The sequence below is a fragment of the Triticum urartu genome, chromosome 4A, assembly GCF_056163025.1.
Source record: "Triticum urartu cultivar PI428250 chromosome 4A, HENAU_Tu73, whole genome shotgun sequence".
NCBI classification, from domain to species: Eukaryota; Viridiplantae; Streptophyta; class Magnoliopsida; order Poales; family Poaceae; genus Triticum; species Triticum urartu.
In genome coordinates, this window is record NC_141876.1 from 235939046 (window position 1) to 236010875 (window position 71830).

Genomic DNA, 71830 nt, shown 5'->3' on the forward strand with positions numbered 1-71830 from the left:
TCTAGTTTGTGTGAGCAGAAACTGCTTGTGGTAGAAAGTGACAGATCAATAGGATCAACGGTGCTGTAAAAAGGCAGTTTTATTTACCACACTGAGAACTGCTAGACGGAGCGAGAGATGAGGCCGAGCAGTTCACTCGTCCGTGCCCTAACTTGGCGAGGGAGTAGACCTACGGCGACGGCAGAGAGGATGATGTCCGCGGTCGGCGTGAAGACGGCATCGGAGAGGTTGCGGCAGCGAAGCGCTTCGTCGCTGGCGTCGTCGAGAGCTAGCGGTGGCGCTAGGTTTCGTGCGAGGGTGGAAGAAGAGATAGTTACCGCAGTGAGTGTGTATTTATAGGCACAGGGGCGGCACTGTGCTATTACACTGGTGCCCCTGGTGATTCGCATTTGAGGAATGCGTGGCCAGTTTGCGGAAGTTTGGGGTTTGTTCCACGTCCCACGCACGCCTGGATTGTCAGGTGGTCGTTCCAGCTTCTCCGGATTTTATGTGGAGGAATGAGCATTGAAAACGGACTTTATGGTTGTCTCTATATCTTCTGCTGACAAGGATGCAGTGAAGACATTTGACAGTTTCAATAGAATGCATATGACTTAGAGAGATAGAGTTTGAGATAGAAAGCATAGAGAAGTTTGGGGTCCGATCACATTCACTTAGTTCAAAAGATTCAACACGAAGACACAGCTATAAGTGAATGTTGTAGAGGACAGAACACTAGTATATATATATATATATAGTCAACATAGTGAAGATAATCATGAAAATATGTTGAGTTCGAAGCCAAACCAAATGTGAAGACATTGCAAGGTAACGCCATGAGAGAAACACTTCAAAATAGAACGTTTGGTGGTGGCGTTACCCACCGTATAGGAAGTATTAGACCCAGACACGGCGCACAATTATCGTGGCGCTCCGAAGTCAAATTCCACATTAATGTATTCACACTTAGAATGTATGTCTTCATTGATTGAAGATATACTTCACTTCGTGTGTTGCACATCTAAGTCATCAATATGCATAAGGGTTAGGATGTGTGCCTGATCACAGGACATTTGAGGATTCCAGGATATTTAGCTCACACCGTAACTTGCAAAACCTCTTCTCATCCAAGGGCTTGGTGAAGATATCTGCCAATTGCTCTTCAGTGTTGACGTGTATGATATCAATGTCTTCCTTCACAACATGATCTCTGAGAAAGTGATGACGAATTTCAATGTGCTTTGTTTTCGAGTGCTGAACTGGGTTGTTGGCAATCTTGATGGCGCTTTCGTTGTCGCAGTAAAGTGGCACTCGCTTCAGATGAATGCCATAGTCCTTGAGTGTTTTCTTCATCCACAGAAGCTGAGCGCAGCAAGATCTAGCAGCAATGTATTCAGATTCAGCAGTGGAGAGAGATACACAGTTTTGCTTCTTTGAAGACCAACATACAAGTGATCGTCCCAGAAAGTGACATGTGCCTGATGTAGACTTGCGATCAACTTTGTCACCAGCATAATCAGCATCCGAGAATCCAACCAAATCAAACTCTGACCCATTTGGATACCATAATCCTAGAGTTGGGGTGTGAGCCAAATATCGAAGAATTTGCTTCACAGCTAAGTGATGCGACTCCTTTGGTGCCGCTTGAAATCGAGCACACATGCAAACACTAAGCATAATATCTGGCCTAGATGCACATAGATAAAGTAAAGAACCAATCATGGAGCGGTATACCTTTTGATCGAACTCTTTACGATTGTCGTCAGGACCCAGATGATGTTTGGCTGGCATTGGTGTTGTGAAGCCTTTGCAGTCTTGCATACCGAACTTCTTCAGGCAATCTTTGAGATACTTCTCTTGAGATATGAAGATGCCATTGTGTTGTTGTCGTATTTGAAGACCAAGGAAGAACTTCAGCTCCCCCATCATGGACATCTGATATTGCTCTTGCATCATATATCCAAACTCTTCACTGTACTTCTGATTGGTGCAGCCGAAGATAATGTCATCCACATATATTTGGCACACAAACAGTTCACCATCATATGTATTCGTGAAAAGAGTGGGATCTAGGGAACCAGGTATGAAGCCTTTGCTCTTCAGGAAATATTTGAGTGTGTCATACCAGGCCCTAGGGGCTTGTTTGAGGCCATACAGTGCCTTGTTGAGCTTGTATACCATGTCAGGATGTTTTGGATTTTCAAAGCCAGGCGGTTATGCAACATACACTTCTTCTTAAATCTTGCCATTGAGAAAGGCACTCTTCACATCCATTTGATATAGAAGTATGTTATGATGATTTGCATAGGCCAGCAGTATGCGCATGGCTTCAAGCCTAGCCACAGGAGCAAATGTTTCATCGAAGTCAATGCCTTCCACTTGAGTATATCCTTGAGCAACGAGACGAGCTTTGTTTCTGACAACTTGACCATGCTCATCTTGCTTGTTGCGGTATATCCATTTGGTGCCTATTATGTTGTGCTTCCGTGGATCAGGATGCTTAACCAGTTCCCATACATTATTCAGCTCAAACTGTTGAAGCTCTTCTTGCATAGCTTGAATCCATTCAGGTTCCATGAAGGCTTCTTCAACTTTCTTGGGTTCTGATATTGAGACGAATGCGAAGTGCCCACAGAAATTTGCTAGCTGAGTTGCCCTTGAACGAGTGAGTGGACCAGGTGCATTGATGCTATCAATTATTCTTTCAAGCACTTCATTGGCAACGCGAGGATGTACAGGGCGAAGACTTTGCTCTTGCTGTTCACTGTCATTGTTGGAAGGAATGTCTTCAGGCTGAGCAATGTCTTCATGTTGATCAGGTGCTGAAATGATAAGTTCTTCTTCAGGATGAGCTTCAGAAGGTATAATCTCTCCAGTTCCCATTAGCTTGATTGATTCACTGGATGGAACTTCATCTAGCACACTTGGCAGCTGCTCTCTTTGTGATCCGTTGGTCTCATCGAACCGCACATCCACTGTTTCAACCACTTTGTAATGAAAGAGATTGAAGACTCTGTAGGAGTGCGAATCCTTTCCATATCCAAGCATAAAACCCTCATGTGCTTTTGGTGCAAATTTTGAGGTGTGATGTGGGTCCTTGATCCAGCACCTTGCGCCAAATACTCTGAAGTAACTGACATTTGGCCTTTTGCCAGTAAGGAGCTCATAAGATGTCTTGTTCAGAAGCTTGTGAAGATAAACACGATTGATTGTATGGCATGCAGTGTCAATGGCTTCAGTCCAGAATTTTCTTGGAGTCTTGTATTCATCTAGCATCGTTCTGGCCATCTCAATGAGTGTTCTGTTCTTGCGTTCGACGACGCCATTCTGCTGTGGCGTGTATGGAGCTGAGAATTCATGTGTGATGCCCAAGGTATCAAGATATGTATCAAGGCCAGTGTTCCTGAATTCAGTGCCATTGTCACTTCTGATGTGCTTTATCTTGGCGCCAAAATTGTTCATAGCACGATTGGCGAAGCGTCTGAAGACATCCTGCACTTCAGTCTTGTAAAGAATTATGTGCACCCAAGTATATCTAGAATAATCATCAACAATAACGAAGCCATAGAGGCAAGAAGTAGTAGTAAAAGTTGAGTAGTGAGTGGGACCAAAAAGATCCATGTGAAGCAGTTCGAAGGGTTGAGTAGTGGTCATGATTGTCTTCGAGGGATGTTTTGCTCTCGTCATCTTCCCTGCTTCACAGGCACCGCATAAGTGATCTTTCTTGAACTTGACGCCCTCGATGCCTATGACATGTTTCTTCTTCGCAAGGGTGTGGAGGTTCCTCATGCTAGCATGCCCAAGCCTCCGATGCCAAAGCCAGCATTCTGAAGCTTTTGCAAGAAGACATACTGCAAGTTGTGGCCCTGCTGAGAAATCTACCACATACAAATCATATTTCCGATACCCTTCAAACACTAGAGACTTGTCAGATTCCATTAGTACCAGGCAACGATATTTTCCAAATATTACGACCATGTTCAAATCGCAAAGCATTGAAACAGACATTAAGTTGAAACCAAGGGATTCAACAAGCATGACTTTATCCATGTTTTGATCCTTTGAGATTGCAACTCTACCTAGACCCAATACCTTACTTTTACCAGTGTCAGCAAATGTGATGTGGCTCTTGTCGGATGGACGTAAGGTTGAGTCCATAAGAAGGCTTCTTTTGCCAGTCATGTGATTTGTACACCCACTGTCAATAATCCATTCTGAAGACTTTGAAGACGCTGGTGTCGTACCCTTCAGTGCAGTTAGGGGGATAGGCTTCACAAAGAGAATTGTGAAGCAAAAACATTTGACGAACCAGTGGGTTATGAAAACTTAGATCCAGATTAGGACTAATAGGGAGAGTAGCATGCGATTCAGGAACGAAATACATAATGATGCCATTCGGGCATTTTATCTTGCGCCCTACAAGATTTTTAAGGTCCCCAGCAATAGCGTCAGAAGATTTTGTTTTTCTGCTGGAGACCTTTCCTTGCAAAAGAGAGTTAAGCTTTCTTAACCACCCACATCTTCAAGGGTGGCTTAGAAGCAATAAGTCTAAGTGCAGCATCTGAGAATTTTTGTTTTGGAGCCCTAGCAAACAGTCTAGCAGGCGGACAATAGTACTCATAAGAATAGGCAGAATAATTTTTGGTCATATGAACATGACGGTTTGATGAACCGTTCTCATATTCATATGCCTGAGTATGGTTTCCCTGCAAAACATTTGCGTTAGTGCGACTCAGGTGAGTCCTCTGTCTGTATGAAGCCTTTGGATCGTATGAAGCCTTTGGTCTGAGGTTTGTCTTCTTCAAGTGAGGTGTCATGAAGACATTCACAGGAAGATTTTCCAGATACTTTTTCGGAACCCAGATCTTCTTCATAGGCGGTCCATTCCTGCAGTTAGTACCAATGTACCTGGCAAACACTTCACCATTCTGATTTTTAAATAGTACATAGTTTGCATCAACGGATTCATCAATGATAATGGGGTTAGCACAGGTGAAGCCAGATAAATTGGATGGATATGCTGAAGGTTCCTTTGCAGCAACCCACTTGGTTTTGGGGTACTGCTCAGGTTTCCAGTAAGAGCCATCTGCATTTATTTTCCTTACGAACCCTATACCCTCTTTCCTAGGGTTTCGGTTCAGAATCTGCTTTTTCAGGACATCACATAGCGTCTGATGCCCTTTAAGGCTTTTGTACATCCCTGTTTCAAGCAATGTTTTCAATCTAGCATTCTCATCAGCAATAGCAGTGGTATCCTCAGCAGAGGGGTTAGTTACCACATCAACAGTTGAAGATATTGCAACAGCAATAGCAGTGGAACATTCAGCAACAGAAGTAGCATTATCACACTCAATGCATTTAAGACATGGTGGTTCAAATCCTTCCTGAGCGGAACTGATCTGTTCGGCGCGAAGTGACTCGTTTTCCTTTTGAAGATCTTCATGAGCCGCTCTCAATTTCTCAAGTTCTTGCTTCCTTTGAAGATAATCATAGGAAAGCTTTTCATGAGTTGTTGAGAGAGTATCATGACGATCTTCAAGTTCCTGATACTTAACATGAAGATTTTTTATGTCTTCAATTAAGGATTCAGATCGAGTCATTTCAGCACCCAACAGATCATCGCTTCTGTCTAACAGTTTTTGAATATGTTCCATGGCTTTTTGTTGTTCAGTTGCAATTTTAGCAAGTGTTTTGTAACTGGGTTTTGAATCACAATCAGAGTCATCGTCACTAGATGTATGATAGTGAGTAGTGCGTTTGTTTACCTTGGCACCGCGTGCCATGAAGCAGTAGGTAGGAGTGGAGTAGTCCTTGTCATCTGCATCGGTGTCGGTGATAAAATCATTGTCTTCAGTGTTGAAGATGGACTTGGCGACGTATGCTGTAGCCAGACTTGCAATGCCAGAATCAGACTCCTCCTCAGACTCCACCTCTGCCTCCTCAGAAGCGGACTCCTCCTCTGAATCCATTTCCTTGCCAACAAACGCACATGCCTTGCCAGATGAGCTCTTCTTATGTGATGAAGACTTTGAGGAAGACTTGGAAGAAGACTTTGTGTACTTCTTCTTCTTCTTCTCGTCTGAGTCATATTCCTTGCTCTTCTTCTTCTTTCTGTTCTCATTGTCCCACTGTGGACACTCAGAGATGAAGTGTCCAGTTTTCTTGCACTTGTGGCATGTTTTCTTCTTGTAGTCATGAGCAGAAGCTTCATCATTCCTTGAGATTGATCGTGAAGACTTTCTGAAGCCTTTCTTCTTGGTGAATTTTTGGAACTTCTTCACTAGCATTGCAAGTTCCCTTCCAATGTCTTCAGGATCATCAGAACTGCTGTCAGATTCTTCTTCAGATGAGGAAACAGCTTTTGCCTTCAAGGCACGAGTTCGCCCATAGTTTGGACCGTAGATATCTCTTTTCTCGGAAAGCTGAAACTCATGTGTGTTGAGCCTCTCAAGTATGTCAGATGGATCGAGTGTCTTGAAATCAGGACGTTCTTGAATCATCAGGGCTAGGATGTCAAACGAACTATCAAGTGATCTCAGCAGCGTCTTGACGACTTCATGTTTGGTGATCTCAGTAGCGCCGAGGGCTTGAAGCTCATTTGTGATGTCAGTGAGTCGATCAAATGTGTGCTGGACATTCTCATTGTCATTTCGCTTGAAGCGGTTGAAGAGGTTGCGAAGGACACTGATTCTCTGATCTCTCTGGGTTGAGATGCCTTCCTTGACCTTGGAGAGCCAGTCCCAGACCAGCTTGGATGTCTTCAAAGCACTCACACGGCCATACTATCCTTTGGTCAGATATCCATAGATGATATTCTTGGCAGTAGAGTCCAGTTGAACGAATTTCTTGACATCAGCAGCAGTGACACCTTCTCCAGCCTTGGGAACGCCGTTCTCGACGACATACCATAGGTCGACGTCAATGGCTTCAAGATGCATGCGCATCTTATTCTTCCAGTAGGGATATTCAGTTCCATCGAAGACGGGGCACGCAGTGGAGACTTTAATTATCCCTGCAGTCGACATAGCTAAAACTCCAGGTGGTTAAACCGAATCACATAGAACAAGGGAGCACCTTGCTCTGATACCAATTGAAAGTGCGTTATATCGACTAGAGGGGGGTGAATAGGCGATTTTTATGGAAGTCTTCAAAACGTGGAAGTTATGAAGACAAACAGTAGAGATATGCCTATTACTATGCAGCGGAATTTAGACTACACTAGGCAAGCCATGGTCAAGTATCAACAGAGTGAAAGCACAGTGACAAATAGCTGTAGTGTAATTAGGATCAGGTAGGAAGATACTATGAAGCCAAACATATCATACACTCACGTTGTGAAGACAAAAGATAGAACAGACACGCAATGACTTCACAATGAGGGATCAGTAAGTAAAAGGAAGTGAAGATGAAACCAGTGACTCGTTGAAGACAATGATGTGTTGGACCAGTTCCAGTTGCTGTGACAACTGTATGTCTGGTTGGAGTGGCTAGGTATTTAAACCTTAGGACACACAGTCCCGGACACCCAGTCCTGAACACGCAGCTCAGGACACCAAGTCCTCACCGTATTCTCCTTGAGCTAAGGTCACATAGTCCTCGCCCAATCACTTTGGTAAGTCTTCAAGGTAGACTCCCAAACCTTCACAGACTTCGTTCACTGGCAATCCACAATGTCTCTTGGATGCTCTGAACGCGACGCCTAACCGTCTGGGGATGCACAGTCCTCAAGTGTAATAAGTCTTCAGATCACACATACAAGAAGACTTAAGTGATGCCCAATGTTCTCTGGCTCTGGGTGGTTAGGGCTTTATCCTCGCAAGGAATTCTCTCTCTCAAAGGCTTCGAGGTGGGTTGCTCTCAAATGAAAAAAGCCGTACTCTCAATCTGAGCAGCCAACCATTTATGGTTGTAGGGGGTGGGCTATTTATAGCCACTTGGCAACCCAACCTGATTTGTCCGAAATGACCCTGGGTCACTAAAGAACTGACACGTGTCTCAACGGTCAGATTTCAAACTCTCATGGCAACTTTACTTGGTCTACAAGCAAAGCTGACTTGTCCGGCTCTAGACAAGATTCGCTCTCATTATCTTCACTCGAAGACATAGGTTTTTGGTTTAGGCATCACTTCAGTCATTCTGACTGGTTCTCCTGGACCCCACTTAACAGTACGGTGGTTCCTATGACTCAACACAAAAGAAAAAGAACTATGAAATATCTAAGTCTTCGGGCTCCATAGGCTTCATAACGTGTCTTCTTTTGTCATAGTCTTCAATGTGAATATCTTCATATACCACCTTTGACTTCAATGTCTTCATACATTTTAGGGGTCATCTCTGGTAGTAAAACCGAATCAATGAGGGACTTCTACCTATGTTATCCTGCAATTCTCACAAACACATTAGTCCCTCAACTAGGTTTGTCGTCAATACTCCAAAACCAACTAGGGGTGGCACTAGATGCACTTACAGGGGTGTTGGGCTGCAACACACACGAGGCCTTTTTGGTCCCTTGGTTAACCGTTGGAGTATCAAACGAAGTCCAAATGGCACGAAACTTGACAGGCAGTCTACCGGTGGTGAACCAAGGCCGCATGACAAGTATCGGTCCAATCCGAGAACCCTTTACACCCTGCACAGGAAACGAGGTAGAAAGGGACACCGGAGGACATGGGAGCGCCGGATTGCAAAACAGACAACGGGAAAAATGCTCGGATGCATGAGATGAACATCTATACAAATGAAATGCACATGATGACATGATATGAAATGCATGACACGCAAGCAATGACAAGGCAACAACAGTGAATAACTAGAAGACACCTGGCACATCGGTCTCGGGGCGTTACAACTTTTAAACCTATTTGTGTGTTTCCAGCATGAGTCTTGCAGTACAATGCTGGACACCTTCAAAGCTTCCGCAATATAAAGGCGGGGCTGCGACTAAAGCCGAACCCACCAAAAGCCAAGGTACTCCATAGACTCCTCGACAAAATGTTATCGGATATTGCTTTATATGCATCGGTTTGAATTGTGTCTTTGTTCAATAGTTGGGTTGCCCGTCTCCAATGCTTAGCCTTACGTTCCCGATTGTTCGGGTAAGGGTAAAGGGAGAACCACTGCGATTGTGCTTCCGGTTCGACTGGTCAAGTGCCTCAGTGGAGAAAGCCGAAAACTGACTGTCACAATAAGTGTAAACTAGTTAGTGATCCGATGACTGTGTTAATTAAACTATAGTTCGATGGAGGTCACCCCATCTTAAACTACGGGCCTTTCATAACATTGGTCGAAGTGTTAACAGCTTGACCTCTACTGATGCCGAACAATAACCGGGGTGTCGGTGTCAAAACCGGCGGATCTCGGGTAGGGGGTCCCGAACTGTGCGTCTAAGGTGGATGGTAACAAGAGGCAGGGGACACGATGTTTTACCCAGGTTCGGGCCCTCTTGATGGAGGTAAAACCCTACGTCCTGCTTGATTATTCTTGATAATATGAGTAGTACAAGAGTTGATCTACCACGAGATCAGAGAGGCTAAACCCTAGAAGCTAGCCTATGGTATGATTGTCGGTTGCCCTACGGACTAAAACCCTCCGGTTTATATAGACACCGGAGGAGGCTAGGGTTACACAAGGTCGGTTACAAAGGGGGAGGTATGCATATCCGTATTGCCTACTTGCCTTCCACGCCAAGTAGAGTCCCATCCGGACGCGGGACGAAATATTGAATCTCGTATCTTCATAGTCCAACAGTCCGGCCAAAGGATATAGTCGGGCTATCTAGAGACCCCCTAATCCAGGACTCCCTCAGTAGCCCCTGAACCAGGCTTCAATGACGATGAGTCCGGCGCGCAGTGTTGTCTTCGGCATTGCAAGGCGGGTTCCTCCTACAAATATACCACGGAAGAGTTTGAATAGAAGGATAGTGTCCGACCCTGCAAAATAAGTTCCACATACTACCGTAGAGAGAATAATATTTCCACAAATCTAATCTGCTGACACGTTTTGGCAGCACGACATCATGCCATGGCCCGGTAATTATTTGAACCGTTTTTCTTTAACCAGCCCCGCACATAACGCGAGGTGGTTTCTTGACACGTCTTGTCAAAGCAGAGATCGTGTTCCCCTTATCACGGGATTCTCATCAATACAAACATGGGTAACCCAACCGTGCCTATTGGTATGACTCCTAGATCTTAGGTATGTCTCGAACGGCCACGAGGACGAGCCTGATATTCATCCCCTTTATAAAGGGACAAGGCTTTTCTTTTTTTTCTCCCGTGCTCAATCGAATCCTTCCCCCGCCTCGAGTTCTAACACCCAAAGCCCAGGTCAGGTGCTTCCGACCTTCAATCATGTCTTGATCCAGCCTTCAAAGCTGGTGGATGCCTTCCTCCGTCATGGAGGAAGACATCAAGTAGTTGAGGGAGGCCAGATATCTGACCGCCGAAATTTCACATAGGCTGCCCGCCCGAGGGCAGGTCGTCCCTACTCCCGAACCCAACGAGAGCGTTGTGTTCGTCTCTCACTTCCTCCGAGGGCTAGGCCTCGCTCTGGATCCCTTTGTTAGGGGTTTTATGTTCTATTACGGGCTGGATTTTCACGATCTGGCCCCGGATTCCCTTTCTTCACATCTCGTCATTTATTGTCATTTGTGAGGCCTTCCTCCGCATTACCCCTCACTTCGGCTTTTGGCTCAAAACCTTCGATGTGAAGCCGAAGATGGTCGAGGGGCAGTACGCAGCGTGCGGAGGTGCTCTAATAAGCAAAATTGTTGATGCTCCATGGCTAAAGGGTTCCTTTCCAGAGGTGTCCGGATTGTGGCAACAGGAGTGGTTTTACGTCACAGCTCCCCGAAGTGCCAAGTGGGTACCTGCTCCCACCCTTCGCTCGGGCCCTCCACCACAACTGATGTCATGGATCAGCAGGGGGCTGAGCTGGGGTCTAGCCAAGGACGTGCCAATACTGCAGAGCAGTATCCGAGATCTCTTCGAGGGAGATTTCAGTCTGGTTATGGTAATGCAAGTTATGCTGGTTCGTCGAGCCCAACCTTGCAAACGTCGGCCCCTCCGCATGTAGGAATTCAACCCGGAAGGACCGTGCACTATTCAGAATTTCTTGGCATGATGCACAAGGAGATGTAAAATCATTCTTCGGAACCCAAATAGAGTGTCCGGACACTACCGAGGATGTGGGCCTAAGCTGCAACCGCCCCGCTGCCCAAGTAAGTAATCCCATGGCCGAACACACTGTCCTTTTATTTATCATTACATCATTCTGAAGAATCATTCTTTGACCAGGACTGGATATCAAAGGCAAATATGATCCGGTGTCCGGGCCCCCTTCCTGAAGGCTTGGACAATCCGGTGCTGGAAAAGATGCTTGAGCCAGCACCTTGTCTGGTGCCCTCAAAAGAAGATGAAGGGGGAATAAAGAGGCCGAAAGCGGGCCTCCATCGCTACCTATTCCAATCGAGGGAATGAGCACCTCCGCGAGGGAGGATAACCAAGGGGAAGAATCTGACATTCTCTCTCCCCGGGGAAGGAAGAGGACTACCTCTGAAGATCTGGAAACCAAGGTTTCCAAACGGGAGAAGAAATCTCCGCTAGAGGGTCCTGCCTCGGAGGGTATTCTTGCCACACAATATCCGCGCGGGGATCATCCCTCTACCGAGCTATAGGTAATCAAAAAGTACTTAATAGTGAAGATATCCTACCTTACTTCTGAGGAAAATAACCGGAGCATTTATCTTGCAGTTCGGATCTTAGCCCTTCTCAGCAGAGCTCGTCTTCAGAGGATCTTCTTCCAGAGATGATGGAGAGCAAAACGCCTCCCCCTGCTACACCGCCTCACGAGGCGGGCGACCCCGACGTGTCATCGTGGAGGGTTTCTCCTGATCCGGCAAGGCCAGAAGGTAATCCTATGGCCACCCGAAGTCCCCAGTATCTGGCTCTTGAAGAGAGCAATCAAAAGAGTCTGGCACTGTCTGGTATGCGGTCGGACGTACTGAGGGATCTGCTAGAGCAAGCGACTATCTCAGAAGAGCACCGTACGTTGATGGGTACGGTGATGGAATGGATTTCGTCCGTCGAAAGCGGGTTGCATGAAGCCTTTATGAGTCTACTGACGGGTTTTGAGGTACGTGAAATGATGTACATTTTTTACAGTACCGCACATGTTTTGGTGTGCCCTGTGTAGATAGTAGCCCATGAGACTCTGGTTGTCGTCAAAAACGGCGGCAAACAGGGGATCATAGTCCCAGGTAATAACCAGACCGCCTGTATGCGCAGGTGGTTGAAGCTCCGGTGGCTAGCCGGACTGAGGGGTTTGCCGAACTAAAGCGACAACTGGATGCGGCAGATGCCGACATCATGCTTGTTAACAAGCGGCTTGACGAGTCACAGGGTAGGTGATTTTTCTGGTGAATGTCACATAGTAAGAGCAGCATGATGCTAGTATCTATAATATGTTGTGACTGCAGATGGAGCTTCCACCGTGGAGACCCTTCGGGCGGAGCATGCCCGAGCCAAGGAGAAAGCAAGGAGTAGTAATGTGGCGCTTTAAAGGCGGCCGAAGAGTTAAGGGCCGAACAGGCCGCACATTGCGGGAGCAAAGAAAAAAAATGCCAAGATGGCCGTGGAGTTAAAAGATGTTGCTGACCGTTACCGGCTTCTTGAAGAAGAAAACCAGGTGAACGCGGCGGACCTGGAGAAGGCCCGGGTGGCTGCCAAGGAAGCCCGCTCCAAAATTAGGGCGACGAAGGAGGAGCTGAATCAAGCTGCGGATATCGTTTCTGGGAAGCCCTTCTTGTTGCGGACTAAGTTCGGAGATCTGAAATATGCTCCTCTAGACCGGCTATGGAGTTCTACGGATGAGTACATGGATTTGGCTGCAAGTGTTGCGGATGCGACCTAGTACTTCAAGGATCAGAAAGGTCCTGAAGTGGAGAAGTTGTTCTGGTCACAGTTTCACGCTCCAGTCCATCCGCTGTTGCTGAATGAGCGATTGACCGGTTGGGCCGAGCTCCATAGATTACCCGGACTGGCCATGAGGTCTGTTGTGGATCATTTGTGGCCAGGAGGGCCAAGGCCGAATAGCTACTTTAGCTTAGTGCAACAATTCCTTGGCATTGTGCCACGCATCGATGCTGTAAAGAGGTCAGCGTGCATAGAAGGCTCACAGATGGCCCTTGCCCGTGTCAAAACATACTTGGCGGAGATGGATGCCACCATTGCTGCGGCACAGGGTTCGGCCATAGGCCGAGTGGCTGCTGAGCACTACTTTGAAGAAGTTCTTGAAGGCGCTCGTTTGATGGAGGCTCAGTGCTTGAAGAATATTATGTTTGAGTGACATGTATTCCCATTGTAAAAATAATGTTTTATTGAGTTTATGAAGGCTGTATTTATACTTTTGCCCGAAAGTACTATGATGCCTCCACTGCGGCCGTTTATGTATATATGTATATAACCTGAAAGATGGCAGTCGTCGGCTTCAACCCCCACGAATATAATGCGGCGGTGTTCGCAGAAGACGCATGTTCACACTTGATCCAACGTCTTGGTCCATTAAGGAGGTGATAGCGCAGCGAACTAGGCAATCGGACTATAATGCTTTAACACTTTCACTTAGCCAGAGGAGTTTGACAGTGGGGATACTATATAGCCCCTGGTGGCTCCGCACTCATCCGAATTCGGGGTGCGTACATGCCTGGCCGGGAAACGGCCCTTTGTTAAGGCGGAGGAATCCCGAAGATTTCGCTAGGTCATCATGTGGTTGACCAGTCTCACGCTATATCATGACAGTCAGTTTTCGTCTTTCTCTACTGAGGTGCTCGTCCGGATGAACCAGGGCACAATCGCAGTAGTTCTCCTGGTGCTGCCTTAGCCGATATAGCGGAACATAAGGAAGCAAAACACAGGAGCCGGGAAAACCCAAAATTTGACCAAAGACATGATTCGGAGCTGATGCATATAAGGCCAAACTCGCGACGCCGAACACTCCCTAAGGTATTCGGTCTTTATGGTGGAAACCGGGCTTAAGCAGTGCCCTTTGTAGTAAGCCCCTAGTGTCCAGGTACGTACAATATTCTGACGCGGCCACATGCCAACACGTCAGCATCCTTCTCAATTGTACTGAGAATCCGGGGGATGTGTATCAACAAGAGACAGTAAAAAAGGTTTACGCAGGGTCTTAATCTAAAAAGAATCCTTGGAACGGGTCCCTGCTGCACGTCTGCACCTGTGTCTCTGTTGTGCCGTATCCTGGACGGGTGTAGCACCATGGTCACCTATAAAAGAGAGGAACTTAGTTGAAAAGTTGTCGTGCAAAAAGATAGGTTATACTAAAGAAACCATGTACAGTTCAAGATGAGGAAAGTTGAGCATAATTGCCACTTGTTTGCGCGTGTTGAGCCCCCTGTATTGTAATAGGGGTATAGCCATCAAACCTGTATCAATTACATATAGCTGCGCCGGACTCATCTAACCGCGTCCGTGGTCTTAATGACCTGTCAGATGCTTTAGTTGGTGAGGCCGTTTAGTGTGTGGTTGCCAAGGCAGCCGCACGGTCTTCCGCGTGCAAGGAGCGCTCAATATTTCCATTTACTGTAATGATACCACGTGGACCGGCATCTTAAGCATGAGGGAAAGCGTAATGCGGTATTGCGTTAAAGCGAGCGAAAGCTTCACGTCCGAGTAGGGCTTGATAGCCACTTTGGAACGGAGCGATCTGGAATGTTAAATTTTCAATGCGGAAGTTATCGGGAAATCCGAATATAACCTCTAGTAGCATAGAGCCCGTGCAATGGGCCTCTAGGCCTGGCATTACTCCTTTAAAGGTAGTATTGCTGTGGCTAATTTTTGTTGGGTCTATCCCCATTTTGCGGACTGTGTCCTGATATATCAGGTTTAGACTGCTGCCGCCATCCATCAGGACTCGTGTGAATTGGTATCCGTCAATTATTTGGTCTAATACCAAGGCATCCCATCCTGCATGCCGGATAGTTGCCGTGTAATCCCGATGGTCGAAGGTGATCGGTTGGGACGACCAGTGGCAGAACTCCGCGGTGATAGGCCCTGGGGCATGTGTCTCTAGGAGTGTCGCTCTGTTTCTCCCCTTTGTCACGTGTAACACGTTTACTGTTTTGACTTCTGGTGGGAATTTCTTCTGTTCTCCAGTGCTTTGCTTGCGAGGCTCGTCCTCGTCTTCGCTTGGTGTATCCTGCCCCTTATGTTCGGTGTCGGTGTCAAAACCGGCGGATCTCGGGTAGGGGGTCCTGAACTGTGCGTCTAAGTCGGATGGTAACAGGAGGCAGGGGACACGATGTTTTACCCAGGTTCGGGCCCTATTGATGGAGGTAAAACCCTACATCCTGCTTGATTATTCTTGATAATATGAGTACTACACGAGTTGATCTACCACGAGATCGGAGAGGCTAAACCCTGGAAGCTAGCCTATGGTATGATTGTATGTTGTCCTACGGACTAAAACCCTCCGGTTTATATAGACACCGGAGGGGGCTAGGGTTACACAAGGTCGGTTACAAAGGAGGAGATATACATATCCGTATTGCCTAGCTTGCCTTCCACGCCAAGTAGAGTCCCATCCGGACACGGGACGAAGTCTTCAATCTTGTGTCTTCATAGTCCAATAGTCCGGCCAAAGGATATATTCCGGCTATCCGGAGACCCCCTAATCCAGGACTCCCTCAGTAGCCCCTGAACCAGGCATCAATGACGATGAGTCCGGCGCGTAGTGTTGTCTTCGGCATTGCAAGGCGGGTTCCTCCTCCGAATACACCACAGAAGAGTTTGACTACAAGGATAGTGTCCGACCCTGCAAAATAAGTTCCACATACCACCGTAGAGAGAATAATATTTCCACAAATCTAATCTGCTGACACGTTTTGGCAGCATGACATCATACCATGGCCTGGTAATTATTCGAACCGTTTTTCTTTAACCAGCCCCACACATAACGTGAGGTGGTTTCTTGACACGTCTTGTCAAAGCAGAGATCGTGTTCCCCTTTACGGGATTCTCATCAATACGGACGTGGGTAACCCAACGGCGCCATCAATTACGACGCTAGGGGGATAAGCAAGTTTTCCCAGGCTAGTGTGGGCGCATAGTTTAGTCCGCCCTTCTAAAGGGATAAGATCTCACCTTTTTCTTCCCATGCCTTCTTCCTCCTTTCTCATCCATTCTCGCGCACTCGAGCTCCAACGCACAAGTCCACATCCTTCTCCTCAACTCTCTCCAAACATGTCCTGAGTAGGAGGCAAGTGGATGGCCTCCTCCGTCACGGAGGGACACATCAAAAAGCTACGTGGAGCCGGATACTTAGCCGCGGATATCGTGCACCGGCTGCCAGCGGCGGGGCAGGTCATCCCTAGCCCAGAACCTCACGAAAGGGTGGTTTTCCTCCCCCACTTCGTCCTCGGATTAGGGATTCCCCTCCATCCATTTGTCTGCGGCCTCATGTTCTATTATGGGCTGGACTTTCATGATCTGGCCCTGAACTTCATCCTCTACATCTCGGCGTTCATCGTCATGTGCGAGGCCTTCCTCCGCATCCGGCCCCACTTCGGCATGTGGCTGAAGACCTTCAATATCAAGCCGAAGGTGGTGGGCGGCCAACAAGCGGAATGCGGCGGAGCCATGGTTGGCAAGATGCCCAACGTTATATAGCTCGAGGGCTCCTTCGTGGAGACCATAACGGGGTGGCAATCGGGGTGGTTCTATATCACCGAGCCGCGCGACACCAACTGGGTGGCGGCCCCCGAGTTTCGATCCGGAATCCCCATGCGGCTCACTTCCTGGAAGGAGAAGGGCCTATCCTGGGGTTCATCGATGGAGCTGGACGGACTCCAGAAGTGTATCCGGAACATGACAAGCAAGAAACTTAAGCTTGTCAACATAGTCCAGGTCATGCTCTTCCGCCGGATCCTCCCGTGTCTACAACGGGACTTCAAATTATGGGAGTTCGACCCGGCCCAGCACCAGACTCTTAGCGAGCTCTTCGACACGACGCATAAAGACGTCTGGAGGGTGCTGTTCAAGGGCGTCGAGGTCCCTCCTTCTCTTACCGAGTACCGCGGGCTAAGCGCGAAGCGCAATGCGAATCCGGTATGTTCTGTACATCTGGCAGGGTATTTTATTTTCCATAGCTTAACCATGTGCAGGGTCTGAGATCCCATGCCTTTGACAGGACTGGGTGGAGACATCGGAGCAGATCAACTGTCCGGCACCTCTCCCCGAAGACCCTGCGGACGCTCTCCTGAGGGAGATGCAGACTCCGGCTCCTTATGAGGTGCCGGACAAGACCAAGAAGATGGCCAAGGGAACCCGAAAGAGTTCCCGGTGCCAGGTGGTATCGGACTCATCGTCCAATAACACCGAGACACCCTCCTGGAGAAGGATGATGAAGATTCTCCCCCTCCATCCGGGGGAGACAAGAAAAGGAAGCCCGCGCCAACCGGGGAGGCCGAAGGGTCCAAGAAGGGAAGGACTCTCCTTCCGAACTGCTCCACCGCCGCCGCCGACAGCGAAGACGAGTGGCTGCTCAGGGCCAAGCCCCTGGCGAAGTCGTAAGTATTCGGATACCAGAGTAACTCATAGTATACCTTTGTCACACTGCTTCTCCTAACGTCGAATATGATTATGCAGTCCGCCCCAAGCCCGTATTGATGTATCATCATCGGACGGTTCCTTGGACTCATCGGACATGAATAGTGATACACTTCCAATCGCCTCCTCCCCTTGCCCTACGGACAATGCCGAGGTATTGTCTCAAGGGGCACCGAGCCGGGAGGAGACAGTCCCAGAGGCGCCTCAAGGCGACCTTCTGGACTCCAGGAGTAAAGAGAGCAAGGCTCCCGGGGGCTCCCAGTTCGGCCCTCAGCCGAACACCGTGTCGGAACCTCTAGTGGTTCCGAACTCGGGCAGGCGGCCCCCTTCCAAAAGGTGCAAGACGCCCGTGGCGGTGACCTCTGTCCATCTAGAGGCGTCGGACAACCTGTTGGGAGTGCTTTGCGGCGCTTCCATCGATGAAGAGCACCGCACTATTATGAGTGCGGTGATCAAGAAGGTTCAGTCCGCCAAGAGCGGACTGACAGAAGCCTATGCCAGCCTTCTAACAGGCTTTGAGGTAAGTATTTAAAATATAGGAAAAATATTACCGCATAGACAATAGCCCCTGATGCTCTGTTTGGTGTTCACAAAGAAAAGCCAAATAGAGGATCAATAATATCTGCAGGAGTCTAATATAAGTATGTCTGTATGCATACGCAGTCTTTGCTGCTGACCTCTGCCGCACTGACTGCGGAGGTCGCCACACTGAAGCAGGACCTCGAGGGGTCCGAGAAAGAGCTCGGCCTTGCCAAGAGGCAGCTCGAGGAGAACAAAGGTAAGTAATACCTTGTCTATATATAAAAGAAAATGTGGTTGCGAAATGACAGGATGATCATGAATGTGCCAGGGGCCACGACCGAAGTGGCGACCCTGAAACAAGCGATGTCCGAGGCCAAAGACAAAGTGCCCAAGGAGTGCACCGAGCGGGAAAGGCAAGAGGCATGGGTGGGCGAGGTGTAGCAAGAGCTCCAGGCTCTCGTGAAGAAGCATGAGGCTTTGGAGCTTGAGTCGAAAACGTGAGAGTCGGAGCTTGCCTCGGCCCTCGAGAGCACAAAGCATGCCAAGGCCGAAGCGCAAAAGGCCCTCCAGGAAATTGAGGCGATGAGGAAGATAGCGGCGGGTAAGGCATTCAATATGCAAAGCAAGCATGAGAAAGTGAATTACTTGTTACTTACCCGAGTCCGGAGCTCTCCAGGAGCATTCGCGGATTTGCCCCGCAGCGGGTCGGATGCCGCGAAGTATTACCAGGCCGAGGAGGGAAGCTCGACGGAGAAGTTGTTCTGGTCTCAGTATACTGGGACCGAACACCCGATGCCTATGAGCGACCAGCTGAAGCAACTGGTCGAGCTGCACAAGGCGGCCGAACAGGCCATGAAGGGCTTTATAGTCTGGATGTGTCCTGGTGACTCCCTTCCCAACAGCTACTTCAGCCTGGTGAGGTGGCTTGTGGATGCCTGCCCACGGCTGGAAGTCATCAAGCGATCCATCTGTATCGAAGGTGCCCGTCGGGCTTTTTCCCATGCAAAGGTGCACTGGGCCAAAATGGACGCCGAGATGGTGGTGAAGGAGGGGCCGCCGCAGGGCAAGGAGCATCGCCACCCCGAGATGTATTATGAGGGTGTCCTAAAGGGTGCCCGTCTTGTAGCGGACAAGTGTGCGAAAGATGTAATATTTGAATGAACTTGCTCGTGTGATCCTGTATTATGAAAACTTGTTCATATGCGCTATGCAACGCTTGTTTGAATTTAAAATATTACCTGCTGTTCGGCTATTTATCAAATCTGAGAGATGGCTAGTCGTTGGCTTCTGCCCCCATGCCACGAGTGCTGGGGTGTTCGGGATACACCTGAGCATTCTTTTTCCCATTTTTAGGTTCTTCGAGGGAGGTGCTCAGCACGACGAATAAGGCAATCAGACTATGATGCTTTATCACTCTCACTTAGCCATAGAATTCTATAATTTTAAATTTTGGCGAAGCCCCTAGTATTCGGAAGGCCGAATTCGGGACGCTATACACGCCTTAAGCCGGACAAAGCCGACTCCTCGCTCTAAGCGGTATAAGTCTTTAGGGACTCAAAACCTCTCGAATAGCGACCAACTCTTGCCTTATCTTGACAGTCAGTTTTAGCTTTCTCTACTGAGGTGCTTAGCCCAGCTGAACCGGGGCACAATCGCAGTAGTTCTCCTAGTGCTACCTTAGCCGATATAGCGGAACGTAAGGTACCAAAACATGGGAGCCGGGCAAACACAACTATTGACCCAAGACATGATCCGGAGCTGATGCATATAATTCTATAAGTTCGGGGTGTCGCACTGTCGAAAGTGTTCGGACTTCTCACGCCGTATTATGGGGTATGATTAAGCCCCTAGCATATTGGCCGTACCAGACTGTACGGGTGCTGGATGTCATGAATGAACATATCTCTACTCCTAATGGACGACTTGGTGAATAGTCTTCGCGGTTTAATTTCGCTGGTTTTTTTCATCATCCTCCCACCTCCGGTTTTTTTCTTCATCCTCCCACCTCCGTTAACTCGCAACCCTCAAAAACCACCCCACGCACGAACCACTCCCCTCACTCTCCTCACGCAAGCATCCTCTCCTCCTACCCTCGCATGCGCTAGGGTTCCTGCGCTGCCGCCACACGGGAGCTTGTCGACCAGCCCAGCGTCCTCCGGATCGCCGCCGCCCCTCACCGGATCGCCGCCGTCACCGCCCCGGATCGCCACCTTCGCTTTCGGAATCGCTCCCAATGTCTCGTCGCCCCGGATCGCCGCTGTCACCGGGCCATGGCGGTGGAGGTCGACGGCACTCGGAAGCGCAGGGCGGCGGCTTTCCTGGACGACCCCTTCGAGGTGATGCAGGCGAAGCGGGGCCGGTGCTCACCGTCCGCCACCGCGGACTCGGTCGCCGACCTCGGCATCAACATGGAGTTCGACCCCGTCGAGGCGGTTCAGTCCGTCTTCCCCGGCGCCGATCCGCAGGTACCCCCGCCGCCGCTCCGTGCCTCTTTCTTTCGCTTCTTGTTCTTTCGGTTGATTGGTAGATCATGCGCAGACGTGTAGTAGAGCCCGCCGATTCAGTTCATCACAAGAACCAATCGAACTTGGTTACACCGCAAGAAAGATTGTGCCTTGAATCTTGAAAAAAAATTCTGTTGTCGATTCATATCCCCTTTCTTGAATTTGAATAGACTAAGAGTTCAGAGATTGATGGAATTGGAAATCAAAAGTTCAGAAGAATCATCCACCACGATTTCTCTCTTGCGTGTGCCAAGTGCTTCGTGTATAAACCGTTACAGGGAAGCAGGGTAGGAATCACCCATGAGGATTATTCCTCTGCTGATCAATTATCGTACACGCCTTCGACCTGACATGATCGCCTGCCCTCCCGCCACTTTGAATTCTTCTCACATATGATGGCTAAATTTAGGATTCAGAAGTAAACTGTCTGAACTAAATAACTGAAAACAAATAGCTTGCACATCTGTTATATCCTTGTGCACAGAAGTTCTGCCATGGTTTTCTGAAATCCTGGTATAGCTTTGGTTTATGCCACAACAGTGGACTTGAGAACCCCGATTTGTACCGTCTTGCTCTGTACATGTCTAATGGGTAATTTTGGGGAATTTCTAGCTTCTGCGGGGCTATCTCGAAGCGTCGGGAAATGTCTTGGATGCTGCCATCAGAAGCTTCAGGGATTATTTGGCATCGGATTCAGCAACGACCAATGTTGGTGCCTCCTCATCTGGAGGTATGGCTGACATGACTGAAAAATAATCCTGACTGCTTCTCTCTCTTGTTGCCTGAGAGTTATAGTAATGTCTAGAGATGTATATTTTTTATAAACAGCACCATTCGTACAATTTGCATCTTGTCTAACTCTTGAACGATTGTTAATCGTAGTGGCATCTGATGTGCCGGTGATGAATACTCCAGCCAACAGGATTGAATGGGCAGAGCTAATTGTCAAGGAGATGTCGTCCGCTTCAGATCCGAATCATGCCAGGAATCGAGTCTTCAGGATACTTGAAATGTTCGACAAATGTGCTGCAAACTACAATACTCTTGATGAGGCGCATAAAATGCGTGAGGTAACTAATGCATCCGCAGTTGCTTCATCCCTCCGTTCAAAAACATTACATATCATAATCGTCTGAGTTCAGACATTCACAGTGCCATAGTCAAAAAATCACAACATGAGACACAAAGCTAATGATATCAAATTTGTGGCGCCATAAAGTATGTGTTATTAGATTAATCGTTGATTAGTGCTTGAGCCTAGAAAATTAAAATACACTTTATATTTCTGGAAAGGGGGTAGTTGATATTGCCAAATGGCCGGTTACTTCTGAGATGTGTTTCTGGAAATTTTGATGTGCTCACCTGTCCGGGCGCCGCAACCCCATAGAATGAAGCTTGATGCGTGTGCAGAATCGTTAATTATCTTATATTTGTGCAGATGATTATAGCAACTATTTTGGGCTGACCTCTTGCTGTTCTAGCAAAAAATAATTAGTATTTTGTTTTTCTCTACGAAAGATCAGGTAATCTGATATCGAGCTCCTTATTTTAAAGTGATTGAATTTTGGGTTTGTAATGATTGTTCATGACTAATAGAAAATATATATTGTAAAATTCTAGGACCGAATGGATTTTTGGTCTATATTGCAAATATGTATAATGGATTATTGGTGAGCTCGGTATTGGTGGTCTACTCCCTTTCATCCCTGCATTTCTAAGAAAACCAAACTAATATGCATCCATGTATTTTGTTAATTCAAGTTCTTTCATATGGGTTACGTAAAAAGCAAATGTTGCTTCTTTTTATTCAGATGCTTTGAGAACCAAGTCTACCTGGTTCTCTTCCTTTCATACATGTATTTTAATGTGCAGTGTATAGTTTGTAGAATGAGAAAACTTGTGAATCTAGAGCACAAACTCATGATTGATCAAGGGAGTGGCACTGCCGGCTGGGTTAGAGTATAATCAACTGTACTTGGAGTTTTTTGTGTGATACGTGTAGCTTTCAGCTTGCGAGCCTTTCAAATATGCAAGTGTCCGATGCCATAGGCTACTATGGAAGTTGTGAATGCTATGTAGTTTCCGGTACTACTTGCATTCAGAAATGAACTATTTCAGGCTGACCATCTAAGTTTTACATTCCGTATGTATAGCGAGATCAAATTTATTTGTTCTAGGGACATTTCTGAACATGCGTATGGAATAAGATCATGAACACGTATATGGATTATGAATTTAGTATTTTTTCAGAAGTGAATTTACTTTTATCTATTGATAAAAAATATTTTTGTTGTCAGACGAAGGGCACGACGGATGGCGCCGGCGGGAAGGTGAGCAGCGGTGGAGATAAGCAAGGAAAGGAGTAGTGTGAGGCGGTTGGCGGTGTTGAAGAGCATGAGAGGGCCGCACACTCGGTGCCATGCTACTGGAGGGCCCGCTGCTGGAGGATGTCCTAGGGATTTTTGGATCAATGACAGTAACGTTGGCGACCCAGGTATCTTCTTCCATCTCTGGATCCTGAATCTACAGCTCTGTAATCTGCAAATACACGCAGTAGCGATGGGTACAATTGCATGGTTGTGACTGCCGACCAGTACACGAGTGGGGCTGCCGTTCTCCTACCGGTAATCAGCTGCTCTAGTGCCACCGCATATATACTCCGATGAGTATCCTTGATATCTTCCCTCCACATTGCATCTAATGACACACTTCCACATTGCATCTGATGACACACTTCCAACTGGAATATATCAATTACATACCACGGTCATAAGTGTCACACTTCCAACTTAGGACATGTCATGGTTATCCTAGGACTTACAAAAACATGTCATCTGATCTGTTCCCCTTCGGTACATTAGATGTTATAGGTCATTTGTTGAGCGGTTATAATGACTTTTTCTTTGGGTAAGTCTATGCTAAAATATATGCAGATTTCCTCTCAAAACTATCTACCAGTCATATTGTTAAGGGAGGATCCAATCTATTACTTTGAATTTAAGCTATCACATTTATCATATAGTATTTAATATTGGTAGAAGATTAAATTATTGACATGACTTTAATTGAAAATTTTAGGTGAAATTTGAAACTTCCCTTGAGAGATGCTAAAGTACTATTTATTTGACCGGTTTGGTGTACATTGACCTTTACCGCCTGAATGTTATGAATTATATTCATGGTGGATGATATGAATGTCGGGGAGGTGATGGAGAAGTATGACAAGGAACTTGTGAAGGCTGAGGGCATGGAGAAGAAGGGGAGAATCTAAGTGGGAGGCTGACATTGGCGAAGGAGAAGGCTAGATGAGTGTTGGCATTGGAAGACAACGGGTCATTGCAGATGGCATTCACTGAATTACTCAAGGAATTGAAGCTCCCAAAATGATCAAATAAATAAGATAGCAATGAGACATAGAATGTCGTGTTATTAATTATCTTTGTCCTCAAAAAGGATGTCGTGATAGTAGTTGTGCTTTGCATATAAGTTGCTTCAACAACTATATTCTTGAAAAGATGTGCCATAGGTAGGTGGAAAAACTAAGAAATACAAACATTCCTCTGTGTGTGAGAGAGAGTGCTCTACACGCTGCCTTTATGGATTAAACCGGTGCTCTAATTAAATGATAAATTGAGTGTACTTTTTTTTCTTTGACCATTATATGAAAAAATGAATGAACATGTGAGTACCATCCAGATTATCCATGAACTGCCCTGACATATGCTATAAAGAGATTGTGTGAAAACAAAGCTGAAGTTGTTGCCCAGGATGAGAAGGAAAGTGGTCTTCCAGCAACACTAAACATGGTCATGTATTACACATACATATGATGATGTATGTAATGCGTCCAATCATTGTTGTTTTTTATGTCAAGTTCATTTGTCTTGCATTATTGTTTTGAATCAGAATGATCGAATCCTTTGATCGATGGTTACAGGCCCCCTTTTATATCTCCCGAAGAGACACGACGATTCCTCGAGGAGGCGTCGGTTCCAGGAGAACGAAGGGAGACGTCGGTTGCGGGACAAACCGCAATGACGGTTTTGGGCAAGGGGAGATTTTCCCCCAATTATAGAATTATTTTTAACACTCCCCCTAATCTATGCTTGCCCATGTAGATCATCTTCACGATTGTCCGGGAAGCTCTATCATCTTAAAAGATTCTCCTTCAAAAGTTTTTCATAAAATCTTTGATGAGATCCTGAAACATATACTCACAAAGAAAGATAGCATAATGTGATGTCATTAAAATGAGGATATCTCAAGAAGAGACTCCCCCTGACACCTGCAAGTCCCTAAGTCTTAGCATACCAATTCCATGAACACATTTCTGAAATGTAGAATTTGGTAGAGACTTGGTAAATAAATCAGCAAGGTTGTCGCATGATTTGACTTGCAGAATGCTTATTTCCCCGCTTTTCTGAAGATTATGAGGAAAAACCATTTAGGAGAAATATGCTTGGTGATATTACTCTTGATGTATCCTGTTTGCATCTGCGCAACACAGGCCACATTATCTTCATAGATAATGCCAGGTGATTTTATCGAACCCATTCCACATGACTGTTGTATGTGGTTTATCATTCTGCGAAGCCATACACATTCGCATGTTGCTTCAAATAATGAAATTATTTCAGAATGATTGGTAGATGTTGCCACCAGAGTCTGTTTCGAAGACTTCCATGATATAGCAGTGCCACCATGTAGGAAAACGAAGCCGGTCTGAGACCTGGCATTATGGGGATCAGACAAATAGCCGGCATCTGCATATCCAATCACATCAGAGTCCTGATTTTTCTGGAACTGGAAAAATAGGCCAAGATCCTTTGTGCCTTGGAGATATCGAAAGATATTCTTCACTCCACACTAATGACGTTTGGTGGGAGCTGCACTATGTCTAGCAAGTAGATTCACTGCAAATGCAATATGAGGTCTTGTGCAATTTGCAAGATACATAAGCGCTCCAACAACACTAAGGTATGGAACTTCAGGTCCCAACACCTCTTCTCTATCTTTCTCTACGTCTAGAGATCGAACCACCATGGGAGTTTTAGATGGATAGGATTTGTCCATATTGAATTTCTCCAATATTTTCTGGATATAGGCAGATTGGTGTACCATGATTCCCGAGGGAAGATGCTCAAGTTGAATACCTAAGCAAAATTTGGTTTTACCCAAATCCTTCATCTCAAATTCCATCTTTAGTTGATTGCGTGCTTCATCAATGTCTGGTGTGCTGCCAATGATGTTGAGATCATCAATATACACAGAAATGATGCAAAATCCTGTAGAGGACTTCTTGATGAAAACACATGGGCAATCAACACTATTGGTTTAACCTTTCTAAAGAAGGAACTCACTGAGTCGGTTGTACCACATCCGTCCCGACTGCCTTAAGCCATATAGTGACTTATTCAGCTTTACACAATAGATGTTGCGTTTTGCATTTTTATTCGGGACAGAGATTCCATCAGGAAACTTCATATATATGTCCGAATCTAGTGACCCATAAAGATATGCGGTCACGACGTCCATCAACTGCATAGATAGACGATTTTGCACTGCCAAAGATATAAGATATCGGAAAGTGGTTGCACTCATTACTAGAGAATATGTTTCAGTGAAATCAATGCCGGGTTTCTGCATGAAACCTTGTGCTACGAGCCTTGCTTTATATCTCACCACCTCACTGTTCTCATTCCGTTTCCGGAGAAAACCCCATTTGAATCCCACAGAGAAAACACTGGGAGGTGTAGGTACTGCTTCAATGAATACCATTCTTTTGTTAAGCGAGGCAAATTCTGCTTGGATTGCATCCTTCCATTTAGGCCACTCGGAGCGCTTTTGGCACTCAACGATGGACCTTGGATCATGATCAGTGAGAAGGGTATCTGCAATCTTTTCAGCAAAATATATGTCGACAGTCGTAGTCTTAAGGTCAAATGATTCTCCAGAATCAACATAGTTGATGGAAATTTCCTGCACCCCTAGTGACTCTTCGTGATTTCCCAATATGATCGAGTCTGGGTGTTCTGATGTCCCAGTCAGTTTGTGCACACTGGAACTGGGTTGTGGAGGTTGCCCTTCCACTGGGTGTATACTACCCATCAGGTGTTTGTCAACGTTGAGTTGACCTGCATTTACTGACTCCGAGGTTTTTCTCCTCGATTTCCTTTGCTACTTGCTAGAAACATGCTCCGGGTCAGAGGCCGTACTACTCCCCCTCTTTTTAGGGATAGGGAGTTGAGTGGTTTTGATTGGTACCTCCACTCTTTCTGGCGCGTTTCTGGCCGGGTTTAAGGATTTTGTAACACCTTTCAAATCAGTAAATGAATCTGACAGATTATTTGCAAGATGTTGCAAATTAATGATCTTCTGAACTTGAAGTTCGGTCTCATGGGTACGTGGATCAGAGGATGAAATGGAATGAGCATTCCAATAAATTTCCGGGCATTCTTTCTGGTACTTGAAATCTCCCCCTAATGCCGGAAAATGTTCCTCATTAAATATGCAATCAGCGTGACGGGCTGTGAACATATCCCCAGTCAGGGGTTCCAGGTACTTAATAATCGACGGCGATTTGTACCCCACATAGATCCCCAACTTCCTGTGTGGGCCCATAGATGTCCGCTGTGGTGGTCAGATTAGGATGTATGCAGCACATCCGAACTTACGCAGATGGGAAATGCTTGGAGGATTTCCACGTACCAATTCCAGAGGGGAAGAACTGTGATATGCAGTTGGCCTCAATTGTATCAAGTCAGCATCGTGTAAAACAGCGTGACCCCAACAAGAGGCTGGCAAGTTGCAATTCGTCAACAAAGGTCTTGCAATGAGTTTGATCCTCTTAATCAATGCTTCAGCCAAACCATTTTGTGTATGGACATATGGAACAAAGTGCTGAACTTCAATCCCCAAAGCCATGCAATAATCATTGAAAGCACGTGAGGAGAATTCTGCAGCATTTTCCATTCGAATTGACTTAATTCGACTATCAGGATAATGGGCTTGCAACTTAATGACTTGCCTCATTATCTTGGCAAATGCATGGTTTCATGTGGATAGAAGACACACATGTGACCATCGTGTAGATGCGTCAATCAGAACCATGAAATACCGGAAAGGTCCAGATAATGGTTGAATGGGACCACAAATGTCTCCTTGAATACGTTCAAGGAACTGAAGTGGTTCAGCTTGTATTTTGAGGTGTGAGGGCCTCAAAATTAGCTTTCCCGTGGCACACAAAATCAGAAGATTGAGGAAATTTTGACTCAAGCAAATTATGACCAATGGAATTGCTAGTAATTTTTCTCATCATCCCTATTCCAGGATGGCCTAGGCGATCATGCCAGGTTTGGAATGCGTTAACATTCTGAAAAATTACTTTGTATGCAACATGTTCCACGGGTATGATGTACGTATAGTACAAACCAGACGACAGAGAAGGAATTTTCTCATGTACCTTTTTGCCATATCCGTCATCTTTAGTAAAGAGTAGATACTCCTCTTTGTTGTCTTCATGGGTTTCAATATGAAAACCATTTTTACGGATATCTCGATAACTGATCAGGGTACGTGCAGAATCGGGATACAGTAAAGCATCCTCAATTGTCACATATGTACCACTTGGAGGGTGAATATGGCACGTCCAGTACCAACAATCACAGTATCGCGTCCAGCGATAGTTAGAATATCTCCATTCGTCTTTTTTAGAGTTTGGAAATATTTCATCTCCCTCAGTATGGAGTTTGTGGCACCACTGTCCACAAGGCATAATTCCTCTTCCATCGGATTGTCCCCGTAGAAAACTATATAAAACAAAGAATTTTCAATAAGAAAACCTCATAGTAATATATAGGATACAATCCTTATTATATCAAATGTGCTGATACAATACAATATAAAGACAATAGCAAACTTATGTTCTTATTACAATCATCACAAATGGACATAATTAAGTAGATCACTAGGAGATTGAGGGACTAGTCGAAGTCGCCAAACACGTCGTTTGCGGTGTACTCAATCAACGTGTTCTCCATTTCAGCAGTAGCCTCAGGCAGATAAGGAATCACGGCGTTGCTCGGTCCAGGAGGAACATCGTGCGAACCAACTGCTCCTTTTGCGCTATCCGGATGAAGGTTGAAGTTGGCTTCAAACCTTTTCCCTTGAGGTGCTTTGCGTCCCTGAGATTGCTAGTACAACATAACCAGATGCTTGGGCATTGTGCACTTTTCAGTAGAATGCGTGGAGCATCCACACTTGTTGCAAAGCTTAGATTTCTCAAACCTGGGCTTTGAAGTGCCTTTTCCCTTGCCTGGGTATCTAGATCTCCTGTTCCCATTGCGCTTTCGCTTATGCTCGAAATTGGATTGTTTACCCCGAGGGGTACCATTAAACTTCTTTCTATTTGCAACATTCAGATAGACTTCAGGTAAAGGTTGTGCACCAATTGGGCGTTGAGAGCCATTCTTAGCGAGTAGCTCATCATGCTTTTCAGCCTGAAGTAACATGTGAATAAGCTCGGAATAGGCAGTGTAGTTATGAGCATGGTATTGCTGTTGGAGCATCCTATCGGAAGGGAGCATAGTAGACAAAGTTTTCTCTATCTTCTCCCCCTCAGTAGGTTCCTTCTCACAAAAGCGCAGTTTGGAACATATCTTATGAACAGCATGATTGTACTCACCGATGGACTTGAAATCCCGAAGACGAAGATGAGTCCAATCATGGAGTGATTCGGGCAGGACTACTACCTTCTGCTGTTCATACCTCGTTTTGAGGGCCAGAAACAGAGTACTAGGAGATTCCTCCTGTAAATACTCATACTTGAGATCTGGATGAATATGGTGCCTTATGATGAATAATGCAGCATAGTTCTGCTGTTCTGTCAGCGGCGTGGCCCCATCCGGGAGAGGAGTCTCCGGGGTTTGTACTGCACGCGTTATCCCACGGGACGCAAGACTGATCTTGATGTCCATAGCCCATGTAGGGTAATTGTGGCCATTGAGGGCAAGCTCCTCAAATTCTTTGGCAGTCATCTTTGCCTACATGGGAAAACCAGAGATAATTAATTTACGGGTGGTAAATTAAAAACCATCATGGTTGTGTAATAAGAATGCAAAAATTTGATACTCAAGTGTAAACTTGAAAAATTCTCAACCTCAATTGTGTGAACATAACACTTTGAAGATCACTTGGATCTCACAGTAATAGGCTACTTCGCCATTACCTTGTGTATGCTACAATTCAGATATAAGGAATACACGTTGGAGGTAATCGTTTGTCGAGAATGACAAAGCGTAGACCTCACAGTAAGAGAGGATAGTCTGCAAATGAGCAGTAGATCACAACTCATTACCTTGTGATTCCAAATAAGATGAGGGAGAAACATTCAAAAATTTGCAAGTTTTATATGCAAGAGAAGATCTGAATCGCAAAGACATGTTCGATAAAAATAAGATGTGGTAAACACATGGAACATGTCATTCTTCCCAGATGAAATCCGGTACTTTATTTATATTATCAATCCATTACATAATATAAACACACCTACTAATAATTACACAAGTCCTAACATAGAATGAATCTAGAACAGGACTAAAATGTAAGTAGTAGTCAATCTATGTACTAAACAGTACTAAACATAGACTAAAATTGCACAAATACAATAATTAGTACTAGACTAATAAAAACAGAGAAAGAAAGAAAACTTGAAGAGAGTATGCCGATTGCCTGGGCCTGCCACCGCCGACCGAGACCAGCCCGCAGCCACCCACGCATAAGAGAGGAGGCGAGAGGTGGGGCGGTTACGGATAAGGAATCGCCCGACCCGCACCACGCTCGATCCCCCACCACCACCTGCGCTCGCAAGTAGCAGGGAGCCCAGTCGCCGGCGATTGGGGCGAGCGTCGGCGCCTCCCGTTGCATCTTCAGGTGTCAGCGACGCGACACCGACGAGGCCTCTTCATCTGAAGAGGAGCCGACGATGGTAGAGGCCTGGCGCAGTGGAGTAGCGGTGAAACCAAGGTCCGCCGGAGCCCATGAGCCTGGGTGACGGCCGGGGCGGCGGTCGAGGGCTGCGACGGCGCGCCTGAAGAGGCGGCCGAAGCGCCGCTCTGCGTGGCTGCTTGAGCCCGCGGCTGTCTCCTGTTGAGGCGTGCCGGCGGCGGCGGCGCCCTCCATGCCAACTCCAAGGTGGACGACACCAGAGGCGCCGGATGGAGCGGAGATGAAGGCGAGCGCTTCCTCTGCATTCACCGTCGAGCGCATCGACACCGGGGCGTAGCCAGGCGGGCGAAGGCTCAGGCCAGCAGCCACGGCTTCAGGCGTTGGTGTTGACGGCGGGATCCATGCGGCCAGCGGAGGAGGTGGTGGAGGCGGAGACCCAGTGGGCAGGGCAGGCGCGGTAGCAGTCCCGTGCATCATGGGGGCGCTCGGGCCGGCCACCAGCCAAGGGTCGTACCCCATGGACGCTTGCCCACGGGCGCGGGGAGCACCGCAGTGGGCGCGTCCGGGAGCACGGGGACCGTGTCCAGGGGCGTGGTGAGCACCGCGAGGGGCGCATCCAGCAGCACGGTGGCTGCCAGGGGCGGCACGTCCAGCGGCGCTCCGGCCGAACCGTCGGATGGCTTGCATCCGTCGACGGAAACGGCGGTGGCCACCAACTCCATGGCGGCGAAGGGCAATGAGGCGGTAGCAGCGACCACCCTCGCGGATCAGACGGAGGAAGAAGGAGACGAGGCCTGTCATCTCACCAACGGCGAGTGATTCCTCTCTTATCCTTTCTCTGTTGCCTTTTGCTCTCGCTGGTTGTTCTACGTGCTGATAACGTGTTTTGAATCATAATGATTGAATCCTTTGATCGATGGTTACAGGCCCCCTTTTATATCTCCCGAAGAGACACGACAATTCCTCGAGGAGGCGTCGGTTCCAGGAGATCGAAGGGAGACGTTGGTTGCGGGACAAACTGCAACGACGGTTTTGGGCAAGGGCAGATTTTCCCCCAATTACAGAATTATTTTTAACAATTATGATAGTCCATGTAAAAATGCTTGGATGAGTTGCCAACCCAGTAAGAAGTTTGCTTTAATTTTGTTGCTCCTGCTTGCTTTGTTCATGCATTTCATGGGGATGACTCGTGTACTCATTTTGTTTCTTACTGAAATGGAAAAGAAAACAACAAAGATTAGTATTTGTTTGCTTTAAGTTGTCAAATACTTTTTCATTGTGATTTGTAATTCATTTTTTATGAAATGCATGTTGAGCTAGCATTACCTTTATTTCCTAGAAAATTTGCTATAGGCCGTAGCGAATAACATCTGAAGGCAGTTGTCACCCTTTTCCCTTGCTGCTGGCGTTTTTGCTTGGTTTTATGGTTCTTAGAATGTCGTTGTGCTACTCCCTCCGTCCGATAATATAGGATGTCTTTGCAAGCTAACATAGCTTGCAAAAACATCTTATATTGTGGGACAGAGGAGGTATGTTTTAGGCTAAGAAGAAGCGGCGCTGGCACTGAAGAACATCATTTTATCTTTAGAGATCTCAAAATTTTTGGAGAGTCTGATGTGTTACAAATTAATATTGTATATAAGGAGAATAGTAGGAGAAGATCAGCAGTTGTGTATGTGTAAGTTTTATTGGGGTATTTTTTTTGCAAGATCCTAACCATTTATCCATTTGCTCCCTAGATTCGTTTACTGATTGTAAATTGCTTAATTTCCTTGCACATAAAAATAAAATATGTTTGGATTTGTGAAACAACCATATTTTTGTGTACAATGGTGAAAGAGCTACATTATTATATTGCTCTCTGGTTCAATTTCCTCTATTCCATTTGTGAAAGGAAACGTGAACACTACACTAAAACTCTTTAGGCTTGAAAAAATATAAGGATGATCTTGTTGTCATGAGCAAAACTGGATGTACCCGGTAAGGATGGAGGCAAGATTACATCTCCGACAAGGCCCCGGAACAGTCACCGTCCCGGTTAAAGAGCACTGGCAATTTGGAGAGGGCCCCACCGCCTTTTGCGCGGGACGGAGCAGACCTCAGCCGCGGTCAATAATTGTGGCCGCTTACAGAGCGAGGTGAGTATGATTGGCAAAATTGACTTAACTCAGCTATTTTTTGGTACTGCTCAAGAAGGTCGTTGATCTTCTTAGCTGACAATGCCAATTAGACTAATTTATTGTAGTTTTATGAACATGGAGTTTGTTAATCACCTATGTGTTTTTATGGAAGATTAAGAAGTGTATAATATATATGCAATGTTTTTTTCCTGGACAATCTAAACTGCATGCATCACTAAAAACAAACATGCAGAAACATTGAAATCAAGATTAAGTCCCAATTTCCCGCCCGCACACGACGGCAACGGCGGCCAAGCCGGGGTTGTGCCAGCTACGGCGGCTGGCATCCCCACAGCTAGGCTAGACAACAGGCGGCTGTGGCGGCGTCCATCATGCTCGCCCGCCTACCCGCAGGCGAGCACGCTCGCTTGCCGACGGCCAACACAAGGCTGCGGTGACCCGTCGACGTGCCCACGGTTGCATGCGTCTTTGGACAGTAGGTACATGTGGTGGTCGCGCGAGGTCGTCAGGCGCCTCCCCCACCATCGTCCACGCTGTCAGCAGCCTCCTCTGCTCACCTCATCATCGTCGCGAGCCACCTCCTCCCCTGTGTTGGCATCGTTCCATGCTCCACGTGAGAGAGGCGAGAAAGAAAGATTGGGTGGTTGCAGGTGGGACCGAGCGGGTACCCGGGCGTGACCGTAGCCCATCCTGCCCCCAGATTTGAGATGGGTCTAAGGTATATCGGTCAGTCCGGACATTTAGGGATAAAGTGAGGGTCTGGTTGGGTCACTCATTTTTGACCGGGAACTGACCGGGGCGGACGTTTCAGACGTTTACGGAGAAAGTAGGGGGGCGGCAGTAGATGCTGTAAGTTATTAAGAAGCTAAGAATTTGATAGATCAGTCTATGGCCCTATTGTTGAGGAGGTAAACGAGTCCATGCGATCAACCGAGGAGTTCTGTGTGGCATGGGTGAGACGCTCGGCTAATAGAGCTGCTCATTGGCTAGCGAAGGAGGCTTGTGCGAATAGTTTTCTTTTATTCGACTCAAAACATGTTGAGATGAATGAATACAACACAACCCACTTCACCTAAGAAAAACTTTAGTTAGAATGGGTTTTGTTTTATTCATTCATCTATCTGAGACCAAAACGTCACAAATACAATCCAGATAACATTACTCTGTTTGACAGTAGATGTGTGTTAGCTGATTATTAAAAAATATGTTAGCTGAGATGACATTGTTCTTAGTTATTTAGTTCCGTGAGTAGAATCTTAAATTTTATCAAAAGCCCGTGGAAATGCACGGGCGTTCTACTAGTATATATATATATATAGAAAAATAAGAATAGAGAATGCGATAATAGTCTGGTGCTATGCATTGTTTATTCAAAAAGGTGTGTTAAAGCAGAATCATACAAGTACTGTGATAAGCAGAAAGTAGGACTGTCGGTGTCAAAACCGGCGGATCTCGGGTAGGGGGTCCCGAACTGTGCGTCTAGGCCGGATGGTAACAGGAGGCAAGGGACACGAAGTTTTACCCAGGTTCGGGTCCTCTTGATGGAGGTAAAACCCTACGTCCTGCTTGATTAATATTGATGATATGGGTAGTACAAGAGTAGATCTACCACGAGATCAGAGAGGCTAAACCCTAGAAGCTAGCCTACGGTATGATTGTTGTTCTATATGTTGTCCTACGGACTAAAACCCTCCGGTTTATATAGACACCGGAGAGGGTTAGGGTTACACAAAGTCGGTTACAATGGTAGGAGATCTACATATCCGCATCGCCAAGCTTGCCTTCCACGCCAAGGAAAGTCCCTTCCGGACACGGGACAAAGTCTTCAATCTTGTATCTTCATAGTCCAGGAGTCCGGCTGAAGGTATAGTCTGGCCATCCGGACACCCCCTAATCCAGGACTCCCTCAGTAGCCCCTGAACCAGGCTTCAATGACGACGAGTCCGGCACGCAGATTGTCTTCGGCATTGCAAGGCGGGTTCCTCCTCCAAGTGCTTCATAGAAGATTTTGAACACAAAGATAGTGTCCGGCTTTGCAAAATAAGTTTCCACATATTGCCATAGAGAGAATAATATTTACACAAATCTAATCTGCTGACATATTCTGTAGTGTGACGCACCACGGCCAAGCCTTTATTTGAATCATTTTATTATCCCACCTCAGCGTGTCACGCGAGGCGGTTTCCTTGGCACGTCTCGTCGAAGCAGAGATCATGTCCCCTTATTTCGGGATTCTCATCAATACGGGCGTGGGTAACCCAACCGCGCTATTGATTACGGCGCTTGGGGATAAGCGAGTTTTACCAGGCTGGTGGGGACACGTAGTTGCGTCCACCCATATAAGGGGATAAGGATCCACCTTTTCACCTACGCCTTCTTCCTCTTTTGCCTATCCATTTTCGCGCACTCGAGCTCCAGCGCCCAAGTCCGCACTCCCCACCTCAACCTTCTCCAGCCATGTCCGGAGTGGGAGGCAAGTGGATGGTCTCCTCCGTTACGGAGGGACACATCAAAAGACTAAGGAAGGCCGGATACTTGTCTAACGACATTACGCACCGGCTTCCTGAAGAGGGGCAGCTCATCCCCACCCCTAGGCCCCATGAGAGGGTGGTGTTCCTCCCCCATTTCCTCCGCGGACTGGGCTTCCTTCTCCACCCATTTATCCGGGGGCTCATGTTCTACTGTGGCCTGGATTTCCACGATGTGGCCCCGAACTTTGTCCTCAACATCTCGGCGTTTATCGTCGTGTGCGAGGCTTTCCTCCGCATCCGCCCCCATTTCGGCCTATGGCTCAAGACCTTCAATGTCAAGCCGAAGGTGGTGCGCGGCAACCAGGCGGAGTGCGGAGGCGCCATGGTGGGCAAGATGCCCAATGTCTTATGGCTCGAGGGCTCCTTTGTGGAGACCCTGAAGGGGTCGCAATCGGGGTGGTTTTACATCACCGAGCCGCGCGACCCTGAATGGGTCGCAGCCCCCGAGTTCCGATCCAGACCCCCTACGCGGCTTACCTCCTGGAAGGAGACGGGCCTGTCGTGGGGTAAAAAAGGAGAGTTGACCGGACTCCAAACATGCGTCCAAACCCTGGTGGACAAGAAGCTCAAACTTATGAACGTAGTCCAGGTTATGCTCATCCGCCGGATCCTCCCGTGTCAACAACGGGCTTTCAACCTATGGGAGTTCGACCCGGCGCGGCACCGAACTCTGAGCAGGCTCTTCGACACGACGTACGAAGATGCCTGGAAGGTGCTTTTCAAGGGCGCCGAGGCCCCCGCATCTGCTACCGAGGATCGCGGATTCAATACGCAGCGTCACGCTCATGCGGTAAGCTATTTTTACCTTTTACAGGGTATCAGTTTTTCATAGTTTGACTCCATTCGGGATCTAAGCTCCCTTACCTTTGACAGGATTGGCAGGAGACGTCCGGACAGATCAACTGTCCGGCTCCTTTGCCCGAAGGCCCAGCGGACGCTCGTTTGGCGAAGCTGCTGGTCCAGGCACCCTATGTGGTGCCGGAGAAGAAGGCCACGGGCCCAGTACAGAGGTGTCGGATTCATCATCCGACGACTCCAAGACGCACTCCTCCCATGAAGACGAGGAGGAGGAAGAAGAGACCTCTCCCCCTCCAGCGGGGGAAGGGAAGAAAAGGAAAGCCGCCCCAACTGGGGAGGCTGAAGGGTCCAAGAAGGGGAAAACCGTTCCTCTGGACTACTCCGTCGACAAGGGCGAAGAGGAGGGGCCGCTCAGGGCCAAGCCCCTGGCGAAATCGTAAGTATCCGGATACCAGATTAATTCATAGTATTCCTTTATTGCACAGCTTTCCCTTATGTCGAATATGATTATGCAACCCACCCAAAGACCGGCTCGACGCGTCGTCGAGCGGTTCACTGGACTCGCCGGACTCCAGGAGTAAAGGGGATAAAACCCCCCCAGGGCTCCAAGTCCGGCTCTAGGCTGGACACCGCTCCGGAACCTTCAAAGGTTCCAGAGTCCGGCGGGCGACCTCCTTCCAAGAGGAGCAAGCCCTCCGTGCCGGTGACCCCCGTCCAACCGGAGGCACCAGACAGTCTGTTGGAGGCGCTCAAAGGCGCCTCCATCGACGAGGAGCACCACACCATTATGAGTGCGGTGGTCCAGAAGGTTCAGTCCGCCAAGAGCGGACTGACTGAAGCTTGTACTAGCCTTTTAACAGGCTTTGAGGTAAGTAAAGAATGTGTAAATAATATTACCGCATAGACATTAGCCCCTGATGCTCTGTTTGGCGTTCGGGAAGAAAAGCCGAATAGAGGATCAAATAAAATTCGCAGGAGTCTAACAAAAAGGAGTCAATATGCATATGCAGGCTTCTCTGCTGGCGTCCGCCACACTGACTGCGGAAGTGGACACGCTAAAGCAGAACCTCGAGCAGTCCGAGCAAGAGCTCGGGCGTGCCAAGAAGCAGCTTGAGGACAAGGAAGGTAAGAAATACCTTGTTTAAATATATATAAAAAAGGTGCAATTGCAAAAAATGACAGGATTATCATGGCTATTGTAGGGGCCACGTCTGAGGTGGCGACCCTTAAGAAAGCGCTGCTCGAGGTTGAGAAGAGGGCGGCCACAGAGCACACCGAGCGGGAGAAGTATGAGGCCGAGGTTGGCAAGGTGCGGCAGGAGCTCCAGGCTCTCATGGAAAAACGTGAGAGTTTGGAGCTTGACTCAAAGACGCGAGCATCGGAGCTCGCGGTGGCTATTGAAAATGCCAAGTCTGCCAAGGCCGAATCCCAGAAGACCCTCTAGGAGTTGGATGAGGTGAAAAAGATAGCGGCGGGTAAGGCATTCTTTATGCAAAGCAAACACGTAAACGTAAGTTAGTTGTTACTTACCTGAATCCGGAGCTCTCCAGGAGCATTCATAGATCTTCCCCGTAGCGTGTCCGATGCCGCCGCATTCTATCGAGCCGAGGAAGGCAGCTCGACAGAGAAGGTGTTCTGGTCTCAGTATGCTGAGGCCGGACACCCCGTGCCCCTGAGCGACCAGCTAAAGCAACTGGTCGAGCTCCACAAGGCGGTCGAACATGCCATGAAGGGCCGCATAGTTCGGTTGTGGCCTGGAGAGGCTCTGCCTGGGAGCTATTTCGGGCTGGTGCGGCAGCTGATGGGGTCCTATCCAAGGCTCGAAGTCATCAAGCGCTCTGTCTGCATTGAAGGCGCCCGTAGGGCCCTTGCCCGTGCTAAGGTGCACTGGGGCAAGCTGGATGCTGAGAAGCTTGTGAAGGACAGGCCACCGCCGGGGAAGGAGCATCGCAAGCCCGAGAATTATTATAAGGATGTTCTGAAGGGTGCCTACCTTATGGCGGATGAATGTTCCAGGGATGTAATTTTTGAGTAAAACTCGCTCGTTTTGTCCTGTGCGCTGAAAACTTGTTCATATGCGCTAAGCAATGCTGTAGGAATTTAAAATATTACCTTCTGTGCGGCTATTTATCAATTCTGAGAGATGGCGAGTCGTCGGCTTCTGCCCCCGTGCCGCTAGTGCTGGGGTGTTCGGGGATAAACCTGAGCGCTCTTTTTCCCATGTTTGGGTCCTTCGAGGGAGGCGCTCAGCCCAACAAACAAGGCAATCGGACTATAATGCGTGAACACTCTCACTTAGCCATAGAATTCTATAATTTTATATTTCGGTGAAGCCCCTAGTATTCGGAAGACCGGTTTTGGGGCGCTATCCACGCCTTGGCCAGACAGAGCCGACTCCTCGCTCTAAGCGGCATAAGTCTTTAGGGACTCGAAAAACCTCTCGAACAGCGACCAGCTCTCGCTTCATCATGACAGTCAGTTTTAGCTTTCTCTACTAAGGTGCTCGACCCAGCTCAACTGGGGCACAATCGCAGTAGTTCTCCTCGTGCTACCTTAGCCGATATAGCGGAACGTAAGGCACCAAAACATAGGAGCCAGGCAAACCCAACTATTGACCCAAGACATGATTCGGAGCCGATGCATATAATGCTATAAGTTCGGGGTGCCGCACTTGTTAAAGTGTTCGGACTTCCCACACCATATTGAGGGGTACTAAAGCCCCTGGCGTATTTTGGCCGTACCAAAGTGTACGGGTGCAACATGTCATTAAGGAACATATATTTGTAAAAAAAAGAAGAGTAATGCAAAAATAGACAAAGGCTATGCATTGTTTATTAAAAAGGGCTGCGATCAAAGCAGAATGATACAAATAATGCGAGGGGCAAAAGGTTGGACTATTTAACATGTTTGTTCCAGGGGCAGGCTGCGGAATGGTAAGCGAAACAGGTATACTGCTCGTGATAGAGACCACCTGGGAGTTCCGTAATGCGGCATGGCTTGTCTGCTTCCCTGGTTCTTGCATCGTTTGTGCGGCAATTGAATTGCCGAACAGGCCTTCCGAAGAGTGGAGTCCTGAAAGTAAGAGAAAATTAAAAAATCGGCAGCCCCTGGTGTGGTTTAAGCCATGTTTCGGGCGTGCCGTGATGGTGCCCCTCCCCCTGCACCCATGGTATTTCTAGAGCGTAGTTATGTACGCGAAGTACTGGTGTCGCATTTTTGCGAGGGCTGGGGTTGGGGCCGCATTGCTACGCCTGCTCGGAACGTGCCAGGCGGTCTTGTTGTAGGTTACTCCGGGCGCACTTGACGGTGTCCGGACGTTTAATGGCCGAACTGGAGAACTGCCTAGAGAGGGTGCTTTGTACTTCCGCAGCAAGGGCCGCCGTGTGCTCCTCCGTTTGGAGAGAGCGTTCGGTGTTTCCATTGACCGTAATTACTCCTTGAGGGCCTGGCATCTTGAGCTTAAGGTATGCGTAGTGCGGTACCGCATTGAACTTGGCGAATGCGGTTCGCCCGAGCAGTGCGTGATAGCCACTGCGGAATGGGACTATGTCGAAGATTAACTCCTCGCTTCGGAAATTATCTGGAGATCCGAAGACCACTTCAAGTGTGACTGAGCCTGTACAGTTGGCCTCTACACCTGGTATTATGCCTTTAAAGGTCGTTTTGGTGGGCTTAATCCTCAAGGGATCTATGCCCATTTTCCGCACTGTATCCTGGTAAAGCAGGTTCAGGCTGCTGTCACCGTCCATAAGGACTCTAGTGAGATGAAATCCGTCAATGATTGGGTCTAGAACCAATGCGGCGAATCCGCCATGACGGGTGCTAGTGGGATGGTCCCTTCGATCAAAGGTGATCGGGCAGGAGGACCATGGGTTGAACTTTGGGGCGACTGGCTCTACCGCATATACGTCCCTTAACGCGTGCTTCCGCTCCCTCTTGGGGATGTGGGTTGCGTATATCATGTTCACTATCCGCACTTGTGGGGGAAAACCCTTCTGTCCACTGTTGTTCGGCGGCCGGGGCTCTTCGTCGTCATCGCTATGCAGCCCCTTGTCTGTATTTTCGGCATTTAACTTGCCTGCCTGCTTGAACACCCAACAATCCCTGTTGGTGTGATTGGCCGGCTTTTCGGGGGTGCCATGTATCTGACACAAGCGGTCGAGTATTCGGTCCAAACTGGACGGCCCCCTAGGATTTCTTTTGAATGGCTTTTTCCGCTGACCGGATTTATAGCCTCTGAATCCGGCATTAACTGCCGTTTCCTTAGGGTTGTCGCCGTTAATGCGGCGCTTCTGCTTGTTGCGACGCGACCTGCCACTACTGTCCCTGGTATCCGAATTACCAGGGTTCTTGGTCATGTTGTTGCTACGAGCAAGCCAGCTGTCTTCTCCCACGCAAAAGCGGGTCATGAGTGTCGTGAGTGCTGCCATAGATTTCGGCTTTTCCTATCCAAGGTGCCGGGCAAGCCACTCGTCACGGATATTGTGTTTGAAGGCTGCTAGGGCCTCTGCGTCCGGACAGTCGACTATTTGATTTTTCTTTGTTAGGAACCGTGTCCAGAATTGCCTGGCCGATTCCTCTGGCTGCTGAATTATGTGGCTTAGGTCATCGGCATCTGGTGGTCGCACATAAGTGCCCTGGAAATTTTCGAGGAATGCGGCTTCCAGGTCCTCCCAACAACCGATTGATCCTGCTGGCAAGCTGTTAAGCCAATGCCGAGCTGGTCCTTTAAGCTTGAGTGGGAGGTATTTGATGGCGTGGAGATCATCGCCGCGGGCGATGTGGATATGAAGGAGATAATCCTCGATCCATACCGCAGGATCTGTTGTGCCATCATATGATTCGATGTTTACGGGTTTGAAACCCTCGGGGATTTGATGATCCATTACGTTGTCTGTGAAGCATAGTGGGTGTGCGGCGCCTCTGTACTGCACGACGTAGCTCCAATGAGCTTTGTCTACTGTGTTCGGCCCTACCGAAATTGTGTCCGGCATGACGGTTACCGTCTCGAGTCGCGGGGCGCCCACGCGATCCGTAGATCGACCTTGTTTGCCTTGCCTTGTCCTCCAACATATCTCGCAGGTCTGGCGCATTTTCCCGTTCCTTGGTACGGGGTGCGGCTTGAGTGGAGGGTCGAGAGGCCTCTCTGTCGCGGCCACGAGGTGGCCGGTCGGCCGTATCAAGTGCTGGTGATGTAGGTTTAAGTGCTTCCTCCTCTAATCGGGGTAGCAACCTGCGCTTTGGGTAGCTCTTGGAGGGGCGTTCGAGTTTATGCTCTTCGGCCGCAAGGACTTCACTCCATCTGTCGACTAGCAAATCTTGATCAGCTCTAAGCTGTTGCTGTTTTTTCTTGAGGCTTCTTGCCGTGGCCATAAGCCTGTGTTGAAAACGCTCTTGCTCGACGGGATCCTCTGGCACGACGAATTCGTCGTCGTCGAGGCTTGCCTCATCTTCGGAGGGAGGCGTATAGTTATCGTCCTCGACCTCTCTGTCTGCCGCTCTCTCATCAGGGCTGGCTTCTCCATCCTCCTGTGCTGAATCTTGCTAGAGGGGGTTTTCTTCGGCACTCTCCGGAGTATTATTATCTCTCGTGCTGGAGTCACCGTATTTGCTTTGGCGGGATTTTGAGCGGCGCCGCTGATGCCGACGCTTAGGCTGTTTCTTGGAGGGGTCATCCTCCGCTGTTCCATTGCCATCTCCTTCTTTTGGGGTGTCCACCATGTATATGTCATATGACGAGGTGGCTTTCCAGGGCCCAATAGGCGCTGGTTCTTCATCGTCTCCTGCATCGGCGTCCATACCGTCGATGTCTTCGAAGTCGAAGTCGAGCATGTCGGTTAAATCGTTGACAGTGGCTACAAAGTGGGTGGTGGGTGGGCTTTGAATTTCCTCATCGTCCGTATCCCAACCTTGCTGACCGCAGTCCGGCCAGGGCTCTCCTGATAAAGAGAGAGACTTTAGTGTCTTCACAATATCACTGAAAGGCGAGTGCTGAAAGATGTCCGCGGCAGTAAACTCCATGATCGGCGCCAAATCGGATTCGATCGGCAGAGGCGCAGAGGGTTCGGAGTCCGGCTTCATGGAGTCACGAGTGTCGCGGAGTGCGGGGATGGTGTTCGGATCGATCGCCGTTGGGATCGCAGCCCCCGAGGCAGTGTCAAACCACCCATCCTCGATCGGCGCAGTTGGCTCCGAATTAAGGGTCGAAGCCGATGCGGGTGCAGCCTCCAGGGCACTGTTCGGCGGCAGAGCTAGATCATGCTCATCATGACAGTGCGGCGCGCTCGGCAGTGGCTCGAATCCGTCGAAGATCAAGTCCCCGCGGATGTCAGCCGTGTAGTTTAAACTTCCAAATCTGACATGACGGCCAGGGGCATAGCTTTCGATCTGCTCCAGACGGCCAAGTGAATTGGCCCGCAATGCGAAGCCGCCGAAGACGAAGATTGTCCGGGGAGGAAGGTCTCACCCTGGACTGCATCGCTATTGATGATCGTAGGAGCCATCAAGCCTCACGGCGACGACACAGAGGAACTCTCAATGAAAGCACCAATGTCGGTGTCAAAACCGGCGGATCTCGGGTAGGGGGTCCCGAACTGTGCGTCTAGGCCGGATGGTAAGAGGAGGCAAGGGACACGAAGTTTTACCCAGGTTCGGGTCCTCTTAATGGAGGTAAAACCCTACGTCCTGCTTGATTAATATTGATGATATGGGTAGTACAAGAGTAGATCTACAACGAGATCAGAGAGGCTAAACCCTAGTAGCTAGCCTATGGTATGATTGTTGTTCTATATGTTGTCCTACGGACTAAAACCCTCCGGTTTATATAGACACCGGAGAGGGTTAGGGTTACACAAAGTCGGTTACAATGGTAGGAGATCTACATATCCATATCGCCAAGCTTGCCTTCCACGCCAAGGAAAGTCCCTTCTGGACACGGGACGAAGTCTTCAATCTTGTATCCTCATGGTCCAGGAGTCCGGCTGAAGGTATAGTCCGGCCATCCGGACACCCCCTAATCCAGGACTTCCTCAAGGACTATTTTACATGTCCCCTTCAAGGGCAAGCTGAGGAAAGGTATTTAAAGCAAGTATTTCACTCGTTATTGGAATCCACCTGGGAGTTCAGTGGTGCGACGTAGCTTTCTGCCTCCTTGGTTGCTGCATCATGTGTCCGGCAATCATACTGCCGGACAGGGTTTCCAGAGATTAAAGTCCTGAAAGAGAGAAAAATAACAAAGAGGGAAGCCCCTAGTGCGGTTGAGCCGTGTCTTGGGGCGTTTCGTAGTCGTGCCCCCTCCCCACCTGTGCCATGGTATTTGCAATGCGTAATTGTGTACGCGTGGCACGAATTTCGCCGTTTGGCTGGGGCTGGGGCGGAGGCCGCATTGCTATGCGAGCTCGGAACGTGCAGGCAGTCTTGTTGCCGATTACTCCGCACGCGTTGAAGGTGTCCGGGTCTTCAATCGCCGAACTAGTGGATTGCCTTAAGAGGCTGCTTTGCGCTTCTGCTGTGAGGGCCGCAGTGTGCTCCTCTGTGCGGAGAGAGTGCTCTGTGTTTCCATTGACTGTGATGACCCCCCGAGGTCCTAGCATCTTGAGCTTGAGGTATGCATAATGCGGTACCGCATTGAATCTCGCAAATGCGGTTCACCCGAGCAGTGCATGATAGCCGCTGCGGAATGGGACTATATCGAAGATTAACTCCTCTCTTTGGAAGTTATCCGGGGATCCGAAGACCACTTCCAGTGTGACTGAGCCTGTGCAATGGGCCTCTACACCTGGTATGACGCCTTTGAAGGTCGTTTTTGTGGGTTTGATCCTTGAGGGGTCTATACCCATTTTGCGCATTGTGTCCTGATAAAGCAAGTTCAGGCTGCTGCCGCCATCCATAAGGACTCGAGTGAGGTGAAATCCGTCAATGATTGGGTCTAGGACTAGTGCGACGAATCCGCCATGACAGATACTAGTGGGGTGGTCCCTGCGATCAAAGGTGATCGGACAAGAGGACCATGGGTTGAACTTTGGGGCGACTGGCTCCAACGCATATACGTCCCTTAGTGCACACTTCCGCTTCCTCTTGGGCATGTTGGTTGCGTATATCATGTTTACCGTCCGCACTTGTGGGGGGAACCTCTTCTGTCCTCCGGTGTTCGGCTGCCGGGGCTCCTCCTCGTCATCGCTATGTGACCCCTTATCTTTGTTTTCGGTGTTTAACTTGCCGGCCTGCTTGAACACCCAACAATCCCTGTTGGTGTGGTTGGCTGGCTTGTCGGGGGTGCCGTTTATTTGACACGAGCGGTCGAGTATACGGTCCAAACTGGACGGGCCCGGAGTGCTTCTTTTGAATGACTTTTCCCGCTGACCGGGTTTAGAGCCTTTGAATCCGGCATTGACTGCCGTATCCTCAGTATTGTCGTTGTTGATGCGGCGCTTGTGTTTGTTGCGACGTGACCTGCCATTACCATCCTTGGTATCCGAAGTACCATGGTTCTTTGATATGTTATTGCTGCGAGCCGGCCAGCTGTCTTCTCCCACGCAGAAGCGGGTCCTCAGTGTCATGAGGGCTGCCATAGATTTCGGCTTTTCCTGGCCAAGGTGTTGGGCGAGCCACTCGTCGCAGATATTGTGCTTAAAAGCTGCTAGGGCCTCTGCATCCGGACAGTCGACGATTTGATTTTTCTTTGTTAGGAACCGTGTCCAGAATTTCCTGGCCGATTCCTTTGGCTGTTGGTTATGTGGCTCAAGTCATCAGCATCTGGTGGTCGCACATAAGTCGGCATCTGGTGGTCGCACATAAGTGCCCTGGAAGTTGTCGAGGAATGCGGCTTCCAGATCTTCCCAACAGCCAATGGATTCTGCTGGCAGGTTGTTGAGCCAATGCCGAGCTGGTTCTTTGAGTTTGAGTGGGAGGTATTTGATGGCGTGTAGATCATCACCGCGGGCCATGTGGATGTGCAGGAGGAAGTCCTCAATCCATACCACGGGATCTGTTGTGCCGTCGTATGATTCGATATTTACAGGTTTGAAACCCTCTGGGATTTGGTGATCCATTACTTCTTCTGTGAAGCATAGGGGGTGTGCAGCGCCTCTGTACCAGGCTATATCGTGACGCAACTCAAATGAGTCTTGTCCGCTGTGTTCGGCCCGGCCGGACTTACTTTTACTGTATCCGGCGTGACAGTTATCGTCTCGCATAGTGGCGCGCCCTCGCGATCCGTAGATCGATCTTGCGTGTTTTGCTTTGTCCTCCAATACGTCGCGTAAGTCTGGCGTATTTCCCCATGTCCTAACATTTTTATTTGAGTGACGTCGGGGTGCGGGCTGAGCTTTTGGTTGAAATCTGCCGCTCTTTCGGGAGGGCTGGCTTCTCCATCCTCCTGCTCTAAATCTTGCTGGAGGGGATTGTCTTCGGCACTGTCCAGAGTGCTATTATCTCCTGTGCCGGTGTCACCGCTTTTGCTTTGGCGAGACTTAGAGCGGCGCTGCTGACGTCGGCACTTGGGTTGCTTCTTGGAGGGGTCATCCTCCGCTGTCTCGTCGCCATTGCCTTCTTTGGGTGTGACCACCATGTATATATCATATGATGAGGTGGCTGTCCAGTGCCATATGGGCAGTGGTTCCTCTTCGTCTCCCGCATCGTCGTCCATACCGTCGATTTCTTCCGAGTCGAAGTCGAGCATGTCGGTTAAGTCATCGAAAGTGGCTACTAAGTGGGTGGTGGGTGGGCAGCGAATTTCTTCGTCATCCGCATCCCAATCCTGCCGAACATAGTTCGGCCAGGACTCTCCTGACTTGGAGAGAGACCTTAATGAGTTAAGTATCTCGCCGAAGGGCGAGTGCTGAAAAATATCCGCTGAGGTAAACTCCATGATCGGCGCCCAGTCGGATTCGATAGGCACTGGCGCAGGCGGTTCGGAGTCCGTGGCCGAGGAGGAATCTGGTAGTTCTGCGTCACGGCTCCCGTGAAGGGTAAGGTCGATACTCGGCTCGATCGCCGATGAGAGTGTTGCCTCCGTGGCGCGGTCTATCCACCCGTCCATGGATGGCGCCACTGGATCTGAATTGAGGGTCGGAGCGGTTGCCGGCGTGATCTCCTGGACACTGTCCGATGGCAGAGCTAAATCATGCTCATCGTGACCGTGTGGCGCACTAAGCAGGGGCTCGAATCCGTCGAACATCAAGTCTTCGCGGATATCAGCCGTGTAGTTTAAGCTTCCAAACTTGACCAGGTGGCCAGGGGTGTAACTCTCGATCTGCTCCAAATGACCAAGCGAGTTTGGCCGCAGTGCGAAGCCGCCGAACACAAAGATCTGTCCGGGGAGAAAAGTCTCACCCTGAACTAAATCACTATCAATGATTGAAGGAGCCATCAAGCCTAATGATGACGACACAGAGGAACTCTCAATGAAAGCACCAATGTCGATGTCAAAACCGGCGGATCTCGGGTAGGGGGTCCCGAACTGTGCGTCTAAGGCGGATGGTAACAGGAGGCAGGGGACACGATGTTTACCCAGGTTCGGGCCCTCTTGATGGAGGTAAAACCCTACGTCCTGCTTTACTATTGTTGATAATATGAGTAGTACAAGAGTTGATCTACCACGTCGGAGAGGCTAAACCCTAGAAGCTAGCCTATGGTATGATTGTTTGTTGTCCTACGGACTAAAACCCTCCGGTTTATATAGACACCGGAGGGGGCTAGGGTTACACAAGGTCGGTTACAAAGGAGGAGATATACATATCCGTATTGCCTAGGTTGCCTTCCACGCCAAGTAGAGTCCCATCCGGACACGGGATGAAGTCTTCAATCTTGTGTCCTCATAGTCCAACAGTCCGGCCAAAGGATATAGTCCGGCTGTCCGGAGACCCCGTAATCCAGGACTCCCTCATTCGGCATTGAGCTTGCCGGACTGCTTGAAGATCCAACATTCTCTATGGGTATGATTTGAAGGTTTATCGGGGGTGCTATGGATCTGACACATTTGGTCCAGAATCTTGTTTAGGCTGGACAGTTCATCTCTGTTGCCTTTGGAGGGCAGCTTTTGCTACCTGGCCGCGAGCTTTTGAATCCGACGTTTACCGCCGTGCTCTTCTGGCTGTCTTCTTTATCCCGGCGCTTATTTTTGCTGCGTCGTGATTTCCCGTTTTCGCCCCTGACTTCGGATGTACTTGGGTCGTTGGTGCTGCATCGGGCTAAGCAGCTGTCCTTGCCCACGCAAAAGCGGGTCATGAGGCTTGTTAATGCTGCCATTGTTCTCGGCTTTTCTTGGCCGAGGTGTCTGGCAAGCCATTCGTCTCGAACGCTGTGCTTGACAGCTACTAAGGCTTCGGCGTCCGGACAGTCGACTATTTGGTTCTTTTTAGTGAGGAACCTGTTCCAAAGCTTTCGGGCTCACTCTTCGGGCTGTTGAGTTATATGATTTAAATCGTCTGCATCCGGTGGTCAGACATAGGTCCCTTGAAAATTTGCCCGAAAGGCGTCTTCGAGCTCTTCCCAGCTTCTAATGGAGTTTTCGGGGAGGCTTTTAAGCCAGTACCGAGATGGCCCTTTGAGCTTGAGGGGCAAGTACTTGATGGCGTGGAGATCGTCTCCTCGAGCCATATGGATATGGAGGATGTAGTCCTCAATCCAGACCCCAAGGTCTGTCGTTCCGTCGTATGCCTCCATGTTTACGGGTTTGAATCCCTCTGGAAATTCATGGTCCAGTACCTCATCGGTGAAACATAGGGGGTGTGCGGCACCCCTGTATTTGGGTGTACCATGGTGTTCAGATGTTTGTTGTGTTGCATTGCATGCTGGAGCGCGCTTGCACGGCCCGTATATGGATCTGGTTGCGACGTCCTTTTGATGCGAGCCCTCGCGTGGATCACGTACTGGCTTGTGTGCGGCGTCGTTTGCCGCTCTATGTTGGCCACGAGGTCGTCTATCCAACTGGATGGCCGTTTTGTTTTTTAATTGCGGGGGATCTAAGGCCTCCTCATCGAATTCAGGTAGGAACTTTCGCTTCGGGTAGCTCTTGGTGTGGCGATTACCGCCGTACTTCGCTGCAGTGTTGAGTACTTCACTCCATCTGATTCTGAGTGTGTCTTGTGCAGCCCTGAGCCTTTGCTTCTACTTTTTCAGACTCCTTGCAGTGGCAACAAGCCTTTGATGGGCATTCTGTTGCTCCGGGCGCCTGTCCGGTGTGATGTCGTCTGGACTGTTATCTTCGACGGAGTCGGGTTGTTTGGTTTGATTCTTCGTGTTGCCGTGGTCGGGTGATGGTTCACCCTGCTCTAACGCTGGGTCTATATGATCGCTGTTTCTGCCGAGGCGGGATTTGGAGTGGCGTTTATGCCGCCGCTTTGTCTGCTTCTCGAGGGAACAACCCTTCGCTGCGTCCTTCTCGTTCCTTGTCGTCGTTTTCTTTGGGTGTGTCCACCATGTATACGTCATATGATGAAGTGGGCATCCAGTGCCCTGTGGGCAGTGGTTCCTGTTCGTCTCCTGCATCGTCATCCATACCGTCAATGTCTTCGGAGTCGAAGTCGAGCATGTCAGTCAAATCGTCGACAGTGGCTACTAAGTGGGTGGTGGGTGGGCAGCGAATTTCTTCGTCATCCGCATCCCAATCCTGCCGAACATAGTTCGGCCAGGACTCTCCTGACAGGCAGAGAGACCTTAATGAGCTCAGCATGTCGCCGAAGGGCGAGTGCTGAAAGATATCCGTGGAGGTGAACTCCATGATCGGCCCAGTCGGATCCGTTAGGCACGGGTGTAGGGGGTTCGGAGTCCGTGGCCGGGGAAGAATCCGGCAGTTTGATGTCATGGCTCTCATGAAGGGTAAGGTCGATATTCGGCTCGATCGTCGATGAAAATGCGGCCTCCATGGCGGGGTCTATCCACCCGTCCCTTTATGGTGCAATTGGCTCCGAATTGAGGGTCAGAGAGGTCGCCGGTGCCATCTCTCGAACACTATCCGATGGTAGGGCTAAATCATGCTCATCGTGACTGTGCGGCGCACTCGGCAAGGGCTCGAATCCGTCGAAGATCAAGTCTCCATGGATGTCAGCTGTGTAGTTTAAGTTTCCAAATCTGACCTGATAGCCAGGGGCTTAGCTCTCGATCTGCTCCAGATGGCCAAGCCAGTTGGCCCGCAGTGCGCAGCCGCCGAATACAAAGATCTGTCCGGGGAGAAAAGTCTCACCCTGGACTGCATCGCTATCGATGATCGAAGGAGCCATCAAGCCTAATGATGACGATACAGAGGAACTCTCAATGAAAGCACCAATGTCGGTGTCAAAACCGGCGGATCTTGGGTAGAGGGTCCCGAACTGTGCGTCTAAGGCGGATGGTAAGAGGAGGCAGGGGACACGATGTTTTACCCAGGTCCAGGCCCTCTTGATGGAGGTAAAACCCTACGTCCTGCTTGATTATTCTTGATAATATGAGTAGTACAAGAGTTGATCTACCACGAGATCAGAGAGGCTAAACCCTAGAAGCTAGCCTATGGTATGATTGTCTGTTACCCTACGAACTAAAACCCTCCAGTTTATATAGACAGAGGAGGAGGCTAGGGTTACACAAGGTTGGTTACAAAGGAGGAGGTATGCATATCCATATTGCCTAGCTTGCCTTCCATGCCAAGTAGAGTCCCATCCGGACACGGGGCGAAGTCTTCAATCTCGTATCTTCATAGTCCAACAGTTCGGCCAAAGGATATAGTCCGGCTGTCCGGAGACCGCCTAATCCAGGACTCCCTCACGGGGGCTAGTAGCTGGCGTCCCACCTTTAAGCTCCTATAACTAAGTGAAAGTTATAAAGTCTGCATATCTGATTGCCTCGTTTCCGCTAACAAAACCGCCTCAGGGCACCGAGACATTGGCTAAGGGTTGTCTTGTTGGTACGGAAACACCCTGCATAGCATCACAAAGGGGTAGGAGCCAACGATGGACCACTTTCAGATTGTAAACGGTCGTAACGGAGTCAAAGTAAACATATATCCTCAACATTTGTATACAATATACGAGCGCTGCATTCCGCAATTATTGTTATAAAGCTATAAATATGCATCAATTTGACTTAAGATTTTGGCCAAGCTTGGTTGCCTGGCTCCTGTGTTTACACCCTATGTTCCCGATTGTTCGGCTAGGGGGTAAAGTGAAGACCTCCATGATTGATACTATCGGGTCATCCGGGTTATTACCTCATACTGGGTGAAGCCGAAAGCTAGCTATCTTTAGAAAATAATTGGTCTGCAATGACGGAAGGTAAAATATCGGTTCATTAAAACCATAGCATTTGGGAACTTTCCCCAAACTAAATCCTCAATATTTTCCTCCCACATTGAGGTGAGGTTTCATGATCATGGTCGGCATGACAACCCAAAGAAAGGAACTGCTAGCGGGAATATTTTCTTTGGAAGATGTTTCTTACGTTAATAGTAACATAACATATCTCTCCGCATACCTTTGTTTATAAAATGGACAGATTGCCTTATTTTCCATAAACCTTTGCCCTGATAACAGCTTTATAAAGTAGTAAAACACTCCTCGGCTACTGGCCGAGGAGGTCGAAGCCGATGGTCGGTCAACAAAGTTTGTACAATGAGGATACAAGCATTAATGATGTAAAGTACTTTGGTACATAGAATCATTACTCATAATGGACAAAGTTCATTTACTTCAAGTCATCTATTAAAAACTCGAGGGCACAACCTTGTTGAGACAGTCGAGCAGCCGGAATTTAATTTTCTATCAAATGGATATCGATCCGTAATAGACGATCCGGCCTCATGTGCCCACATTACGGCTCAGGGGCTACTGGGCTTCGCACTTATCATTTACAAATATTAAAGGGGCACATCGATCCCCTGATCTGGTGTGGCCACCCGACCAGTGGCTCGGTGGCTACTGCATTGCCTATTCAATGTAGAAAATTCAAAGTGCTCAGTGTTCGGCTTGACCGGGCATTAAGCTCGGTTGTGGTCTTTCAAAGTTTTTCAAGCCAAGGTTATCTATGACACCTCACATACGGTCCGGCGTTGGAGCTCGGATACAGTCCGGCGTTGGAGCATGGATGTAGTCCGGCGTTGGAGCTCCGCTGCAAAAAGACACCTCAGATGCAGTCGCGTGTTGGAGCTTGGATACAGTCCGGCGTTGGAGCTCGGATGCGAGACGACACCGCTGCACAGGAAACACTTCAAGCCCGAGGTGTGGCATAAAAATAACAAGGCATTGATAAAGGTTGAGAACTTAAAGGGGCTCCTCGGATAGGTAAACTCTTCGGATTCACTTCAGCGATCCTCAAGATCGAAGATGAGAAGATTTATTGAACTAGTTTTCAAGACCGATGAATGAAGATGAAGAAATGTTTGGAAGAAACGAGGAGCATCCCCAACTTGAAGACCAGTTCAGGGGGCTACTAACGGTGTCCTGGACTAGGGGGTACTCACCATGTTTTGCCCCGATTAGGTGGATGGGGCGGAGGACCCCCATGGCGGTTCACTCATGGGACACTTCGGGCAGCCCATGACTCATACAAGGAGGTTTCCACAAGACTTGGTGCATAAGACAAGGACTCTCCTAAACCTTAAGCCTCTAGTGCATTATATAAACTGAGGCCAGGGTAGTCAATAGAGCATATCATATTCATTTTACTATCTCGTGGTAGATACATGTACTCTGTACTACACCACATATGAATACAATCAAAAGCTGGATGTAGGGTATTATCTCTTCAAGAAATCCCGAACCTGGGTAAAATATTGTGTCCGTGTTATCATCGCTCCATGACGCCTAGCTTAGGACTACTACTACGAGATATGCCGGATATAGAATCGACAATGATGACATGGAAATATATTACACTATGTATAAGTTAATCTAAAATTTCTTCAAGCCAATAGGTGGTTAACAAGAACATTTGTTTCATACAAACAATTAAAATTTGCCTTTGGGATCATCTCAATCCCATTTCATGCGGACACCGTCCGCTTGCATCCGTAGTTGGACAGTACTCCACATGTATAACAACATGATATTTCAAAGAAAAAACAATAAATGCCATTTCAAACACTGTATCACAAATACCAGAAATATTGCAAGGTTCAAATTCCAGCATTACAAGGCCCAAATTCAAAGGTTACAAGGTTCAAATTGTTCTTACAAATCAAATTCATCTTCATTAGAATCTGAGTCATGCATTATTTCTACGAAAGGATTAGCCACCGAGGAGTCATATATCGGCTTGATAGAGTGACTTCCGAATAATCTATTATATGAAGTTCCAAACTGAAATTCAACTACTGCAGAGCCTTTCCCATCCAGTTGTGAACGCTTGCACTAATTAGTGAACCATTAACTTCTACGCACTAAATATAGGGAAAACCTCATTAGCTTGAGAACAATTTGTTTCTGAACAAAGAACCTGGCGAATTTAATCTCTGGTGTGGTGCCTCAGTACTCATTAAATGTAATCTCTGTGAGATGAAGATCAAGGCATTCAATGGGATTGTTATATTGCTCCACATTTTCCACTTTCGGGCCTTCTTGTATCTGCAAACGAAGACAACATATTAGTGCCTAGATGCAGTTTTGAAACTATGGGCCTCTTTGATTTGCAAGATTTCTAAAATACACGAATAGAGTGATATGTCATGTTCAATCGTTCATGATTAACATCTCAAAAATTATATGTGTTGAAATCCTCCAAATTTTCTTTAGAAATCATACTACATTTGTTATTGTAATCATGGGTAAAACAAAAAACAAATTGTACTCCGTTGTGGTTAACTATTAACAGGAAAGGAGCATCACCTCGATGTATAGCTTCTCCATTCATGAAAAGCATCTAAGGAATGTAAGAACTTCATCTAGATCAGGGCCGAAAGATTGTAGTTTGAAGATCTTCACTGTGCGTACAGGATGGGGTCAAGCTTGTGGGAATCATTTTCTGGATGACAGTTGAACATAGATCAAAAAATTAGATAAAATGTGATGTCCAATAAGTAGAAGGAGAAGCAGAAGTCTGTTGTACCTGAATGGATAATGATGCAATAACAAGCTCTGAGAATTCACCACACTAATAGCCCAACACTGTCTTAGTGCGTCAATGACCCTGATTCTTATTGGACCTTCTTTATCAAGTACAAACAATCTCTTAAGGAAAGGCTCATTCCCAGTGACCATATCAAGAAACACCTCAACTGATAGCCTATTGCGGCACCAGCAATGCACATAAATCATATGGACATTTCTCGAGGCGATGTGGAGGCCCCTAAACCCATCCCTCGCCTGAAGACAAAAGGATTGGAATGAGCAATGCCTTCATTGGCTATGATTCATCTGAGAATTCACTCGAGTTAGATACTGATGATGATGCATGAAGTGATGATGAACCAATCACTTTCTGTCTCATGGCAAAATCATCTAAGGATCAGGTAACAGCAAAACACCAAAAATCCATGAATGGATATTCTCCTGGATACATTGCATATGCTAACCTTGTTAAGATTGTGAAATCTCAACAAGATGAGCTTGAAATGCTTGAGATAAATCTCAGGAAAACCAAAGGATTACTAGTCAAAGAGATGGAGAAGAATCAAAAGTTGATCAAAGAGCATGATGTTTTTTCTTTAACTATTGATGATCTTACCGATCGATATGATTCTCTTACTGTTGACTACTAGAGTTTAACAAGAATCAAGAACTCATGTCATTGAAAGAGTCTCACAATGAGTTGGCGAAAGAAAATGCTTCTCTCTTCACCGAGGAATCTAATTGTTTTCCTGTTGATTTTGTGCCTCCCTATTTAAAATGCCTAGAATGTAGCAATGTTGATTCACATGTTGAAACCTTTAATGCTATCATCGAGAATATTGTAGCAGTTATGAATGATAACTCTAACCCCCTCTTACGAGGAATATGCTGCTATTGCTGATGAAAATTGGAGGCTAAAGGACTTGGTTGAGACAGGAATGCTAAGAAGCCTAAAAGGACATCAAACCCTATGTGATGTGCTCAAGAAGTATATACTGCAAAAAAATCCTCGAAAGGAATGATTGGGTTTCAAAAGGAAAATCAACGTTGATGGAACTTCATGGACTCCCAAGCAGTATCCTCGAACGAGTTGGGTTCTTGCTAAAAGGAAAACACTCGAACCTGCAATTCTATCAGGATATGATACTTCTACTTCTGATGTGTCTAATGAGTCTGATGACTCAAACTATAAACTATTCAAACAGTAGAATGGTAAAGTTTTTGCTCGATATGTTGGGACTAACTGCAAGTTTGGTTCACCCAAGAAGAAAATCTAGGAAAAGTAATGCATTATTGAAGATATATCTGTCATTGCTAACATGAACTTGCAAAGTAACTTTCTTCGAGACAATGATTATCATTTGCAGAATGAAGCAGGAAAAATACTCAAATAAGTATTAGTCAAACCTTCAACAGAAGGAGTACATGTGTACTTCCTCGAATCATTATACTCATGTCTCTGTAAATAACTTCAATGCTTACTCTTATGATTACTCACAAAATGCACAGGTATCTTACAGATCTCACCGAAAGAATGTTCCTGCTCAGATGAAGAAAATGAGATCCTTATTGCCCACACAAGTGTGGGTTGCGAAAAAGAACTAACCCTTTCTGGGAGACGCTCTCTCAGGAAACCCTTTGTTTATCTTTCATCTTGTGACTGATTGTTGGTGCTAGTTCCTTGTGTTTCTCGTTTGGTTTTGTTTGTTTTTCGTTGTGTGTGCATGCTGTTCGAATGTCAACTCACTCAGAGATCATTGTTTTTGTAGTTTCCTTCATTTGGCTGAGTGTCTTGATTCGAAATCTAGTCTCTGTCTCTCTATCTCTCTCTCTCGTCAAATCTTTGTTTTTCATCATAAACATGCAACTTGATCTGAAGAAGATTTCAGTACAGCGTCCTTGGTCGTGAATGAAATCAACTTTGAACATTCATCTATTTTTTCGTTTGCCCTTCTTCAAACTCTTCGGTCTTCCGTTCAGTTTCCGAGAATTTCGCAGGAAACGATTGACACGTGCCCATGATCTCAAGTTCGTGATCTCGTTCGTTGAATGTGGAACATCTCATGCTTTTCGGACATAGATATCGGAGAGAGAGGTTTCGCCTGTGGGTTATATATACCCCTCCAGGCTTCCTCCTCTGTTCTTCCTTAGTTCATCCGCAACCCCTCTCATGTACTTCTCCCGAGCCCGAGCTTGAAGCAACGTCGTCGACCCACCTCACAGTGCAACTCCGGTGAAGCCTCGCCGTTGTTGGTCATGCCAGTGCGATACTTCTTGTTTTCAGCATTGCCGTAGTCAATCTTTCCTGCCAAGTTAGGGTGCACAGACCTGGAGCTAGCCCTTTCTGGTTCCTGTTCTAGGTTTGTTCTCACCGACACATATTTCATTTGTGTTATTTTGCTTGCAGTAGATTATTCAGGCTCTCTAAGAATGACTTGTACGGTTTGTAGCTTTACCTCGTACCAGTTATTTGAGTTCTAGGGTTCATGTGTTATACTTCAAAATATTAGATGAGTTGTTACTCTGCCTTATGGCATATTGCAATTCTATCGATGCCATCTTTCAAATATACACCATGGATTCCATTGCTGCTTCCGAAAAACCAGTTGTTTTCAGTCAAAATGCTTTTGTGCATGTTTATGACCCCTTCATGTTTTCCCTCGCATTGTCGTTTTTCTCTTAGAGTGGTCATGGCTCATAGTTCAGAAGAGCAGTCTGGGTCTGAATAAGAAATACCTCAGCTGTCGCATGTGGCTGAAAGAGCAAAGTTGATTGGTGAAAGAAAAGCAGCTGCTAGTTCTTGAGCATGCGTTGATTTTTCCTTTGAAGAGGAAAGGGTGATGTAGCAAAGTAGAGATAAGTATTTGCCTCAGTTAAGAATCAAGGTATCAATCCAGTAGGAGGCATAAGCAAGTCTCCAATATATGCACCTGCACAAACTAACAAACACTTACACACAACGCGAAAAAGGGGTTGTCAATCCCTTTACGGTCACGAACAAGAGTGAGATCTAATAGAGATAGGTATAAAAGATAAATAAAAGAGCAAACTAAAGTAAATCTAAATAAATTGCAGCAAGGTATTTTTCTTTCTTTGGTTTATAGATATGAAAATATATGATGGAAAATAGACCTGGGGCCATAGGTTTCACTAGAGGCTTCTCTCTTGAAAGAAAACATACGGTGGATAAACAAATTACTGTCGAGCAATTCATAGGAAAGTGCAAAGTTATGACGATATCCAAGGCAATGATCATGAATATAGGCATCACGACCGTCTCAAGTATACCGAAACGATTCTGCATCAACTACTATTACTCCACACATCGACCGCTATCCAGCATGCATCTAGAGTATTATGTTCATAAGAACGGAGTAACGCCTTAAGTAAGATTACATGACGTAGAGGGATAAACTCAAGCAATATGATGAAACCCCCATCTCTTTACCATGATGGCAACAATACAATATGTGCCTCGCTACCCCTACTATGTCACTGGGTGAGGACACTGCAAGATTGAACCCAAAACTAAGAACCTCCCCCATTGCAAGAAAAATCAATCTAGTTGGCCAAACCAAACCGATAATTTGAAGAGAAATACAAAAGTATTTGATCATCCATGAAAGAGTTTAGAAAATACTCAAATAATATTCATAGATAATCTGATCCTAAATCCACAATTCATCGGATCTCGACAAACACATCACAAAAGAATATTACATCAGATAGAACTCTAAGAACATCGAGGAGAACATGATATTGAAGATCATAGAGAAACAAGAAGCCATCTAGCTACTAGCAATGGACCCTTAGGTACATGGTAGACTACTCATGCTTCATCGAAAAAGCAGCAAGGTTGATGTAGATGCCCTCCGTTATCGAATCTGTCGGATTCAGGGCACGACAGACCCAAGAAGGTTCGAACTTCGGGGCGTGTGCGAAGATCTCAGCGTATCAAGTCTCAAGCTCGTCACCCTACAGCCTAGCCTCGTCAAGTTCACGCGAGCAGGGAAGAAGATGAACATAGCAGTTTACCCAGGTTTGGGCCACCTTGCGGTATAAAACCCTACTCCTGTTTTGTGGTGGATTGACCTCACGAGGAGGCTGAGGATGAACAAGTACAGTGGATGAACAGCCTCGCGAGGCTTTGGTGGTGAAGGTGGAATGGATCTGATTCGTTCCCTCCCTATGGTCATGGCTAACCTATATTTATAGTGGCCTCGCTCCCCTTCCCCCAAAACTTAGGTGGGAAGGGATCCCACAGTGGCCAATTTGAAAGGGGACAAGGAGTACATCTAATCCTAATGAAAGGTGGTCTTCGCTTGGAAAGCTTCTGGTCTGACGTAGCGGTGGGCTCGGTGATGACATCCGCCCTGTGGAGCTCGTGGTCTTGGTCTTGTTGCACCGGAATGGAATGCTTTGGGGGGCTCCTCGGGAACCTGCGTTCGTCCTTGCTCCCTTAGAGCCGAAAGGGATATTGTCTCCTGTGTGCCCGCTGGTGCCCGCCTGGCGTTGGTCGTCAGGACTCACATCATCATAGCCTCATGAGGCTAGGTACCTGCATAGGAATCTCAGCTCCTCGGGAGGCAACCTAGGGAGGCTGCTCCTCTGGAGGTCTTGGCATTGTTCTCCTCATGAAGCTGGGGCCCTCACGAGTGTCTTGTCTATGAGGCCTTGCCACTGGGTCATACCAGGCCATCGAGTGAGCCATGCCATGGGCTGCAGGTAGGCAGATCTGTGTACCCCCGATCCTAGAACGCCGACAGTAGCCCCTGGGCCCAAGTCGCGCTCGGGAAGGCAGAGGCGTCGTGAGCCCCAATCACCCATGGGCCAGGCTTGATACGTGGCATTCGATGGGGCTTGGGTGCCTCCACTTCCCCACGTCACCTCGGCAACCGCCCAGGCTGACAAGGGATTGGCGCACGTCTGTGTGGCCATCATTGCTCAAATGCGAAGGGACGCCGGTTGGCCTCCAACCGCCTATAAGAGGGCGAGGGAGACAGAGCCCCCAGCTCATCTTCGTCTTCATGCTCCTCATTACTCATTCTTGCAGGATCATCCATGGCACTGGTGAGGAGGTTCTCAGCCACCGAGAAGGGGAAAACTCCACGGGAGACGACAGAGTCGCCCCCGCCAAAGAGAGGGCAAGGCCATCCTCGCAAGATCACAGTGACGCCGGCGGTGGTTCCCTAGGGGCGTGGGAGAGCACCCGCGGGCATCTCGATTGCCTCCAGCAGGCGTCGGAAAAGTCCCTCCCATGGGGGCGGCAGCAGGACCCATGGTGGCCATGGTCGAGGTGGAGGGCTCATGATGGCCGCCCAGCCGCCGTGCCCATGATCCCACACGACTGACATGGCCCGTGAGTTTGTGGTGTTGGTGGAGAGGCCGAAGGGCAGCTGGATCCACCTCCCGCGCTTCTTCATGGAGGAGCTGCCTACCGGAGGGCCCGGGGGCCTATGGCTGCAAGCCGATGATTGTTTTAGCAAGGCCTCATGGGTGGAGGTCGAGGTTACCCCCGCAGGAAATGTGTTCCTAAATCGCGGGTGGAAGAGATTCGCCCGTGCCCGTGGCCTGCAGGGGAGGTGTACCCTCCACTTCAAGAATGATGAAGTGGCGACGCTCTTGGTCCAGGTCTTCGGGGAAGACGGCTGGCTCTTGGAGTGCTGCCCAGAAGGTGACGACAACGACAGTGACTACTTTTCTGATGACAGTGGCCATCATGGCGGTGGCGCCCTCAGCGGTGAACTTTCCCTTTGCGACGGTCGCGACACCTCTGCCAGCGGCGGCGCCTCCCCCGGGGAGATCACGAACGATGACGACTTGGACAAGCTACCACGCCGCCGTGCCCGGACTAAGGAGGAAGGCAAGGCGCCATGCCGTCTGGCACGCGTCAAGGAGGAGGAGGACTCCGACTGATCGCGGGAAGCGCCAGAGCCGGGCCTTGGGAATGGTGGTCCTTTGGAGGCTGCTCCTTTTGTTTGTTTTCTACTCCCTGCATCCAGAAACATGAAGAGCCCCTTGGGTCGTGTAATGAACTATGGCGCTTGCACCTTTTATCAACATTTCTTGCTCGTACTATAGCATCTACGTGGTTACTAATTGAAAGATTCCTTCCAGGCATAATTAGGATAACTTAGCTCGGTGTGCTCGCGACCCTTGACCGGTCCACGCATCGTGGGGGCATGCTGTCAGGACCCCAATACTAGGTCACACTGATCTAGCATGTAACACATCATATAACTTTGCGGCCTCACGCACAGTATTCCCACGGGTGCCACCTTACCTGGCCCGGGACCGTTTGTGCCTTTTGGCTCACGTATATGATAGTGTCGGTAGCATCCATATGACAGAGAACCCGGGCCGACATGACTAGTCGTGAACCCAAAGTGGCACTACCTTACAGGGACATGCATACATGAATCAACCTCGAGCATGTCGTTCAACAGCGTATGAATCCGGGCTATAGCACTGGGCTAACAGGACTACGGGAACCCGGGCTGTAGCAGGCTAGGCAGGACTCCAGATGTCACCGCGTGACATTTCCCCGAAGGGACAGACACATGAACGAAGTGAATCACATGTCGGCCAGTCAAGTGTTACGGAGCAGTAGTGTTGGGCTAGCAGGACTCTGGTGAACCGGGCTATAGCGGACTACTATGGCTCATGGAAGCACAAGACTACATTTCCCTATAAGAGAGGCTACCAGGGATAAACAACTAGGTTGTCGGATCCCATACATAGCAATACACGTTACACGTACGCATAACATGCAAGTATGTGCTGTACAACATGGCATCACAACATAACTCAAACTCATATAGATAAAGGCCTAGAAGAGCCACATAGCATTCAATACAAACAGGGGTCTCATGACCCATCATTCAGAGCATACAAGCAACGGAAGCATTACATGTCCGAGTACAGACAACTACAAAAGGAAAAGACTAAGAAGCCTGACTAAACACGACCCTCCCAAGGGTACAAGATCGTAGCTGGGATACAAGCTACTCGTCGAAGTCACTAGTGTAACCAACTGCAAAACATAAATAAGCAAACTTGAGTATGAAGGTACTCAGCAAGTCTTACATCAGAACTATCTACATATGCAACATTATCAACAAGGGGGGTAGTGGAGTTTTAACAGCAGCAAGCCAGCTTTGACTCAGTGGCTAGCCTATACTACGAGTATCAAAAACTTCTTTAAGGTGAGAAGACGCACACGAGTCCACATATTCACCATATCAATACTCCACTATGGATCCATTCCCGTCTCCCTACGAGAAGGCCATCCATAGCACTCACGCTTATCTTGCGGATTTTAGAGTATCCACTTCAAGTTGTCTATGTACTACATAAGTCCTCCAAGTTTCCATATCCGAGGAAAACGGCTATTCGAATAGATAATGTTAACCCCGCAGGGGTGTACTTCTTCACACACGCTCTCACCACTTATCGCCCTGTACACGTCATGTACCTCAGGAACCTTCAAGCGGAAGCCGGGCGAGGGTGTCGGCCACGACCTGACTAACCACACAAGTCTCTCATCCAGGTTTATCGCCTATTCGAGTTCCATCCGCAAGGAGTTCCGACCGAAGTCTCCAGTACGGCCCCAAACGATGTGTGCAGGGTTCCCAAGCCCACCATCCGGGTGCCACTTGGTACACCATGCCACGGTGCCTAGTCTGTCCCAAGCCCGTCCCGTCGGACACCACCTGGTAGACAAATAGCACCACCTACAAATGCCAGAAACTAGTTGCAACTCCTGGACAGATATCAAGTGGATTAATAAGCTGAGAGGGGCCGGATAACCGGAACCCAATGTGTGGTAGTAAGTGGACTTGGATAACATACACAGAACTCAGTGCTTAGGGACGGTTCCAATGAGACAACCCACCATGTACTCCTACATGGCCTCTCATCGCTACCTTTACCAAAACATGTTCACACACTTAGCCTTTATCGGTAGGACATGTTCACCACTCCGATTCATTCCTGATGAATCAGACCTGACACAACTCTAAGCATAGCTGGCATAAAGAAAACAAGCATGGATGAGTGGGCACATCAGGGCTCAAGCAACTCCAACTGATGCTAGTGGGTTTCAACTATTTACTGTGGCAATGACAGGTCATGCAGAGGAATGGGTTCAACTACCGCAGCAGAAAAGTAGCAGTTGAATCATTGTTGTCCTAATGCAGTATAAGGAGCGGGCGCGAGAGAGTGGGATTTATCGAAATGCTCAAGGGGGTTTGCTTGCCTGATAGAACGACGAAGGGGTACGGCTCCTCCGACAGGTACTCGGGAACAGCTCCCGGAGTGGAACCTATCGAGAAGAAACGGTGCCGGCGATCAACACACGAACAAATGCAACAAAATGATGCATGAACATGACATGTGCAAATGCTAGTGTTTGGGCTAATGCAAGATGCTACCAAGTTGGTTGAATCCCATTTGAATCAAAGATTCAAATGCAATTCAAAATGAAGCATTTAAAATGCCCATATTATGTTTTCACTTATACAGCATGTATAAGTTGGTTTTTCATGCATCGAACTGGCATAAATGGATTCCTTGCATTTTTCTGATAATTTTTCATATATAAATTATTTTATTCTGAGCTACGGTTGAATTATTAAGATTTTTTGAAGTTTAAGCAATATTCTGGAATTTCCCGAGTTAAAAAAATAATTCCAGAAATCAATTATTGCGTCAGCTCTATGTCAGCATGACGTAAGCGAGTCAATGGGGCTGACCAGGTCAAACCTGACCAGTGGGTCCCACTGGTCAGTGACCCAACAAACTAACTAAGTTAGTTAGTCCTAACTAACTGGGCAGGGCCCACTAGTCAGTGACCGTAGTAGCTAATCTAGCTAGTTAATTAGAGCTAACTAAAGTAATTAGTCGGGCGGGGCCCTGTCAGGCCCTCGATGCGGCTATATCTCCTAAGTGTCGAAGCATGACTTAGAGGCATAACCGCATTGAAAGCAATGTCACAAGTAAGGTAATCTTCACAACAACCCATGTAAATAGATAATAGGGGAAAAAGGTACATAGTTGGCTTACGCTCGCCACGTCACACAAATACATGAATAACATTACAATCATCCAACACACGCATGGTCCGACTACGGTACCAAAATAAAAGATCAACCCCCACATGCGACACGGACCCCGATCGCCCCAACTGGGCACCACTACTGATCATCTGGGAAGGACACATAGTAACGACGAGAGTCTTCATCAAACTCCCACTTGAGCTCACGCGCATTGTCTAGAACGGTATCATCGGTCCCTGCATCTAGTTTTGGAAGTAATCTGTGAGTCACGGGGACTCAGCGATCTCGCACCCTCGTGATCAAGACTATTTAAGCTTATAGGTAAGGCAAGGTAATATGTGGAGCTGCAGCAAGCGACTATCATATATGGTGGCTATCCTGTTCGCAAAAGAGAGCGAGAAGAGAAGGAAAAGCACGAACGAAGAACTATGATCAAGAAGTCATCCTAGAACAACCTACGTCAAGCATTACTCCAACACCGTGTTCACTTCCCGGACTCCGCCGAGAAGACACCATCACGGTTACACACGCAGTTGATTCATTTTAATTAAGTTTAGTTTCATGTTATCTACAACTGGACATTAACAAATTCCCATCTGCCCATAACCGCGGGCACAGCTTTTGAAAGGTCAAATTCCTGCAGGGGAGTCCCAACTTAGCCCATCACATGCTCTCATGGTCAACGAAGGATATTCCTTCTCCCGACACATTCCGATCAGACTCAGCATCCCGGTTTTACAAGACATCCTCGACAATGGTAAAACAACTCCAGCAAGACCATCCGCTGTGCCGACAAATCCCGATAGGAGCTGCACATATCTCGTTCTCAGGGCACACCAGATAAGCTAAGCGTACGGGAGCCAACATAACCCAAGTTGCCAAGGGACGGCCCCGCACGGTGCTCTGGGTTGGACCAACACTTAGAGAAGCACTGGCCCGGGGGTTTAAAATAAAGATGACCCTTGAGTCCGCGAAACCCAAGGGAAAAAAGGCTAGGTGGCGAATGGTAAAACCAAAGTTGGGCATTGCTGGAAGAGTTTTATTCAAGGCGAAATGTCAAGGGGTTCCCATTATAACCCAACCGCGTAAGGAACGCAAAAATCCGGGAACATAACACCGATATGACAGAAACTAGGGTGGCAAGAGTGGAACAAAACACTAGGCAAAAGGCCGAGCCTTCCACCCTTTACCAAGTATATAGGTGCATTAAGATAACAAGATAATATAGTGATATCCCAGCAATAAACAATGTTCCAACAAGGAACGATCTCCAATCTTCACCTGCAACTAGCAACGCTATAAGAGGGGCTGAGCAAAGCGGTAACATAGCCAATCAACAGTTTGCTAGGGCATGGTGGGTTAGAGGTTTGACATGCCAATTTGGGAGGCATGAAAGCAACAGGTAGGTATCGTAGCATAGACATAGCAAAAGAGCGAGCATCTAGCAAGCAAATATAGAAGTGATTTCGAGGGTCTGATCATCTTGCCTGCAAAGTTGTCAGAATTGACTTGATCCTCGTAAGCAAACTCAACGGGCTCCTTGTTAGTGAACTAGTCTCCCGGCTCTACCCAAACAAGAAAAACAAGCAAAAGGAACACAATCAACCACGTGCAATGCTCAAACAACATGATGCGAACATGGTATGATATGCGGGATGCGATATGTGATGCATATGCAAGATTTGACAAGGAATGATTGAACCTGTCCTCAACCTGGAAATCCAAGAGTGCCACTGGAAAGGTGAGGTGATTTTGGTTGAAATCGATATAAAGATCACCGAAATCGGATGCACGGTTTGGAAATGGCAAGCAAAAGAAATATGGCACCGGTCTGCGATAATCAGCAAGTAGCCATCTAAAAGCATCAAGATAATTATTCTACAGCACACAAACATGACAACAAAATACATGGCAGGGATCCACTCATGATGCTTGACAAAAGATGAACACTGAGCTACGGATAATTCATCCACTAACAGGTTCAAACAAGCATGGCAAAATGCAAATGATAACAGGTTTTAGACTTAGTGAAATTAACACAAGTCTGGAATTTAACATCAGGTAGCACACTTTAGAGCATGAAAACTACATGCTACAGGAACTTAACATGGCAAAGCAAGGCATCACAGGAAGCTAATCAAAGCACTTAACAAAAGTCCCTTAGTGACATTGAGCCAAAAGGGATCAGAAAATACAATTGCAAGCATGTGAACATGGCAAAAACATAAACAGATCTCAGACATGGTGAAAACTGGAGCATGCAAATTAGTTAGCGAGTAGGCATGTTCACGAGCTCGATGCACTCGCTACAGAGCATGGCAGGACAAACTAAGCATACACCCATCAAGAATACATGGCATAGAAGCTATACATGGCAAGAACAACAACATAGCATGCACGGATCAATAGCAACATCCTCGGCAAAATCGCTAACAAGTTAACAATCTGCCAGGATTCGCGAAATAGCAAAAGTAGAGCTTGATTGACTCAAGCTAGGGTGCTCCATAAATGCAAACAAAGACATGTATGGATATAGCACCACAATATTGACAAATCATCCTTACTGATCATCCTCAAAAGAGGCACGGATCACTAGGAAACAACATGAACATATGGCATAATGACAAAATCAGGACAAGGACTTAGAGAAATTCTAAGTCCCTGAAATCAGCATTACCGAATACGCTACTTTGCAAGCTTGTGCTAGTCACCACCCATATCACAAAAATACATGGTAGGAACCTCTGTAAATATGGCATGGCATATAACAAAACGAGCTCAGGAGCATATTATGCACACATTAATCATGGAAAAAATGACAAATAGCTATTTGATGAAACAGATCTGGCAATTTTATCACATAGCCCTCTTCCAACAGCATTTCGGGCATCAAGATGAGCTCAAATGAAAATGATGCAATGAGATGAAATGATGTACTCTTTGAGACGAACATTTTGATATGCTACACGCACAAATCGGAGCTACGGATGCGGAGATACGACATGCGGAAAAATGCAAATTAGCTAGGGTTTTCGGGGAAGAAGTCAACCCTTCGTCCCAGATCCAGATCTGGCGCAGATTTCGAGGATCGACAGAAAACTTCGCCGGAACAGTGGAAGACGGCGGCCGGAGTGGTACTTGGCGCCGGAGTTCGTCGTGGAACTTGCAGACCCGGCCGGAGGAGGAGAAGACGGAGAGGCTCGCCGCGGTGGTGGCTCCGAGCGGCGCTGTTAGGCGCGGCGGGGCGGCGGCTGACGGGTTCCGGCGAGGGGACGGCGATGAGGCGGCGTGGCGGCGAAGTGGCGTCGGGCGGCACGAGAGGAAGAAGAAGACCCGGGCGGCGGCGGAGGAGATCCGGGCCGCGCGGGCTCTCCTCGGGCCCGGCAGGCCGCGGGCGGCGGGAGAGGACGGAGGGACACATGGCGGGATGCCACTGGAGTGGAACGGCGGTGCGGTCAGGTCGAACACGTCCGGCGCCGGCGGACACTGTCCGGCGCGCGGAGGAAGAAGGGGGCTAGGGTTTAGGGTAGGAAAGATCCGAAAATTCCGGGGAGGATCCCTTTATATAGAGGTAGAGGGGGCTAGGAAGCTCCAAATGAGGTGCGGTTTGTGGCCACGCGATCGTGATCGGTTGCTCTAGATGATGGAGAGGGTTTAGGTGGGTTTTGGGCCAAATTGGAAGGGTGTTGGGCTGCAACACACACGAGGCCTTTTCGGTCCCTCGGTTAACCGTTGGAGTATCAAACGAAGTCCAAATGGCACGAAACTTGACAGGCGGTCTACCGGTAGTAAACCAAGGCCGCATGACAAATCTCGGTCCAATCCGGAAATGTTTAACCCCCACACATAAAAAGAGGTAGAAAGGGGCACCGGAGGAGATAGGAGCGCCGGAATGCAAAACGGACAACGGGGAAAATGCTCGGTTGCATGAGACGAACACGTATGCAAATGCAATGCACATGATGACATGATATGAGATGCATAACAAAGGAAACAACACAAGATGACAAAAACCCGAACCCAAGGAAATAAAATAACTCAGTGCCGGAAAACGGCAAGAGTTGGGATACATATAAGGTAAATTACATCCTCCACCACTACGAAAGGATCTCGTTCCGAGATCTAGGACTGGAAAAACGCCGGGTACTCCGAAAGGAGGTGATCCTCGCGTTCCCAGGTGGCTTCATGGTCGGAATGGTGTGACCAATTGACTTTGAGGAATTTGGTTGACTTATTGCGAGTCTTGCGCTCAGTTTCTTCAAGAATAGCAACTGGGTGCTCACGATAAGAGAGGTCTTCTTGGAGATCAATGTCTTCAAAGTTGACGGTGCGGTCAGGGGTCTTGAAGCACTTGCGGAGCTGAGAGACATGGAACACGTCGTGCACGTTTGCAAAGTTTGAAGGAAGCTCGAGTTGATAGGCAAGATCGCCTCTCTTGCTGATGATCTTGAAAGGACCCACATATCTAGGGGCAAGCTTCCCTTTGATACCGAAGCGACGTGTACCTTCCATTGGAGAGACGCGGAGGTAAACATGGTCTCCGATCTCGAAAGCCAAATCACGATGCTTACTATCATAGTAGCTCTTCTGGCGCGATTGGGCTGCTTTGAGGTTATGTCAAATCACTTTGCACATTTCCTCTGCCTCTGTGATCAAGTCATTTCCGAGAAGTTGACGTTCACCGGTCTCTGACTAGTTAAGAGGAGTACGACACTTCCTGCCATAGAGAATTCCAAATGGGGCCTTGCCCGAACATGCTTGAAAACTGTTGTTGTAGGAGAACTTGGCATATGGAAGACAATCTTCCCACTTCATACCGAAGGAGATAACGCAAGACCTGAGCATATCTTCAAGAATCTGATTGACACGCTCGACTTGACCGCTAGTTTGAGGATGAAAAGCTGTGCTGAAACGGATGTTGGTGACCATGGCCTTCTGAAAAGAATCCCAAAACTTGGAGGTAAAGATGCTGCCACGGTCTGAAGAGATCAACTGTGGAATGCCGTGCAGAGAGACAATCCGAGAGGTATACAACTCCGCCAATTAAGCTGTAGTGATAGACTCTTTGATAGGCAGAAAGTGAGCCACTTTAGTGAGTTTGTCGATGACAACGAATATAGCATCATTGCCACGCTTGGAATTTGGAAATCCCGTCACGAAGTCCATCTCAATGTGGTCAAACTTCCATTCTGGAATGGCAAGAGGTTGGAGGAGACCAGCTGGTTGACTCTCGTACTTGGGTTGACTCTTGGCAATCCCAATCTTCATCTTCTTCACCATAGCATCAAGAAGTTGAGCCTCACGAATCTGATCTTTCAAAGTAGGAGAGACTTGAAGGTTGGCGAGTAAACCTTGAGGAACAACTTGCAGATTGAGTTTGTGGAAAGCTTCACAAAGCTCGGGTTGGTAAGGCTTGAGAATCAGACTGTTGCAGTACGCCTTCCTGCTCAATGCGTCAGCAATCACATTGGCCTTGCCTGGAGTATATTTGATGCTCGGATTATACTCTTGAATCATTTCGACCCACCGAGTCTGCCTAAGGTTGAGATTAGGCTGAGTGAAGATGTACTTGAGACTCTTGTGGTCAGTGAAGATGTCCATTTTTCTTCCCAATAAGAGATGTCTCCAAGTCAAAAGAGCATGCACAACTGCCGCCAACTCGAGGTCATGAGTGGGGTAGTTCTTCTCGTTGGGCTTCAACTGGCAAGAGGTATAAGCCACAACTTTCTTCTCTTGCATCAACATTGCACCAAGACCTTGAAGAGAGGCATCGCAGAAGACCTCGAACGGTTTGGATTCATCAGGGGGAGTCAGAACTGGAGCAGTGACTAATTTCTCTTTCAAAGTGTTGAAAGTGATGTCACATTCCAGAGACCAAACGTACTTGACGTGCTTCTGGAGAAGGTTTGAAAGAGGCTTCGCGAACTTTGAAAAGTTCTCAACGAACCTTCGGAAGTAGGTTGCGAGACCAAGGAAGCTGCGGAGTTGCTTCACGTTCTGAGGTGGTTCCCAATTCACAGTTGCAGACACCTTCTCAGGATTAACCTCTATGCCCTTGGCAGAGATGATATGCCCAAGATAGAGAACCTCATCGAGCCAAAACTCGCACTTTGAGAACTTGGCATAGAACTGATGTTCTCTAAGCTTATCGAGCACCAAACGCAAGTGTTTGGCATGATCTTCCTTGTTCTTGGAAAAGACCGGAATTTCATCGAGGTAGACCAAGACGAAGTCATCTGTGTAGGCGTTGAAGATGAAGTTCATCATGCGAGAGAAAGTCGGAGGAGCGTTGACGAGGCCAAAAGACATGACAGTGTATTCATATGAACCATAGCTTGTTATGAAAGCCGTCTTGGGAATATCTTGCTCACGGATTCGAATCTGGTGATAGCCCATACGAAGATCAAGCTTGGAGAATACTTGAGCACCTTTGAGTTGTTCAAACAGCTCGTTGATGTTGGGAAGTGGGTACTTGTTCTTTACAGTCTTCTTGTTCAATGGACGGTAGTCAACACAAAGTCGGTCCGTTCCATCCTTCTTCTTCACAAAAAGAACTCCACAACCCCACGGAGAAGAACTAGGTCGGATGAGGCCCATTCGCTCTTGAATATCGAGTTGCTTCTTCAGCTCCTTCAACTCTTCAGGTCCAAGCTTGTAAGGACGTTTGCAAACAAGTTCCATGCCAGGCTCAAGATCGATGACGAATTCAAGTGGCCGGTGCGGAGGCATTCCTGGAAGCTCTTCTGGAAAGACGTCTTGATATTCGCAAACGACTGGAATTTGAGAGATGGCATCTAGTTCACCCTTCTCATTGAGAGAAAACAGACGGATGGTATCGTCATTAGCGGCAAAGACAATTACATCCTCAGACGAATGAGTCAATTGAATCTGCCTGGCAGCACAATCAAGCTGAGCCTTGTGCTTAGAAAGCCAATCCATTCCAAGAATAAGATCAATATCCGAGTTACCAAGGACCATTGGAGAAGAAAGAAACTTGAAATCACCCATCATGATAGAAACATCCGGAACTATTGAAGTAGCCCTCATAGACTTAGCCGGCGAAACCACTCCCATAGGTTTACCCAACATTTGCGAAACGAAGTCATGCTTGGAAACAAATGATCTTGACATGAAACAATGCGATGCACCAGTGTCAAAAAGAACTTTTGCAGGAACAGAGTTAACAGGAAAGTTACCCATGATGACATCTGACGAGTCCTCTTCCTGAGCTGCATTCAGCAAGTTGACCTTGGCGTGCTTGGGGTTATGCTTGACCACAGCTGTACTTGCCGATCTCACAGGAGGAGGAGGAGGAGGAGGGAGACGCCTCTAATTGAAGCATTTGTTGGCATAGTGACCCTTCTGTTGGAACTTGTTGCACGTGACCTTCGAGAGCGGACGGTGATACGGAGCACTTGATCTTAGAGCTTGAGACGAAGTCTTGTTCTGAAAGCCAGGGTTGGGTGGGTGGGAAGATCCACTGCCACCTTTGCTCTTCTGCTGATAAGGCTGACGGAACGGAGGAGGAAGCCAATACTTCTGTTGCTTAGCCACTTGAGTTGAGGAAGAAGGAGTAGCATCTCTGGCTCGCTTCTTGGAAGCATGGCACTTCAGTTAAGCAGTCTCTTGCTTCATTGCCATGTTGTAAAACTCATCGCACCTCTTGGGCTCAAAGAGAACGAGAGCTAGCTGGATTTCTTCTCTGAGACCACCCCTGAACTGGTATATCATGCTCTTCTTGTCAGGGACGTCTTGCTTAGCAAAATGGGCGAGCTTCTGAAACATCTTGTTGTACTCGTAGACAGACATAGAGCCTTGCTTCAGGTTGCGGAATTCCTCACGCTTGCTTTCAACCACGCTCTGAGGAATATGATGAGCTTTGAAGTCTTGACGGAACTCATCCCAGGTAATCACACGGCCTCCTCTAGAATCTTTGTACTGCTGAAACCATTCTGCAGCTTGGTCTTTGAGTTGGAAGGAAGCCAACTTGACAAAGTCCTCAGGCCTGACGTTATTGCACTCGAAATGCTTGCATATGTCCATGAGCCAATCATCAGCGTCAGTTGCCTCAACACAATTGCTGAAGGTCTTTGGCTGGTTAGCAAGGAACTGGTTGAGTGTAGCAAAGTGATTTTGATTGTTGCCTTGGCCCTGGTTTGCTTGGTTGCGCTCTTGAAGAAGTTGCATGATCAGCTGCGTGTTTGCATTGGTAGCGGCCATCACAGCTTGCCATGCCTGCGGAGGTGGAGGTGGTGGTGGCGGATCAGGATTCGGAGTCGTGCGCGTTGGAGGAGCCATCCCGAAGAGGTTGACATCCATTAGCACATTGACAGACAAATATTGAAGCTAAATCAAACGGGTTGAAATTGCAACATAAAGTCTTCACATCCGAACAAAATGAACGAATGCATTCCAATTGAAATGGTCACATATCCATAAATTGAGAAGCCACTTAGAATTGAGGTAGAAGAATAAAACCAACAAGGTACGGACCAAGAACGAATAGTCGGTAAGGATCACCCAATCTCAAACCAAATACCCGTGGAAGAAGAACTAGAGCTACAAGAATTCCCACCTATGAAACTCCTGAACCTTTCCGGTTATGCAATCAGGTGTTGGGGATACAGGGGAAGCATAATATCTCACCAAAATCTAGCAAATCCTACATCCAGCTGTATCCATCCTTCAACAGATAACCGAGAAAAACGTCGGAAATCGTCTACCTCAACCTTCAAAAAGCATCCGTTATACAAGTTATGGTAATACTCCCGAACTCCCGCCCCAGTACTGGGTGGCGTCGAGGTTATCTCACCAACAACTGCATAAAAGAGATTTTCGATGTCGGCGAAACTAAACTCAGGTATTCCAGAACTGCGACGATAAAATTGTGACGACAACACCTCAGAGCTCAACTCCCCGGGACACTGCCACAACCCCTAAATGACAGGAGGCACCAAGAACAATGTTCTCGTCACAAATCGATCGGAATGATTCCAAGCTACCCGCGTGATCCTAATTTTTTTTTGTGAAATTTGAGAAGAGAAGTGTCAAAACTCTACGTCAGGATGCCTTACCAGAGCGATGAAGGGACTGGGGAGTAAAAAGAATTCCTAGACTCTCCGATATATATAATCCTAAATGACTCAAAACATTTTTATAGACTCAACAACGCCAGCTATTCGATCAAGCAGGGGGGCTCCAAAGGTCGCGGAAGGCTCTGATTACCAACTTGTCACTCCCTCGATGCGGCTATATCTCCTACGTGTCAAAGAACGACTTAGAGGCATAACCGCATTGAAAGCAAAGTTGCAAGTAAGGTAATCTTCACAACAACCCATGTAAATAAATAATAGGGGAAAAAGGTACATACTTGGCTTACACTCGCCACGTCACACAAATACATGAATAACATTACAATCATCCAACACACTCATGGTCCGACTACGGTACCAAAATAAAAGATCAACCCCCACATGCGACACGGACCCCGATCGCCCCAACTAGGCACCACTACTGATCATCTGGGAAAGACACATAGTAACGACGCGAGTCTTCATCGAACTCCCACTTGATCTCAAGCGCATCGTCTGGAACGGTATCATCGGTCCCTGCATCTGGTTTTGGAAGTAATCTGTCAGTCACGGGGACTCAGCAATCTCGCAACCTCGTGATCAAGACTATTTAAGCTTATAGGTAAGGCAAGGTAATATGTGGAGCT

The 71830-nt window shown here is 47.8% G+C and overlaps 2 protein-coding genes and 1 pseudogene across 5 annotated transcripts; 1 reads left to right on the forward strand and 2 right to left on the reverse strand.

The window, feature by feature from the left end:
* The first annotated feature begins 20192 nt into the window (after positions 1–20192).
* Positions 20193–25155, forward strand: LOC125551412 (uncharacterized). Of its 4 annotated transcripts, none has more exons than XM_087518169.1 (6): positions 20193–20587; positions 21239–21356; positions 21509–21696; positions 22924–23120; positions 23705–24460; positions 24564–24880. In XM_087518169.1, exons 1-4 carry the CDS (start codon positions 20393–20395, stop codon positions 22990–22992), a joined length of 570 nt encoding a protein of 189 aa, XP_087374295.1. In that variant the 5' UTR covers positions 20193–20392; the 3' UTR covers positions 22993–23120; positions 23705–24460; positions 24564–24880. The 4 variants fall into 4 exon arrangements, with proteins under 4 accessions (XP_087374295.1, XP_048570605.1, XP_048570603.1 ...); XM_048714648.2 differs by lacking the exons at positions 23705–24460; positions 24564–24880 and adding exons at positions 22065–22149; positions 22247–22296 and having other exon boundaries at positions 22924–23698; XM_048714646.2 differs by lacking the exon at positions 23705–24460 and having other exon boundaries at positions 24564–25155.
* Positions 25156–28316: 3161 nt separating this feature from the next.
* On the reverse strand, positions 28317–30212 carry LOC147975473 (uncharacterized; annotated as a pseudogene).
* Positions 30213–30559: 347 nt separating this feature from the next.
* LOC147975474 (uncharacterized) lies at positions 30560–31372 on the reverse strand. Its single transcript, XM_087519656.1, has one exon. The coding sequence runs from the start codon at positions 31370–31372 to the stop codon at positions 30560–30562; it is 813 nt and encodes a 270-aa protein (XP_087375782.1).
* Between the last annotated feature and the right edge of the window lie 40458 nt (positions 31373–71830).

Bases quoted from the DNA above. Each gene is read 5' to 3' on its own strand.
- LOC125551412 (XM_048714646.2), top strand. From the start codon at position 20,393: ATGGCGGTGGAGGTCGACGGCACTCGGAAGCGCAGGGCGGCGGCTTTC. The intron at 21,357-21,508 runs GTATGGCTGACA...TGTTAATCGTAG, and splicing joins TGGTGCCTCCTCATCTGGAG to TGGCATCTGATGTGCCGGTG. The intron at 21,697-22,923 runs GTAACTAATGCA...TTTTGTTGTCAG, and splicing joins AGGCGCATAAAATGCGTGAG to ACGAAGGGCACGACGGATGG.
- LOC147975474 (XM_087519656.1), bottom strand. From the start codon at position 31,372: ATGACAGGCCTCGTCTCCTTCTTCCTCCGTCTGATCCGCGAGGGTGGT.